Source organism: Pimephales promelas, chromosome 3 (genome assembly GCF_988280905.1).
Source record: "Pimephales promelas chromosome 3, fPimPro1.hap1.1, whole genome shotgun sequence".
NCBI classification, from domain to species: Eukaryota; Metazoa; Chordata; class Actinopteri; order Cypriniformes; family Leuciscidae; genus Pimephales; species Pimephales promelas.
In genome coordinates, this window is record NC_142771.1 from 36,913,821 (window position 1) to 36,978,055 (window position 64,235).

Genomic DNA, 64,235 nt, shown 5'->3' on the forward strand with positions numbered 1-64,235 from the left:
TTTTTGGGGCGAAAAATCAAGTTTCTCCAATCTCCCCAAATTCTGATAGAGGGCCATGAGACTTAGACCTGAGTGCAAAAATGGAGGCTCTAGCCCCTTCCAGAGCTGAGATATCGAAACTCAAAAATTCGTCCCGAAAAAAAAACGACAGTGGTACCCCTTACGTTTTTTTTTTTTGGGCAAAAAATTAAGTTTCTCCAATCTTCCCAAATTCTGATAGAGGGCCATGAGACTTAGACCTGAGTGCAAAAATGGAGGCTCTAGCCCCTTCCAGAGCTGAGATATCGAAACTCAAAAATTCGGCCCGAAAAAAAAAACGACAGTGGTACCCCTTACGTTTTTTTTTTGGGCGAAAAATTAAGTTTCTCCGATCTTCCCAAATTCTGATAGAGGGCCATGAGACTTAGACCTGAGTGCAAAAATGGAGGCTCTAGCCCCTTCCAAAGCTGAGATATCGAAACTCAAAAATTCGGCCCGAAAAAAAACGACAGTGGTACCCCTTACGTTTTTTTTTTGGGCGAAAAATTAAGTTTCTCCAATCTTCCCAAATTCTGATAGAGGGCCATGAGACTTAGACCTGAGTGCAAAAATGGAGGCTCTAGCCCCTTCCAGAGCTGAGATATCGAAACTCAAAAATTCGGCCCGAAAAAAAACGACAGTGGTACCCCTTACGTTTTTTTTTTTGGGCGAAAAATTAAGTTTATCCAATCTTCCCAAATTCTGATAGAGGGCCATGAGACTTAGACCTGAGTGCAAAAATGGAGGCTCTAGCCCCTTCCAGAGCTGAGATATCGAAACTAAAAAATTCGGCCCGAAAAAAAACGACAGTGGTACCCCTTACGTTTTTTTTTTGGGCGAAAAATTAAGTTTCTCCAATCTTCCCAAATTCTGATAGAGGGCCATGAGACTTAGACCTGAGTGCAAAAATGGAGGCTCTAGCCCCTTCCAGAGCTGAGATATCGAAACTCAAAAATTCGGCCCGAAAAAAAAACGACAGTGGTACCCCTTACGTTTTTTTTTTTGGGTGAAAAATTAAGTTTCTCCAATCTTCCCAAATTCTGATAGAGGGCAATGAGACTTAGACCTGAGTGCAAAAATGGAGGCTCTAGCCCCTTCCAGAGCTGAGATATCGAAACTCAAAAATTCGGCCCGAAAAAAAAAACGACAGTGGTACCCCTTACGGTTTTTTTTGGGGCGAAAAATTAAGTTTCTCCAATCTCCCCAAATTCTGATAGAGGGCCATGAGACTTAGACCTGAGTGCAAAAATGGAGGCTCTAGCCCCTTCCAGAGCTGAGATATCGAAACTCAAAAATTCGTCCCGAAAAAAAAAACGACAGTGGTACCCCTTACGTTTTTTTTTTTTGGGCAAAAAATTAAGTTTCTCCAATCTTCCCAAATTCTGATAGAGGGCCATGAGACTTAGACCTGAGTGCAAAAATGGAGGCTCTAGCCCCTTCCAGAGCTGAGATATCGAAACTCAAAAATTCGGCCCAAAAAAAAAAACGACAGTGGTACCCCTTACGTTTTTTTTTTGGGGCGAAAAATCAAGTTTCTCCAATCTCCCCAAATTCTGATAGAGGGCCATGAGACTTAGACCTGAGTGCAAAAATGGAGGCTCTAGCCCCTTCCAGAGCTGAGATATCGAAACTCAAAAATTCGTCCCGAAAAAAAAACGACAGTGGTACCCCTTACGTTTTTTTTTTTTGGGCAAAAAATTAAGTTTCTCCAATCTTCCCAAATTCTGATAGAGGGCCATGAGACTTAGACCTGAGTGCAAAAATGGAGGCTCTAGCCCCTTCCAGAGCTGAGATATCGAAACTCAAAAATTCGGCCCGAAAAAAAAAACGACAGTGGTACCCCTTACGTTTTTTTTTTGGGCGAAAAATTAAGTTTCTCCGATCTTCCCAAATTCTGATAGAGGGCCATGAGACTTAGACCTGAGTGCAAAAATGGAGGCTCTAGCCCCTTCCAAAGCTGAGATATCGAAACTCAAAAATTCGGCCCGAAAAAAAACGACAGTGGTACCCCTTACGTTTTTTTTTTGGGCGAAAAATTAAGTTTCTCCAATCTTCCCAAATTCTGATAGAGGGCCATGAGACTTAGACCTGAGTGCAAAAATGGAGGCTCTAGCCCCTTCCAGAGCTGAGATATTGAAACTCAAAAATTCGGCCCGAAAAAAAACGACAGTGGTACCCCTTACGTTTTTTTTTTTGGGCGAAAAATTAAGTTTCTCCAATCTTCCCAAATTATGATAGAGGGCCATGAGACTTAGACCTGAGTGCAAAAATGGAGGCTCTAGCCCCTTCCAGAGCTGAGATATCGAAACTCAAAAATTCGGCCCGAAAAAAAAACGACAGTGGTACCCCTTACGTTTTTTTTTTTGGGCGAAAAATTAAGTTTCTCCAATCTTCCCAAATTCTGATAGAGGGCCATGAGACTTAGACCTGAGTGCAAAAATGGAGGCTCTAGCCCCTTCCAGAGCTGAGATATCGAAACTCAAAAATTCGGCCCGAAAAAAAACGACAGTGGTACCCCTTACGTTTTTTTTTTGGGCGAAAAATTAAGTTTCTCCAATCTTACCAAATTCTGATAGAGGGCCATGAGACTTAGACCTGAGTGCAAAAATGGAGGCTCTAGCCCCTTCCAGAGCTGAGATATCGAAACTCAAAAATTCGGCCCGAAAAAAAACGACAGTGGTACCCCTTACGTTTTTTTTTTTGGGCGAAAAATTAAGTTTCTCCAATCTTCCCAAATTCTGATAGAGGGCCATGAGACTTAGACCTGAGTGCAAAAATGGAGGCTATAGCCCCTTCCAGAGCTGAGATATCGAAACTCAAAAATTCGGCCCGAAAAAAAAACGACAGTGGTACCCCTTACATTTTTTTTTTGGGCGAAAAAATAAGTTTCTCCAATCTTCCCAAATTCTGATAAAGGGCCATGAGACTTAGACCTGAGTGCAAAAATGGAGGCTCTAGCCCCTTCCAGAGCTGAGATATCGAAACTCAAAAATTCGGCCCGAAAAAAAAACGACAGTGGTACCCCTTACATTTTTTTTTTGGGCGAAAAATTAAGTTTCTCCAATCTTCCCAAATTCTGATAGAGGGCCATGAGACTTAGACCTGAGTGCAAAAATGGAGGCTCTAGCCCCTTCCAGAGCTGAGATATCGAAACTCAAAAATTCGGCCCAAAAAAAAACCGACAGTGGTACCCCTTACGTTTTTTTTTTTGGGCGAAAAATTAAGTTTCTCCAATCTTCCCAAATTCTGATAGAGGGCCATGAGACTTAGACCTGAGTGCAAAAATGGAGGCTCTAGCCCCTTCCAGAGCTGAGATATCGAAACTCAAAAATTCGGCCCGAAAAAAAAACGACAGTGGTACCCCTTACGTTTTTTTTTTTGGGCGAAAAATTAAGTTTCTCCAATCTTCCCAAATTCTGATAGAGGGCCATGAGACTTAGACCTGAGTGCAAAAATGGAGGCTCTAGCCCCTTCCAGAGCTGAGATATCGAAACTCAAAAATTCGGCCCAAAAAAAAAACGACAGTGGTACCCCTTACGTTTTTTTTTTTGGGCGAAAAATTAAGTTTCTCCAATCTTCCCAAATTCTGATAGAGGGCCATGAGACTTAGACCTGAGTGCAAAAATGGAGGCTCTAGCCCCTTCCAGAGCTGAGATATCGAAACTCAAAAATTCGGCCCGAAAAAAAAACGACAGTGGTACCCCTTACGTTTTTTTTTTGGGCGAAAAATTAAGTTTCTCCAATCTTCCCAAATTCTGATAGAGGGCCATGAGACTTAGACCTGAGTGCAAAAATGGAGGCTCTAGCCCCTTCCAGAGCTGAGATATCGAAACTCAAAAATTCGTCCCGAAAAAAAAACGACAGTGGTACCCCTTACGGGTTTTTTTTTGGGCGAAAAATTAAGTTTCTCCAATCTTCCCAAATTCTGATAGAGGGCCATGAGACTTAGACCTGAGTGCAAAAATGGAGGCTCTAGCCCCTTCCAGAGCTGAGATATCGAAACTCAAAAATTCGGCCCGAAAAAAAAACGACAGTGGTACCCCTTACGTTTTTTTTTTTGGGCGAAAAATTAAGTTTCTCCAATCTTCCCAAATTCTGATAGAGGGCCATGAGACTTAGACCTGAGTGCAAAAATGGAGGCTCTAGCCCCTTCCAGAGCTGAGATATCGAAACTCAAAAATTCGGCCCAAAAAAAAAACGACAGTGGTACCCCTTACGGTTTTTTTTGGGGCGAAAAATCAAGTTTCTCCAATCTCCCCAAATTCTGATAGAGGGCCATGAGACTTAGACCTGAGTGCAAAAATGGAGGCTCTAGCCCCTTCCAGAGCTGAGATATCGAAACTCAAAAATTCGTCCCGAAAAAAAAAACGACAGTGGTACCCCTGACGTTTTTTTTTTTTGGGCAAAAAATTAAGTTTCTCAAATCTTCCCAAATTCTGATAGAGGGCCATGAGACTTAGACCTGAGTGCAAAAATGGAGGCTCTAGCCCCTTCCAGAACTGAGATATCGAAACTCAAAAATTCGTCCCGAAAAAAAAAACGACAGTGGTACCCCTTACGGTTTTTTTTTGGGCGAAAAATTAAGTTTCTCCAATCTTCCCAAATTCTGATAGAGGGCCATGAGACTTAGACCTGAGTGCAAAAATGGAGGCTCTAGCCCCTTCCAGAGCTGAGATATCGAAACTCAAAAATTCGGCCCGAAAAAAAACGACAGTGGTACCCCTTACGGTTTTTTTTTGGGGCGAAAAATTAAGTTTCTCCAATCTTCCCAAATTCTGATAGAGGGCCATGAAACTTAGACCTGAGTGCAAAAATGGAGGCTCTAGCCCCTTCCAGAGCTGAGATATCGAAACTCAAAAATTCGGCCCGAAAAAAAACGACAGTGGTACCCCTTACGTTTTTTTTTTGGGCGAAAAATTAAGTTTCTCCAATCTTCCCAAATTCTGATAGAGGGCCATGAGACTTAGACCTGAGTGCAAAAATGGAGGCTCTAGCCCCTTCCAGAGCTGAGATATCGAAACTCAAAAATTCGGCCCGAAAAAAAACGACAGTGGTACCCCTTACGTTTTTTTTTTTGGGCGAAAAATTAAGTTTATCCAATCTTCCCAAATTCTGATAGAGGGCCATGAGACTTAGACCTGAGTGCAAAAATGGAGGCTCTAGCCCCTTCCAGAGCTGAGATATCGAAACTAAAAAATTCGGCCCGAAAAAAAACGACAGTGGTACCCCTTACGTTTTTTTTTTGGGCGAAAAATTAAGTTTCTCCAATCTTCCCAAATTCTGATAGAGGGCCATGAGACTTAGACCTGAGTGCAAAAATGGAGGCTCTAGCCCCTTCCAGAGCTGAGATATCGAAACTCAAAAATTCGGCCCGAAAAAAAAACGACAGTGGTACCCCTTACGTTTTTTTTTTTGGGTGAAAAATTAAGTTTCTCCAATCTTCCCAAATTCTGATAGAGGGCAATGAGACTTAGACCTGAGTGCAAAAATGGAGGCTCTAGCCCCTTCCAGAGCTGAGATATCGAAACTCAAAAATTCGGCCCGAAAAAAAAAACGACAGTGGTACCCCTTACGGTTTTTTTTGGGGCGAAAAATTAAGTTTCTCCAATTTCCCCAAATTCTGATAGAGGGCCATGAGACTTAGACCTGAGTGCAAAAATGGAGGCTCTAGCCCCTTCCAAAGCTGAGATATCGAAACTCAAAAAATTCGTCCCGAAAAAAAAACGACAGTGGTACCCCTTACGTTTTTTTTTTTTGGGCAAAAAATTAAGTTTCTCCAATCTTCCCAAATTCTGATAGAGGGCCATGAGACTTAGACCTGAGTGCAAAAATGGAGGCTCTAGCCCCTTCCAGAGCTGAGATATCGAAACTCAAAAATTCGGCCCGAAAAAAAAAACGACAGTGGTACCCCTTACGGTTTTTTTTGGGGCGAAAAATTAAGTTTCTCCAATCTCCCCAAATTCTGATAGAGGGCCATGAGACTTAGACCTGAGTGCAAAAATGGAGGCTCTAGCCCCTTCCAGAGCTGAGATATCGAAACTCAAAAAATTCGTCCCGAAAAAAAAACGACAGTGGTACCCCTTACGTTTTTTTTTTTTGGGCAAAAAATTAAGTTTCTCCAATCTTCCCAAATTCTGATAGAGGGCCATGAGACTTAGACCTGAGTGCAAAAATGGAGGCTCTAGCCCCTTCCAGAGCTGAGATATCGAAACTCAAAAATTCGGCCCGAAAAAAAAAACGACAGTGGTACCCCTTACGTTTTTTTTTTTGGGCGAAAAATTAAGTTTCTCCAATCTTCCCAAATTCTGATAGAGGGCCATGAGACTTAGACCTGAGTGCAAAAATGGAGGCTCTAGCCCCTTCCAAAGCTGAGATATCGAAACTCAAAAATTCGGCCCGAAAAAAAACGACAGTGGTACCCCTTACGTTTTTTTTTTTGGGCGAAAAATTAAGTTTCTCCAATCTTCCCAAATTCTGATAGAGGGCCATGAGACTTAGACCTGAGTGCAAAAATGGAGGCTCTAGCCCCTTCCAGAGCTGAGATATCGAAACTCAAAAATTCGGCCCGAAAAAAAAACGACAGTGGTACCCCTTACGTTTTTTTTTTTGGGCGAAAAATTAAGTTTCTCCAATCTTCCCAAATTCTGATAGAGGGCCATGAGACTTAGACCTGAGTGCAAAAATGGAGGCTCTAGCCCCTTCCAGAGCTGAGATATCGAAACTCGAAAATTCGGCCCGAAAAAAAAACGACAGTGGTACCCCTTACGTTTTTTTTTTGGGCGAAAAATTAAGTTTCTCCAATCTTCCCAAATTCTGATAGAGGGCCATGAGACTTAGACCTGAGTGCAAAAATGGAGGCTCTAGCCCCTTCCAGAGCTGAGATATCGAAACTCAAAAATTCGGCCCGAAAAAAAAAACGACAGTGGTACCCCTTACGTTTTTTTTTTTGGGCGAAAAATTAAGTTTCTCCAATCTTCCCAAATTCTGATAGAGGGCCATGAGACTTAGACCTGAGTGCAAAAATGGAGGCTCTAGCCCCTTCCAGAGCTGAGATATCGAAACTCAAAAATTCGGCCCGAAAAAAAAACGACAGTGGTACCCCTTACGTTTTTTTTTTGGGCGAAAAATTAAGTTTCTCCAATCTTCCCAAATTCTGATAGAGGGCCATGAGACTTAGACCTGAGTGCAAAAATGGAGGCTCTAGCCCCTTCCAGAGCTGAGATATCGAAACTCAAAAATTCGGCCCAAAAAAAAACGACAGTGGTACCCCTTACGGTTTTTTTTTTTGCGCGAAAAATTAAGTTTCTCCAATCTTCCCAAATTCTGATAGAGGGCCATGAGACTTAGACCTGAGTGCAAAAATGGAGGCTCTAGCCCCTTCCAGAGCTGAGATATCGAAACTCAAAAATTCGGCCCAAAAAAAAAACGACAGTGGTACCCCTTACGATTTTTTTTTTTGGGGCAAAAAATTAAGTTTCTCAAATCTTCCCAAATTCTGATAGAGGGCCATGAGACTTAGACCTGAGTGCAAAAATGGAGGCTCTAGCCCCTTCCAGAGCTGAGATATCGAAACTCAAAAATTCGGCCCGAAAAAAAAACGACAGTGGTACCCCTTACGGTTTTTTTTTGGGCGAAAAATTAAGTTTCTCCAATCTTCCCAAATTCTGATAGAGGGCCATGAGACTTAGACCTGAGTGCAAAAATGGAGGCTCTAGCCCCTTCCAGAGCTGAGATATCGAAACTCAAAAATTCGGCCCGAAAAAAAAACGACAGTGGTACCCCTTACGTTTTTTTTTGGGGCGAAAAATTAAGTTTCTCCAATCTTCCCAAATTCTGATAGAGGGCCATGAAACTTAGACCTGAGTGCAAAAATGGAGGCTCTAGCCCCTTCCAGAGCTGAGATATCGAAACTCAAAAATTCGGCCCGAAAAAAAAACGACAGTGGTACCCCTTACGTTTTTTTTTTGGGCGAAAAATTAAGTTTCTCCAATCTTCCCAAATTCTGATAGAGGGCCATGAGACTTAGACCTGAGTGCAAAAATGGAGGCTCCAGCCCCTTCCAGAGCTGAGATATCGAAACTCAAAAATTCGGCCCGAAAAAAAACGACAGTGGTACCCCTTACGTTTTTTTTTTTGGGCGAAAAATTAAGTTTATCCAATCTTCCCAAATTCTGATAGAGGGCCATGAGACTTAGACCTGAGTGCAAAAATGGAGGCTCTAGCCCCTTCCAGAGCTGAGATATCGAAACTAAAAAATTCGGCCCGAAAAAAAACGACAGTGGTACCCCTTACGTTTTTTTTTTTGGGCGAAAAATTAAGTTTCTCCAATCTTCCCAAATTCTGATAGAGGGCCATGAGACTTAGACCTGAGTGCAAAAATGGAGGCTCTAGCCCCTTCCAGAGCTGAGATATCGAAACTCAAAAATTCGGCCCGAAAAAAAAACGACAGTGGTACCCCTTACGTTTTTTTTTTGGGTGAAAAATTAAGTTTCTCCAATCTTCCCAAATTCTGATAGAGGGCCATGAGACTTAGACCTGAGTGCAAAAATGGAGGCTCTAGCCCCTTCCAGAGCTGAGATATCGAAACTCAAAAATTCGGCCCGAAAAAAAAACGACAGTGGTACCCCTTACGGTTTTTTTTGGGGCGAAAAATTAAGTTTCTCCAATCTCCCCAAATTCTGATAGAGGGCCATGAGACTTAGACCTGAGTGCAAAAATGGAGGCTCTAGCCCCTTCCAGAGCTGAGATATCGAAACTCAAAAATTCGTCCCGAAAAAAAAACGACAGTGGTACCCCTTACGTTTTTTTTTTTTGGGCAAAAAATTAAGTTTCTCCAATCTTCCCAAATTCTGATAGAGGGCCATGAGACTTAGACCTGAGTGCAAAAATGGAGGCTCTAGCCCCTTCCAAAGCTGAGATATCGAAACTCAAAAATTCGGCCCGAAAAAAAACGACAGTGGTACCCCTTACGTTTTTTTTTTGGGCGAAAAATTAAGTTTCTCCAATCTTCCCAAATTCTGATAGAGGGCCATGAGACTTAGACCTGAGTGCAAAAATGGAGGCTCTAGCCCCTTCCAGAGCTGAGATATCGAAACTCAAAAATTCGGCCCGAAAAAAAACGACAGTGGTACCCCTTACGTTTTTTTTTTTGGGCGAAAAATTAAGTTTCTCCAATCTTCCCAAATTCTGATAGAGGGCCATGAGACTTAGACCTGAGTGCAAAAATGGAGGCTCTAGCCCCTTCCAAAGCTGAGATATCGAAACTCAAAAATTCGGCCCGAAAAAAAACGTACCCCTTACGTTTTTTTTTTTTGGGCGAAAAATTAAGTTTCTCCAATCTTCCCAAATTCTGATAGAGGGCCATGAGACTTAGACCTGAGTGCAAAAATGGAGGCTCTAGCCCCTTCCAGAGCTGAGATATCGAAACTCAAAAATTCGGCCCGAAAAAAAACGACAGTGGTACCCCTTACGTTTTTTTTTGGGCGAAAAATTAAGTTTCTCCAATCTTCCCAAATTCTGATAGAGGGCCATGAGACTTAGACCTGAGTGCAAAAATGGAGGCTCTAGCCCCTTCCAGAGCTGAGATATCGAAACTCAAAAATTCGGCCCGAAAAAAAACGACAGTGGTACCCCTTACGTTTTTTTTTTTGGGCGAAAAATTAAGTTTCTCCAATCTTCCCAAATTCTGATAGAGGGCCATGAGACTTAGACCTGAGTGCAAAAATGGAGGCTCTAGCCCCTTCCAGAGCTGAGATATCGAAACTCAAAAATTCGGCCCGAAAAAAAAACGACAGTGGTACCCCTTACGTTTTTTTTTTTGGGCGAAAAATTAAGTTTCTCCAATCTTCCCAAATTCTGATAGAGGGCCATGAGACTTAGACCTGAGTGCAAAAATGGAGGCTCTAGCCCCTTCCAGAGCTGAGATATCGAAACTCAAAAATTCGGCCCGAAAAAAAAACGACAGTGATACCCCTTACGTTTTTTTTTTGGGCGAAAAATTAAGTTTCTCCAATCTTCCCAAATTCTGATAGAGGGCCATGAGACTTAGACCTGAGTGCAAAAATGGAGGCTCTAGCCCCTTCCAGAGCTGAGATATCGAAACTCAAAAATTCGGCCCAAAAAAAAACGACAGTGGTACCCCTTACGTTTTTTTTTTTGCGCGAAAAATTAAGTTTCTCCAATCTTCCCAAATTCTGATAGAGGGCCATGAGACTTAGACCTGAGTGCAAAAATGGAGGCTCTAGCCCCTTCCAGAGCTGAGATATCGAAACTCAAAAATTCGTCCCGAAAAAAAAACGACAGTGGTACCCCTGACGTTTTTTTTTTTTGGGCAAAAAATTAAGTTTCTCAAATCTTCCCAAATTCTGATAAAGGGCCATGAGACTTAGACCTGAGTGCAAAAATGGAGGCTCTAGCCCCTTCCAGAGCTGAGATATCGAAACTCAAAAATTCGGCCCGAAAAAAAAACGACAGTGGTACCCCTTACGGTTTTTTTTGGGCGAAAAATTAAGTTTCTCCAATCTTCCCAAATTCTTATAGAGGGCCATGAGACTTAGACCTGAGTGCAAAAATGGAGGCTCTAGCCCCTTCCAGAGCTGAGATATCGAAACTCAAAAATTCGGCCCGAAAAAAAAACGACAGTGATACCCCTTACATTTTTTTTTTTTGGGCGAAAAATTAAGTTTCTCCAATCTTCCCAAATTCTGATAGAGGGCCATGAGACTTAGACCTGAGTGCAAAAATGGAGGCTCTAGCCCCTTCCAGAGCTGAGATATCGAAACTCAAAAATTCGGCCCGAAAAAAAAACGACAGTGGTACCCCTTACGTTTTTTTTTTTGGGCGAAAAATTAAGTTTCTCCAATCTTCCCAAATTCTGATAGAGGGCCATGAGACTTAGACCTGAGTGCAAAAATGGAGGCTCTAGCCCCTTCCAGAGCTGAGATATCGAAACTCAAAAATTCGGCCCAAAAAAAAAACGACAGTGGTACCCCTTACGTTTTTTTTTTTGGGCGAAAAATTAAGTTTCTCCAATCTTCCCAAATTCTGATAGAGGGCCATGAGACTTAGACCTGAGTGCAAAAATGGAGGCTCTAGCCCCTTCCAGAGCTGAGATATCGAAACTCAAAAATTCGGCCTGAAAAAAAAACGACAGTGGTACCCCTTACGTTTTTTTTTTTGGGCGAAAAATTAAGTTTCTCCAATCTTCCCAAATTCTGATAGAGGGCCATGAGACTTAGACCTGAGTGCAAAAATGGAGGCTCTAGCCCCTTCCAGAGCTGAGATATCGAAACTCAAAAATTCGTCCCGAAAAAAAAACGACAGTGGTACCCCTTACGGGTTTTTTTTTGGGCGAAAAATTAAGTTTCTCCAATCTTCCCAAATTCTGATAGAGGGCCATGAGACTTAGACCTGAGTGCAAAAATGGAGGCTCTAGCCCCTTCCAGAGCTGAGATATCGAAACTCAAAAATTCGGCCCGAAAAAAACGACAGTGGTACCCCTTACGTTTTTTTTTTTGGGCGAAAAATTAAGTTTCTCCAATCTTCCCAAATTCTGATAGAGGGCCATGAGACTTAGACCTGAGTGCAAAAATGGAGGCTCTAGCCCCTTCCAGAGCTGAGATATCGAAACTCAAAAATTCGGCCCGAAAAAAAAACGACAGTGGTACCCCTTACGTTTTTTTTTTTGGGCGAAAAATTAAGTTTCTCCAATCTTCCCAAATTCTGATAGAGGGCCATGAGACTTAGACCTGAGTGCAAAAATGGAGGCTCTAGCCCCTTCCAGAGCTGAGATATCGAAACTCAAAAATTCGGCCCAAAAAAAAAAACGACAGTGGTACCCCTTACGGTTTTTTTTGGGGCGAAAAATCAAGTTTCTCCAATCTCCCCAAATTCTGATAGAGGAACATGAGACTTAGACCTGAGTGCAAAAATGGAGGCTCTAGCCCCTTCCAGAGCTGAGATATCGAAACTCAAAAATTCGTCCCGAAAAAAAAAACGACAGTGGTACCCCTGACGTTTTTTTTTTTTGGGCAAAAAATTAAGTTTCTCAAATCTTCCCAAATTCTGATAGAGGGCCATGAGACTTAGACCTGAGTGCAAAAATGGAGGCTCTAGCCCCTTCCAGAACTGAGATATCGAAACTCAAAAATTCGTCCCGAAAAAAAAAACGACAGTGGTACCCCTTACGGTTTTTTTTTGGGCGAAAAATTAAGTTTCTCCAATCTTCCCAAATTCTGATAGAGGGCCATGAGACTTAGACCTGAGTGCAAAAATGGAGGCTCTAGCCCCTTCCAGAGCTGAGATATCGAAACTCAAAAATTCGGCCCGAAAAAAAACGACAGTGGTACCCCTTACGTTTTTTTTTTGGGGCGAAAAATTAAGTTTCTCCAATCTTCCCAAATTCTGATAGAGGGCCATGAAACTTAGACCTGAGTGCAAAAATGGAGGCTCTAGCCCCTTCCAGAGCTGAGATATCGAAACTCAAAAATTCGGCCCGAAAAAAAACGACAGTGGTACCCCTTACGTTTTTTTTTTGGGCGAAAAATTAAGTTTCTCCAATCGTCCCAAATTCTGATAGAGGGCCATGAGACTTAGACCTGAGTGCAAAAATGGAGGCTCTAGCCCCTTCCAGAGCTGAGATATCGAAACTCAAAAATTCGGCCCGAAAAAAAACGACAGTGGTACCCCTTACGTTTTTTTTTTTGGGCGAAAAATTAAGTTTATCCAATCTTCCCAAATTCTGATAGAGGGCCATGAGACTTAGACCTGAGTGCAAAAATGGAGGCTCTAGCCCCTTCCAGAGCTGAGATATCGAAACTCAAAAATTCGGCCCGAAAAAAAAAACGACAGTGGTACCCCTTACGGTTTTTTTTGGGGCGAAAAATTAAGTTTCTCCAATCTCCCCAAATTCTGATAGAGGGCCATGAGACTTAGACCTGAGTGCAAAAATGGAGGCTCTAGCCCCTTCCAGAGCTGAGATATCGAAACTCAAAAAATTCGTCCCGAAAAAAAAACGACAGTGGTACCCCTTACGTTTTTTTTTTTTGGGCAAAAAATTAAGTTTTTCCAATCTTCCCAAATTCTGATAGAGGGCCATGAGACTTAGACCTGAGTGCAAAAATGGAGGCTCTAGCCCCTTCCAGAGCTGAGATATCGAAACTCAAAAATTCGGCCCGAAAAAAAAAACGACAGTGGTACCCCTTACGTTTTTTTTTTTGGGCGAAAAATTAAGTTTCTCCAATCTTCCCAAATTCTGATAGAGGGCCATGAGACTTAGACCTGAGTGCAAAAATGGAGGCTCTAGCCCCTTCCAAAGCTGAGATATCGAAACTCAAAAATTCGGCCCGAAAAAAAACGACAGTGGTACCCCTTACGTTTTTTTTTTTGGGCGAAAAATTAAGTTTCTCCAATCTTCCCAAATTCTGATAGAGGGCCATGAGACTTAGACCTGAGTGCAAAAATGGAGGCTCTAGCCCCTTCCAGAGCTGAGATATCGAAACTCAAAAATTCGGCCCGAAAAAAAAACGACAGTGGTACCCCTTACGTTTTTTTTTTTGGGCGAAAAATTAAGTTTCTCCAATCTTCCCAAATTCTGATAGAGGGCCATGAGACTTAGACCTGAGTGCAAAAATGGAGGCTCTAGCCCCTTCCAGAGCTGAGATATCGAAACTCGAAAATTCGGCCCGAAAAAAAAAACGACAGTGGTACCCCTTACGTTTTTTTTTTTGGGCGAAAAATTAAGTTTCTCCAATCTTCCCAAATTCTGATAGAGGGCCATGAGACTTAGACCTGAGTGCAAAAATGGAGGCTCTAGCCCCTTCCAGAGCTGAGATATCGAAACTCAAAAATTCGGCCCGAAAAAAAAAACGACAGTGGTACCCCTTACGTTTTTTTTTTTGGGCGAAAAATTAAGTTTCTCCAATCTTCCCAAATTCTGATAGAGGGCCATGAGACTTAGACCTGAGTGCAAAAATGGAGGCTCTAGCCCCTTCCAGAGCTGAGATATCGAAACTCAAAAATTCGGCCCGAAAAAAAAACGACAGTGGTACCCCTTACGTTTTTTTTTTGGGCGAAAAATTAAGTTTCTCCAATCTTCCCAAATTCTGATAGAGGGCCATGAGACTTAGACCTGAGTGCAAAAATGGAGGCTCTAGCCCCTTCCAGAGCTGAGATATCGAAACTCAAAAATTCGGCCCAAAAAAAAACGACAGTGGTACCCCTTACGGTTTTTTTTTTTGCGCGAAAAATTAAGTTTCTCCAATCTTCCCAAATTCTGATAGAGGGCCATGAGACTTAGACCTGAGTGCAAAAATGGAGGCTCTAGCCCCTTCCAGAGCTGAGATATCGAAACTCAAAAATTCGGCCCAAAAAAAAAACGACAGTGGTACCCCTTACGATTTTTTTTTTTTGGGCAAAAAATTAAGTTTCTCAAATCTTCCCAAATTCTGATAGAGGGCCATGAGACTTAGACCTGAGTGCAAAAATGGAGGCTCTAGCCCCTTCCAGAGCTGAGATATCGAAACTCAAAAATTCGGCCCGAAAAAAAAACGACAGTGGTACCCCTTACGGTTTTTTTTTGGGCGAAAAATTAAGTTTCTCCAATCTTCCCAAATTCTGATAGAGGGCCATGAGACTTAGACCTGAGTGCAAAAATGGAGGCTCTAGCCCCTTCCAGAGCTGAGATATCGAAACTCAAAAATTCGGCCCGAAAAAAAAACGACAGTGGTACCCCTTACGTTTTTTTTTGGGGCGAAAAATTAAGTTTCTCCAATCTTCCCAAATTCTGATAGAGGGCCATGAAACTTAGACCTGAGTGCAAAAATGGAGGCTCTAGCCCCTTCCAGAGCTGAGATATCGAAACTCAAAAATTCGGCCCGAAAAAAAAACGACAGTGGTACCCCTTACGTTTTTTTTTTGGGCGAAAAATTAAGTTTCTCCAATCTTCCCAAATTCTGATAGAGGGCCATGAGACTTAGACCTGAGTGCAAAAATGGAGGCTCCAGCCCCTTCCAGAGCTGAGATATCGAAACTCAAAAATTCGGCCCGAAAAAAAACGACAGTGGTACCCCTTACGTTTTTTTTTTTGGGCGAAAAATTAAGTTTATCCAATCTTCCCAAATTCTGATAGAGGGCCATGAGACTTAGACCTGAGTGCAAAAATGGAGGCTCTAGCCCCTTCCAGAGCTGAGATATCGAAACTAAAAAATTCGGCCCGAAAAAAAACGACAGTGGTACCCCTTACGTTTTTTTTTTTGGGCGAAAAATTAAGTTTCTCCAATCTTCCCAAATTCTGATAGAGGGCCATGAGACTTAGACCTGAGTGCAAAAATGGAGGCTCTAGCCCCTTCCAGAGCTGAGATATCGAAACTCAAAAATTCGGCCCGAAAAAAAAACGACAGTGGTACCCCTTACGTTTTTTTTTTGGGTGAAAAATTAAGTTTCTCCAATCTTCCCAAATTCTGATAGAGGGCCATGAGACTTAGACCTGAGTGCAAAAATGGAGGCTCTAGCCCCTTCCAGAGCTGAGATATCGAAACTCAAAAATTCGGCCCGAAAAAAAAACGACAGTGGTACCCCTTACGGTTTTTTTTGGGGCGAAAAATTAAGTTTCTCCAATCTCCCCAAATTCTGATAGAGGGCCATGAGACTTAGACCTGAGTGCAAAAATGGAGGCTCTAGCCCCTTCCAGAGCTGAGATATCGAAACTCAAAAATTCGTCCCGAAAAAAAAACGACAGTGGTACCCCTTACGTTTTTTTTTTTTGGGCAAAAAATTAAGTTTCTCCAATCTTCCCAAATTCTGATAGAGGGCCATGAGACTTAGACCTGAGTGCAAAAATGGAGGCTCTAGCCCCTTCCAAAGCTGAGATATCGAAACTCAAAAATTCGGCCCGAAAAAAAACGACAGTGGTACCCCTTACGTTTTTTTTTTGGGCGAAAAATTAAGTTTCTCCAATCTTCCCAAATTCTGATAGAGGGCCATGAGACTTAGACCTGAGTGCAAAAATGGAGGCTCTAGCCCCTTCCAGAGCTGAGATATTGAAACTCAAAAATTCGGCCCGAAAAAAAACGACAGTGGTACCCCTTACGTTTTTTTTTTTGGGCGAAAAATTAAGTTTCTCCAATCTTCCCAAATTCTGATAGAGGGCCATGAGACTTAGACCTGAGTGCAAAAATGGAGGCTCTAGCCCCTTCCAGAGCTGAGATATCGAAACTCAAAAATTCGGCCCGAAAAAAAAACGACAGTGGTACCCCTTACGTTTTTTTTTTTGGGCGAAAAATTAAGTTTCTCCAATCTTCCCAAATTCTGATAGAGGGCCATGAGACTTAGACCTGAGTGCAAAAATGGAGGCTCTAGCCCCTTCCAGAGCTGAGATATCGAAACTCAAAAATTCGGCCCGAAAAAAAAACGACAGTGGTACCCCTTACGTTTTTTTTTTGGGCGAAAAATTAAGTTTCTCCAATCTTCCCAAATTCTGATAGAGGGCCATGAGACTTAGACCTGAGTGCAAAAATGGAGGCTCTAGCCCCTTCCAGAGCTGAGATATCGAAACTCAAAAATTCGGCCCGAAAAAAAACGACAGTGGTACCCCTTACGTTTTTTTTTTTGGGCGAAAAATTAAGTTTCTCCAATCTTCCCAAATTCTGATAGAGGGCCATGAGACTTAGACCTGAGTGCAAAAATGGAGGCTCTAGCCCCTTCCAGAGCTGAGATATCGAAACTCAAAAATTCGGCCCGAAAAAAAAAACGACAGTGGTACCCCTTACGTTTTTTTTTTTGGGCGAAAAATTAAGTTTCTCCAATCTTCCCAAATTCTGATAGAGGGCCATGAGACTTAGACCTGAGTGCAAAAATGGAGGCTCTAGCCCCTTCCAGAGCTGAGATATCGAAACTCAAAAATTCGGCCCGAAAAAAAAACGACAGTGATACCCCTTACGTTTTTTTTTTGGGCGAAAAATTAAGTTTCTCCAATCTTCCCAAATTCTGATAGAGGGCCATGAGACTTAGACCTGAGTGCAAAAATGGAGGCTCTAGCCCCTTCCAGAGCTGAGATATCGAAACTCAAAAATTCGGCCCAAAAAAAAACGACAGTGGTACCCCTTACGTTTTTTTTTTTGCGCGAAAAATTAAGTTTCTCCAATCTTCCCAAATTCTGATAGAGGACCATGAGACTTAGACCTGAGTGCAAAAATGGAGGCTCTAGCCCCTTCCAGAGCTGAGATATCGAAACTCAAAAATTCGTCCCGAAAAAAAAACGACAGTGGTACCCCTGACGTTTTTTTTTTTTGGGCAAAAAATTAAGTTTCTCAAATCTTCCCAAATTCTGATAAAGGGCCATGAGACTTAGACCTGAGTGCAAAAATGGAGGCTCTAGCCCCTTCCAGAGCTGAGATATCGAAACTCAAAAATTCGGCCCGAAAAAAAAACGACAGTGGTACCCCTTACGGTTTTTTTTGGGCGAAAAATTAAGTTTCTCCAATCTTCCCAAATTCTTATAGAGGGCCATGAGACTTAGACCTGAGTGCAAAAATGGAGGCTCTAGCCCCTTCCAGAGCTGAGATATCGAAACTCAAAAATTCGGCCCGAAAAAAAAACGACAGTGATACCCCTTACGTTTTTTTTTTTGGGCGAAAAATTAAGTTTCTCCAATCTTCCCAAATTCTGATAGAGGGCCATGAGACTTAGACCTGAGTGCAAAAATGGAGGCTCTAGCCCCTTCCAGAGCTGAGATATCGAAACTCAAAAATTCGGCCCAAAAAAAAACGACAGTGGTACCCCTTACGTTTTTTTTTTTCGCGAAAAATTAAGTTTCTCCAATCTTCCCAAATTCTGATAGAGGGCCATGAGACTTAGACCTGAGTGCAAAAATGGAGGCTCTAGCCCCTTCCAGAGCTGAGATATCGAAACTCAAAAATTCGTCCCGAAAAAAAAACGACAGTGGTACCCCTGACGTTTTTTTTTTTTGGGCAAAAAATTAAGTTTCTCAAATCTTCCCAAATTCTGATAAAGGGCCATGAGACTTAGACCTGAGTGCAAAAATGGAGGCTCTAGCCCCTTCCAGAGCTGAGATATCGAAACTCAAAAATTCGGCCCGAAAAAAAAACGACAGTGGTACCCCTTACGGTTTTTTTTTGGGCGAAAAATTAAGTTTCTCCAATCTTCCCAAATTCTTATAGAGGGCCATGAGACTTAGACCTGAGTGCAAAAATGGAGGCTCTAGCCCCTTCCAGAGCTGAGATATCGAAACTCAAAAATTCGGCCCGAAAAAAAAACGACAGTGGTACCCCTTACGTTTTTTTTTTGGGGCGAAAAATTAAGTTTCTCCAATCTTCCCAAATTCTGATAGAGGGCCATGAGACTTAGACCTGAGTGCAAAAATGGAGGCTCTAGCCCCTTCCAGAGCTGAGATATCGAAACTCAAAAATTCGGCCCGAAAAAAAAACGACAGTGGTACCCCTTACGTTTTTTTTTTTTGGGCGAAAAATTAAGTTTCTCCAATCTTCCCAAATTCTGATAGAGGGCCATGAGACTTAGACCTGAGTGCAAAAATGGAGGCTCTAGCCCCTTCCAGAGCTGAGATATCGAAACTCAAAAATTCGGCCCAAAAAAAAAACGACAGTGGTACCCCTTACGTTTTTTTTTTTGGGCGAAAAATTAAGTTTCTCCAATCTTCCCAAATTCTGATAGAGGGCCATGAGACTTAGACCTGAGTGCAAAAATGGAGGCTCTAGCCCCTTCCAGAGCTGAGATATCGAAACTCAAAAATTCGGCCCGAAAAAAAAACGACAGTGGTACCCCTTACGTTTTTTTTTTGGGCGAAAAATTAAGTTTCTCCAATCTTCCCAAATTCTGATAGAGGGCCATGAGACTTAGACCTGAGTGCAAAAATGGAGGCTCTAGCCCCTTCCAGAGCTGAGATATCGAAACTCAAAAATTCGTCCCGAAAAAAAAAACGACAGTGGTACCCCTTACGTTTTTTTTTTTTGGGCGAAAAATTAAGTTTCTCCAATCTTCCCAAATTCTGATAGAGGGCCATGAGACTTAGACCTGAGTGCAAAAATGGAGGATCTAGCCCCTTCCAGAGCTGAGATATCGAAACTCAAAAATTCGGCCCGAAAAAAACGACAGTGGTACCCCTTACGTTTTTTTTTTTGGGCGAAAAATTAAGTTTCTCCAATCTTCCCAAATTCTGATAGAGGGCCATGAGACTTAGACCTGAGTGCAAAAATGGAGGCTCTAGCCCCTTCCAGAGCTGAGATATCGAAACTCAAAAATTCGGCCCGAAAAAAAAACGACAGTGGTACCCCTTACGTTTTTTTTTTTGGGCGAAAAATTAAGTTTCTCCAATCTTCCCAAATTCTGATAGAGGGCCATGAGACTTAGACCTGAGTGCAAAAATGGAGGCTCTAGCCCCTTCCAGAGCTGAGATATCGAAACTCAAAAATTCGGCCCAAAAAAAAAACGACAGTGGTACCCCTTACGGTTTTTTTTGGGGCGAAAAATCAAGTCTCTCCAATCTCCCCAAATTCTGATAGAGGGCCATGAGACTTAGACCTGAGTGCAAAAATGGAGGCTCTAGCCCCTTCCAGAGCTGAGATATCGAAACTCAAAAATTCGTCCCGAAAAAAAAACGACAGTGGTACCCCTTACGTTTTTTTTTTTTGGGCAAAAAATTAAGTTTCTCCAATCTTCCCAAATTCTGATAGAGGGCCATGAGACTTAGACCTGAGTGCAAAAATGGAGGCTCTAGCCCCTTCCAGAGCTGAGATATCGAAACTCAAAAATTCGGCCCGAAAAAAAAAACGACAGTGGTACCCCTTACGTTTTTTTTTTGGGCGAAAAATTAAGTTTCTCCGATCTTCCCAAATTCTGATAGAGGGCCATGAGACTTAGACCTGAGTGCAAAAATGGAGGCTCTAGCCCCTTCCAAAGCTGAGATATCGAAACTCAAAAATTCGGCCCGAAAAAAAACGACAGTGGTACCCCTTACGTTTTTTTTTTGGGCGAAAAATTAAGTTTCTCCAATCTTCCCAAATTCTGATAGAGGGCCATGAGACTTAGACCTGAGTGCAAAAATGGAGGCTCTAGCCCCTTCCAGAGCTGAGATATTGAAACTCAAAAATTCGGCCCGAAAAAAAACGACAGTGATACCCCTTACGTTTTTTTTTTTGGGCGAAAAATTAAGTTTCTCCAATCTTCCCAAATTCTGATAGAGGGCCATGAGACTTAGACCTGAGTGCAAAAATGGAGGCTCTAGCCCCTTCCAGAGCTGAGATATCGAAACTCAAAAATTCGGCCCGAAAAAAAACGACAGTGGTACCCCTTACGTTTTTTTTTTGGGCGAAAAATTAAGTTTCTCCAATCTTACCAAATTCTGATAGAGGGCCATGAGACTTAGACCTGAGTGCAAAAATGGAGGCTCTAGCCCCTTCCAGAGCTGAGATATCGAAACTCAAAAATTCGGCCCGAAAAAAAACGACAGTGGTACCCCTTACGTTTTTTTTTTTGGGCGAAAAATTAAGTTTCTCCAATCTTCCCAAATTCTGATAGAGGGCCATGAGACTTAGACCTGAGTGCAAAAATGGAGGCTCTAGCCCCTTCCAGAGCTGAGATATCGAAACTCAAAAATTCGGCCCGAAAAAAAAACGACAGTGGTACCCCTTACATTTTTTTTTTGGGCGAAAAATTAAGTTTCTCCAATCTTCCCAAATTCTGATAGAGGGCCATGAGACTTAGACCTGAGTGCAAAAATGGAGGCTCTAGCCCCTTCCAGAGCTGAGATATCGAAACTCAAAAATTCGGCCCGAAAAAAACGACAGTGGTACCCCTTACGTTTTTTTTTTTGGGCGAAAAATTAAGTTTCTCCAATCTTCCCAAATTCTGATAGAGGGCCATGAGACTTAGACCTGAGTGCAAAAATGGAGGCTCTAACCCCTTCCAGAGCTGAGATATCGAAACTCAAAAATTCGGCCCGAAAAAAAAACGACAGTGGTACCCCTTACGTTTTTTTTTTTGGGCGAAAAATTAAGTTTCTCCAATCTTCCCAAATTCTGATAGAGGGCCATGAGACTTAGACCTGAGTGCAAAAATGGAGGCTCTAGCCCCTTCCAGAGCTGAGATATCGAAACTCAAAAATTCGGCCCAAAAAAAAAAACGACAGTGGTACCCCTTACGTTTTTTTTTTTGGGCGAAAAATTAAGTTTCTCCAATCTTCCCAAATTCTGATAGAGGGCCATGAGACTTAGACCTGAGTGCAAAAATGGAGGCTCTAGCCCCTTCCAGAGCTGAGATATCGAAACTCAAAAATTCGGCCCGAAAAAAAAACGACAGTGGTACCCCTTACGTTTTTTTTTTGGGCGAAAAATTAAGTTTCTCCAATCTTCCCAAATTCTGATAGAGGGCCATGAGACTTAGACCTGAGTGCAAAAATGGAGGCTCTAGCCCCTTCCAGAGCTGAGATATCGAAACTCAAAAATTCGTCCCGAAAAAAAAACGACAGTGGTACCCCTTACGTTTTTTTTTTTGGGCGAAAAATTAAGTTTCTCCAATCTTCCCAAATTCTGATAGAGGGCCATGAGACTTAGACCTGAGTGCAAAAATGGAGGCTCTAGCCCCTTCCAGAGCTGAGATATCGAAACTCAAAAATTCGGCCCGAAAAAAACGACAGTGGTACCCCTTACGTTTTTTTTTTTTGGGCGAAAAATTAAGTTTCTCCAATCTTCCCAAATTCTGATAGAGGGCCATGAGACTTAGACCTGAGTGCAAAAATGGAGGCTCTAGCCCCTTCCAGAGCTGAGATATCGAAACTCAAAAATTCGGCCCGAAAAAAAAACGACAGTGGTACCCCTTACGTTTTTTTTTTTGGGCGAAAAATTAAGTTTCTCCAATCTTCCCAAATTCTGATAGAGGGCCATGAGACTTAGACCTGAGTTCAAAAATGGAGGCTCTAGCCCCTTCCAGAGCTGAGATATCGAAACTCAAAAATTCGGCCCAAAAAAAAAACGACAGTGGTACCCCTTACGGTTTTTTTTGGGGCGAAAAATCAAGTTTCTCCAATCTCCCCAAATTCTGATAGAGGGCCATGAGACTTAGACCTGAGTGCAAAAATGGAGGCTCTAGCCCCTTCCAGAGCTGAGATATCGAAACTCAAAAATTCGTCCCGAAAAAAAAAACGACAGTGGTACCCCTTACGTTTTTTTTTTGGGCGAAAAATTAAGTTTCTCCAATCTTCCCAAATTCTGATAGAGGGCCATGAGACTTAGACCTGAGTGCAAAAATGGAGGCTCTAGCCCCTTCCAGAGCTGAGATATCGAAACTCAAAAATTCGGCCCGAAAAAAAACGACAGTGGTACCCCTTACGTTTTTTTTTGGGGCGAAAAATTAAGTTTCTCCAATCTTCCCAAATTCTGATAGAGGGCCATGAAACTTAGACCTGAGTGCAAAAATGGAGGCTCTAGCCCCTTCCAGAGCTGAGATATCGAAACTCAAAAATTCGGCCCGAAAAAAAACGACAGTGGTACCCCTTACGTTTTTTTTTTGGGCGAAAAATTAAGTTTCTCCAATCTTCCCAAATTCTGATAGAGGGCCATGAGACTTAGACCTGAGTGCAAAAATGGAGGCTCTAGCCCCTTCCAGAGCTGAGATATCGAAACTCAAAAATTCGGCCCGAAAAAAAACGACAGTGGTAACCCTTACGTTTTTTTTTTTGGGCGAAAAATTAAGTTTATCCAATCTTCCCAAATTCTGATAGAGGGCCATGAGACTTAGACCTGAGTGCAAAAATGGAGGCTCTAGCCCCTTCCAGAGCTGAGATATCGAAACTAAAAAATTCGGCCCGAAAAAAAACGACAGTGGTACCCCTTACGTTTTTTTTTTTGGGCGAAAAATTAAGTTTCTCCAATCTTCCCAAATTCTGATAGAGGGCCATGAGACTTAGACCTGAGTGCAAAAATGGAGGCTCTAGCCCCTTCCAGAGCTGAGATATCGAAACTCAAAAATTCGGCCCGAAAAAAAAACGACAGTGGTACCCCTTACGTTTTTTTTTTTGGGTGAAAAATTAAGTTTCTCCAATCTTCCCAAATTCTGATAGAGGGCAATGAGACTTAGACCTGAGTGCAAAAATGGAGGCTCTAGCCCCTTCCAGAGCTGAGATATCGAAACTCAAAAATTCGGCCCGAAAAAAAAACGACAGTGGTACCCCTTACGGTTTTTTTTGGGGCGAAAAATTAAGTTTCTCCAATCTCCCCAAATTCTGATAGAGGGCCATGAGACTTAGACCTGAGTGCAAAAATGGAGGCTCTAGCCCCTTCCAGAGCTGAGATATCGAAACTCAAAAATTCGTCCCGAAAAAAAAACGACAGTGGTACCCCTTACGTTTTTTTTTTTGGGGCAAAAAATTAAGTTTCTCCAATCTTCCCAAATTCTGATAGAGGGCCATGAGACTTAGACCTGAGTGCAAAAATGGAGGCTCTAGCCCCTTCCAGAGCTGAGATATCGAAACTCAAAAATTCGGCCCGAAAAAAAAAACGACAGTGGTACCCCTTACGTTTTTTTTTTTGGGCGAAAAATTAAGTTTCTCCAATCTTCCCAAATTCTGATAGAGGGCCATGAGACTTAGACCTGAGTGCAAAAATGGAGGCTCTAGCCCCTTCCAAAGCTGAGATATCGAAACTCAAAAATTCGGCCCGAAAAAAAACGACAGTGGTACCCCTTACGTTTTTTTTTTTGGGCGAAAAATTAAGTTTCTCCAATCTTCCCAAATTCTGATAGAGGGCCATGAGACTTAGACCTGAGTGCAAAAATGGAGGCTCTAGCCCCTACCAGAGCTGAGATAGCGAAACTCAAAAATTCGGCCCGAAAAAAAAACGACAGTGGTACCCCTTACGTTTTTTTTTTTGGGCGAAAAATTAAGTTTCTCCAATCTTCCCAAATTCTGATAGAGGGCCATGAGACTTAGACCTGAGTGCAAAAATGGAGGCTCTAGCCCCTTCCAGAGCTGAGATATCGAAACTCGAAAATTCGGCCCGAAAAAAAAACGACAGTGGTACCCCTTACGTTTTTTTTTTTGGGCGAAAAATTAAGTTTCTCCAATCTTCCCAAATTCTGATAGAGGGCCATGAGACTTAGACCTGAGTGCAAAAATGGAGGCTCTAGCCCCTTCCAGAGCTGAGATATCGAAACTCAAAAATTCGGCCCGAAAAAAAAAACGACAGTGGTACCCCTTACGTTTTTTTTTTGGGCGAAAAATTAAGTTTCTCCAATCTTCCCAAATTCTGATAGAGGGCCATGAGACTTAGACCTGAGTGCAAAAATGGAGGCTCTAGCCCCTTCCAGAGCTGAGATATCGAAACTCAAAAATTCGGCCCGAAAAAAAAACGACAGTGGTACCCCTTACGTTTTTTTTTTGGGCGAAAAATTAAGTTTCTCCAATCTTCCCAAATTCTGATAGAGGGCCATGAGACTTAGACCTGAGTGCAAAAATGGAGGCTCTAGCCCCATCCAGAGCTGAGATATCGAAACTCAAAAATTCGGCCCAAAAAAAAACGACATTGGTACCCCTTACGTTTTTTTTTTGCGCGAAAAATTAAGTTTCTCCAATCTTCCCAAATTCTGATAGAGGGCCATGAGACTTAGACCTGAGTGCAAAAATGGAGGCTCTAGCCCCTTCCAGAGCTGAGATATCGAAACTCAAAAATTCGGCCCGAAAAAAACGACAGTGGTACCCCTTACGTTTTTTTTTTTGGGCGAAAAATTAAGTTTCTCCAATCTTCCCAAATTCTGATAGAGGGCCATGAGACTTAGACCTGAGTGCAAAAATGGAGGCTCTAGCCCCTTCCAGAGCTGAGATATCGAAACTCAAAAATTCGGCCCGAAAAAAAAACGACAGTGGTACCCCTTACGTTTTTTTTTTTTGGGCGAAAAATTAAGTTTCTCCAATCTTCCCAAATTCTGATAGAGGGCCATGAGACTTAGACCTGAGTGCAAAAATGGAGGCTCTAGCCCCTTCCAGAGCTGAGATATCGAAACTCAAAAATTCGGCCCAAAAAAAAAACGACAGTGGTACCCCTTACGGTTTTTTTTGGGGCGAAAAATTAAGTTTCTCCAATCTCCCCAAATTCTGATAGAGGGCCATGAGACTTAGACCTGAGTGCAAAAATGGAGGCTCTAGCCCCTTCCAGAGCTGAGATATCGAAACTCAAAAATTCGGCCCGAAAAAAAAACGACAGTGGTACCCCTTACGTTTTTTTTTTGGGCGAAAAATTAAGTTTCTCCAATCTTCCCAAATTCTGATAGAGGGCCATGAGACTTAGACCTGAGTGCAAAAATGGAGGCTCTAGCCCCTTCCAGAGCTGAGATATCGAAACTCAAAAATTCGGCCCAAAAAAAAACGACAGTGGTACCCCTTACGTTTTTTTTTTTGCGCGAAAAATTAAGTTTCTCCAATCTTCCCAAATTCTGATAGAGGGCCATGAGACTTAGACCTGAGTGCAAAAATGGAGGCTCTAGCCCCTTCCAGAGCTGAGATATCGAAACTCAAAAATTCGGCCCGAAAAAAACGACAGTGGTACCCCTTACGTTTTTTTTTTTGGGCGAAAAATTAAGTTTCTCCAATCTTCCCAAATTCTGATAGAGGGCCATGAGACTTAGACCTGAGTGCAAAAATGGAGGCTCTAGCCCCTTCCAGAGCTGAGATATCGAAACTCAAAAATTCGGCCCGAAAAAAAAACGACAGTGGTACCCCTTACGTTTTTTTTTTTGGGCGAAAAATTAAGTTTCTCCAATCTTCCCAAATTCTGATAGAGGGCCATGAGACTTAGACCTGAGTGCAAAAATGGAGGCTCTAGCCCCTTCCAGAGCTGAGATATCGAAACTCAAAAATTCGGCCCAAAAAAAAAACGACAGTGGTACCCCTTACGGTTTTTTTTGGGGCGAAAAATTAAGTTTCTCCAATCTCCCCAAATTCTGATAGAGGGCCATGAGACTTAGACCTGAGTGCAAAAATGGAGGCTCTAGCCCCTTCCAGAGCTGAGATATCGAAACTCAAAAATTCGGCCCGAAAAAAAAACGACAGTGGTACCCCTTACGTTTTTTTTTTTGGGCGAAAAATTAAGTTTCTCCAATCTTCCCAAATTCTGATAGAGGGCCATGAGACTTAGACCTGAGTGCAAAAATGGAGGCTCTAGCCCCTTCCAGAGCTGAGATATCGAAACTCAAAAATTCGGCCCGAAAAAAAAACGACAGTGGTACCCCTTACGTTTTTTTTTTGGGCGAAAAATTAAGTTTCTCCAATCTTCCCAAATTCTGATAGAGGGCCATGAGACTTAGACCTGAGTGCAAAAATGGAGGCTCTAGCCCCTTCCAGAGCTGAGATATCGAAACTCAAAAATTCGACCCGAAAAAAAACGACAGTGGTACCCCTTACGTTTTTTTTTTTGGGCGAAAAATTAAGTTTCTCCAATCTTCCCAAATTCTGATAGAGGGCCATGAGACTTAGACCTGAGTGCAAAAATGGAGGCTCTAGCCCCTTCCAGAGCTGAGATATCGAAACTCAAAAATTCGACCCGAAAAAAAACGACAGTGGTACCCCTTACGTTTTTTTTTTTTGGGCAAAAAATTAAGTTTCTCCAATCTTCCCAAATTCTGATAGAGGGCCATGAGACTTAGACCTGAGTGCAAAAATGGAGGCTCTAGCCCCTTCCAGAGCTGAGATATCGAAACTCAAAAATTCGGCCCGAAAAAAAAACGACAGTGGTACCCCTTACGTTTTTTTTTTGGGCGAAAAATTAAGTTTCTCCGATCTTCCCAAATTCTGATAGAGGGCCATGAGACTTAGACCTGAGTGCAAAAATGGAGGCTCTAGCCCCTTCCAAAGCTGAGATATCGAAACTCAAAAATTCGGCCCGAAAAAAAACGACAGTGGTACCCCTTACGTTTTTTTTTTTGGGCGAAAAATTAAGTTTCTCGAATCTTCCCAAATTCTGATAGAGGGCCATGAGACTTAGACCTGAGTGCAAAAATGGAGGCTTCTTCCAGAGCTGAGATATCGAAACTCAAAAATTCGGCCCGAAAAAAAACGACAGTGGTACCCCTTACGTTTTTTTTTTGGGCGAAAAATTAAGTTTCTCCAATCTTACCAAATTCTGATAGAGGGCCATGAGACTTAGACCTGAGTGCAAAAATGGAGGCTCTAGCCCCTTCCAGAGCTGAGATATCGAAACTCAAAAATTCGGCCCGAAAAAAAACGACAGTGGTACCCCTTACGTTTTTTTTTTTGGGCGAAAAATTAAGTTTCTCCAATCTTCCCAAATTCTGATAGAGGGCCATAAGACTTAGACCTGAGTGCAAAAATGGAGGCTCTAGCCCCTTCCAGAGCTGAGATATCGAAACTCAAAAATTCGGCCCGAAAAAAAAACGACAGTGGTACCCCTTACGTTTTTTTTTTTGGGCGAAAAATTAAGTTTCTCCAATCTTCCCAAATTCTGATAGAGGGCCATGAGACTTAGACCTGAGTGCAAAAATGGAGGCTCTAGCCCCTTCCAGAGCTGAGATATCGAAACTCAAAAATTCGGCCCGAAAAAAAACGACAGTGGTACCCCTTACGTTTTTTTTTTTTGGGCAAAAAATTAAGTTTCTCCAATCTTCCCAAATTCTGATAGAGGGCCATGAGACTTAGACCTGAGTGCAAAAATGGAGGCTCTAGCCCATTCCAGAGCTGAGATATCGAAACTCAAAAATTCGGCCCGAAAAAAAAAACGACAGTGGTACCCCTTACGTTTTTTTTTTTGGGCGAAAAATTAAGTTTCTCCGATCTTCCCAAATTCTGATAGAGGGCCATGAGACTTAGACCTGAGTGCAAAAATGGAGGCTCTAGCCCCTTCCAAAGCTGAAAAATCGAAACTCAAAAATTCGGCCCGAAAAAAAACGACAGTGGTACCCCTTACGTTTTTTTTTTGGGCGAAAAATTAAGTTTCTCCAATCTTCCCAAATTCTGATAGAGGGCCATGAGACTTAGACCTGAGTGCAAAAATGGAGGCTCTAGCCCCTTCCAGAGCTGAGATATTGAAACTCAAAAATTCGGCCCGAAAAAAAACGACAGTGGTACCCCTTACGTTTTTTTTTTTGGGCGAAAAATTAAGTTTCTCCAATCTTCCCAAATTCTGATAGAGGGCCATGAGACTTAGACCTGAGTGCAAAAATGGAGGCTCTAGCCCCTTCCAGAGCTGAGATATCGAAACTCAAAAATTCGGCCCGAAAAAAAAAAAACTACAGTGGTACCCCTTACGTTTTTTTTTTTTTGGGCGAAAAATTAAGTTTCTCCAATCTTCCCAAATTCTGATAGAGGGCCATAAGACTTAGACCTGAGTGCAAAAATGAAGGCTCTAGCCCCTTCCAGAGCTGAGATATCGAAACTCAAAAATTCGGCCCGAAAAAAAAACGACAGTGGTACCCCTTACGTTTTTTTTTTGGGCGAAAAATTAAGTTTCTCCAATCTTCCCAAATTCTGATAGAGGGCCATGAGACTTAGACCTGAGTGCAAAAATGGAGGCTCTAGCCCCTTCCAGAGCTGAGATATCGAAACTCAAAAATTCGTCCCGAAAAAAAAACGACAGTGGTACCCCTTACGTTTTTTTTTTTTGGGCAAAAAATTAAGTTTCTCCAATCTTCCCAAATTCTGATAGAGGGCCATGAGACTTAGACCTGAGTGCAAAAATGGAGGCTCTAGCCCATTCCAGAGCTGAGATATCGAAACTCAAAAATTCGGCCCGAAAAAAAAAACGACAGTGGTACCCCTTACGTTTTTTTTTTGGGCGAAAAATTAAGTTTCTCCGATCTTCCCAAATTCTGATAGAGGGCCATGAGACTTAGACCTGAGTGCAAAAATGGAGGCTCTAGCCCCTTCCAAAGCTGAAAAATCGAAACTCAAAAATTCGGCCCGAAAAAAAACGACAGTGGTACCCCTTACGTTTTTTTTTTGGGCGAAAAATTAAGTTTCTCCAATCTTCCCAAATTCTGATAGAGGGCCATGAGACTTAGACCTGAGTGCAAAAATGGAGGCTCTAGCCCCTTCCAGAGCTGAGATATTGAAACTCAAAAATTCGGCCCGAAAAAAAACGACAGTGGTACCCCTTACGTTTTTTTTTTTGGGCGAAAAATTAAGTTTCTCCAATCTTCCCAAATTCTGATAGAGGGCCATGAGACTTAGACCTGAGTGCAAAAATGGAGGCTCTAGCCCCTTCCAGAGCTGAGATATCGAAACTCAAAAATTCGGCCCGAAAAAAAAACGACAGTGGTACCCCTTACGTTTTTTTTTTTGGGCGAAAAATTAAGTTTCTCCAATCTTCCCAAATTCTGATAGAGGGCCATGAGACTTAGACCTGAGTGCAAAAATGGAGGCTCTAGCCCCTTCCAGAGCTGAGATATCGAAACTCAAAAATTCGTCCCGAAAAAAAACGACAGTGGTACCCCTTACGTTTTTTTTTTTGGGCGAAAAATTAAGTTTCTCCAATCTTCCCAAATTCTGATAGAGGGCCATGAGACTTAGACCTGAGTGCAAAAATGGAGGCTCTAGCCCCTTCCAGAGCTGAGATATCGAAACTCAAAAATTCGGCCCGAAAAAAAAACGACAGTGGTACCCCTTACGTTTTTTTTTTGGGCGAAAAATTAAGTTTCTCCAATCTTCCCAAATTCTGATTCGGGCCATGAGAATCCAGAGTTTTGGGAAGATTGGAGAAACTTAATTTTGTGCCCTAAAAAAAAAAACGTAAGGGGTAACACTGTCGTTTTTTTTTCGGGCCTAATTTTTGAGTTTCGATATCTCAGCTCTGGAAGGGGCTAGAACCTCCATTTTTGCACTCAGGTCTAAGTCTCATGGCCCTCTATCAGAATCCAGAGTTTTGGGAAGATTGGAGAAACTTAATTTTTCGCCCAAAAAAAAAAAAACGACAGTGGTACCCCTTACGTTTTTTTTTTTTCGGGTGAAAAATTAAGTTTCTCCAATCTTCCCAAAACTCTAGATTAAAAAATAACAAAAAAAAAAATGTTAAGAAAAAAAACGTAAGGGGTACCACTGTCGTTTTTTTTTTTTCGGGCCTAATTTTTGAGTTTCGATATCTCAGCTCTGGAAGGGGCTAGAGCCTCCATTTTTGCACTCAGGTCTAAGTCTCACGGCCCTCTATCAGAATCCAGAGTTTTGGGAAGATTTGGGAAACTTTATTTTTCGGGTTCATAACTTGCTGTGACTTTATTTTATCGCAGTTCCAAGTTTAGATATAAAGCCAGAATAGTTTTTTTCACAGAAAAAACAAGCTTCCATAAATTTGACACTAATTTAAAATTGTGACACTAATTGGTGACCGTAGGATTGGGATCAGGTTGGACTAGTTCAATACAGCGCCTATAGGGTCACAGAATTCGGGGCATCACCAACAAAATGTCAGAAGTGGCGAAATGCGATAAAAGTAAAGGCACGGTGCGGACCGGCCCATTTTGAGCACTGTCTCAAATCTCAAATGCAAATAAAGTCTCAAATACACACATACTGTAAACCACTGCACTGTTTTTAAACTGTCTCAGTGAAACCATAGATTGAGAAGATTGTCATTTAGGACAGAGCTAAAACTACAACCAAAAGCAAGAGCATTGCTAAAAACAATTAAGGTAAATTTACATTCAGATAGAACATTTTGATTACGTAAAGTAAAGTAATGTTTAACGTATTAGATAATGCACAGATATCATTAATAAACCTTTTCATTTTATGGAGTCAGATGAAACGAGTTAATTGATAAGATTAAAGGTTTACATTTAATTGAAATTCACTTTGCCATGGAAGAGACGGAACACGCTTGAAACCTTCACCACGAATCGAAACCCGCCATTTGGAACGACTTCGCGGCCCCTTTTTACAAACTTTTATTCCAATACTATAGACATAACCAAATTGTTGTCGTTTAGGAATAAGATCGTGTGGGAGTCGCTATCTTTTAACGGTTAATTGTGCAGATCCACAACAGTAACTCGTTGTTGTCTTATTAGTTGATGATCTGAATCAGGTGTGTTAAATAAAGGAGACAGAGCTGTGAAATGAAAACCACCGTACAAACCTGATTCGTTAACTTTTACTATTGGGCCCCAGAGCAAGACTTTGATTTATTCGTATGGATCACACAATAGTCTGATGACAGGCCGATAAGCGGCTGTGTTTCTCAGAAAGGTTGCCGTTTTGCCCTCTAAACCAGCCATGTGGGTTTGTAAGTTCACAAATGCAGTCTGACAATGGGCAGGATTTATTTATTCAGGACCGATCAGCTCCACAGAAGAGGAATCACAGCAAATATGTTTTCTTCTTGAGTTTTCCTTACGTTTAGACTTTAGTTACTCGTATTGTAGAAGCTTTATTAAGTTGCATAAAAGAAAAGGCACTTTAAAAAAATACATTTAAAGGTGCTTTATATATTTTTTAGCAGCCTCTATTGTTGACATTTCAGATTGCAACCAATTTTTCCAAGAGCGCTCGAGGTCGAATACAAGAGCGATCACTCATGGTACACGGCCACACTGAGACTTTACACACACCGGAGAAAGCATCACAAAACATGCTGGCAACTCAACAATTTGCATGCTTTTGAAAACATAAAGCAGCCTACTTTGATTGGTCATCGCAAATATTCTGACATTGATGAGCAGTGACAGATCAGTGAGACTCAGATGAACGCACTGAATTATCACGACTGAAGTGAACACAAATCTGTGTAGCCAACTCAATTACTAATTATTATTTTTACTAACCCCCCAAACTATAATTTTCATCCCTTTTGGGAGGGTCCAAATGTTTTCAGATTCTTTGAGCAACATGACATCATGACTTTTGCGTAAACATACACGCCACTTTCGAGTCAGGTGGCGTGTCATCTCTACGCATTTTGAGCTATCTGCGTGTATCTGCGTGTATGCCTACGCCATTAACGTCCGCGTCATTCCGCGGGTCTGTACACGCAGTCAAATCTCCAGTCATAAATGCCATTAACCCCAGTGACGGTTAAGTTTAGGGATGGGGTTGAGGTAAGTCACATCTTTTTTTTTACCTAGGAGGATGGTAAGGGAACAGTCATAAATGCCATTAACCCCAGTGACAGTTATGGTTTAGGGACGGGGTTGATGTAAGTCATATATTTATATAACGTTAAGTCAACAGCGTTTATAAACACGCTGAAAGGCGATTATGCGTCTTTATACCATGGTCTGGGTGAATACTCGATTCTGATTGGCTGCAGGGTGTCCGTTAAAAGGTGATAGAGGACACCTAGTAAAGTAGTTCTGGTGAAACTGCCTGTTTACTATTCGAAATGAATAAATAAATGCGCTGCCTACAACAGCTGTGAGTACATAGCAACAGGCAGTCAAACGCTCTATCAAAACAAACATCTAACGTTAGATTCTATAGCCTAATACAACAATGAGCGACTTCGTTATTTCTTTTAACATTAATGGAGAATATGGCAACTTTGACGACTGGTATGCTGTAGGTGGACTCTCCGATGCTGGACTGGAGAGCCGTCAAATAATGACGGTGACAGGCCATCGATGCCAGAGCAGTCTGCGGGCGGCTCCGTCTGTCCGTGAGAGACGAAGCTGGAGCAACGTACTGTCTACATCAAGTGCCCATGGGCAGCAGTAACGTTACCCAGCTTTTGTGGATCCTTCTGACTGGCCGACTTTGTCAAATTGCACTATAAATGGAAACGTTGAAATTAATTGTAAATAAAAAAAGCTAGAATGTAGCTAGGCAAATGACCCTCTCTTTGATCTGATTAATTTATTGCCATATATAAGCGCAAATCGCTGGTGCTCAGAACTAATTGTTTGTTTGTTTGTTTTTTGTGTGTTTTTCTGATTTTTGTTTGATTAATTGTTTTATGTGTAATAAAAAAATAACTATGCCTACCTGTGTTTCATGAAAAAAAAAATGCATTTTTGAACCTAAGGGTTCTACAAGCTGAGCGGACTATAAATATCTCCGGTTGCTAAATAAACCGTCAGGCAAGTTATTATTTGTAAAAACTAGATTTAGCCTAATTAAAATATAAACTAATGTTTTAAAAATGTTTTATTTGGCAAGTGACCATGGTATAAGCGGGTTAATGCCCTCCGAGGTGTCCATTGTTGGACTTCGTCCTCCGCTGCACGTCGGCCGGTTCACGCCTCGCCGTCGTCCATTAAAACCTGACAATAGACACCTCGTCGGGCATTAAACCTTACTGATAGCACGCCAAAAAATGGAAATACGAATTGGCGTGTCATACACACGCTACTTCATGAGATCAGTCTGCTTTGAGAAATGAAGTGATGTGCAGCATGAGTAAAATAGTGCTTTTGACATTGGGTTAATGTAAACCTGTTGTAGGAGAGCTGCAAAATAAAAACAGCCTAGTAGGCACTTTAAAAAAACTAATGGAAATGTTGATAGTGCACAAATCATTTTTTGATGCTTATTCAAACCTACCTACCTAGATCACTCACATCAGCTAGAAACACCAAGGGTTCACTCTAAGCATGGAGAGTCTGCTTTTAGCTATTATGCCAACAGCCGCCACTGGAACCAGCTTCCAGAAGAGATCAGGTGAGCTCTTACAGTAGTCACATTTAAATCCAGGCTCAAAACACATCTGTTTAGCTGTGCATTTTGCCACTGTTCGTCCGACTGTTACTGCGTACTACGTTTTATTTTTGATTCTAAATTGTTTTAATTATTTACTGTATTTTATTTTTATAATAATTTTTATTTTTCATGTTTTATTCTAAACTGTTCTAATTATTCTGATTACTTTTGATTATTTAATTTTTTCTATGTCAAGCACTTTGAATTGCCATTGTGTATAATATGCTATATAAATAAACTTGCCTTACCTACCTACCAGTATTAACTTTCACATGCAGTTACACATTAACCTACCTACCTACCTACCAGTATTAAATAAAAAAAATTATCAAACAACCCCTACAACCCCACATGTTTGAGAGGGTTTCAAGAAAGATCCTCCTCACTCCTCCAAAAACAAACTCCAGCATATTCAGGTGTCAGACACGACTGGATCTTCAAACGGCACAGGGTTCTGTGGTCAGATGAGACTAAAAAAAGAGCTTTTTGGCAGCAAGCACACTAGATAGTTTGGTGGACATGAGGATAAAAAGTACCCCATGTGTACAATTTAATAAACCATTGGATCTTTAATGTTGGGGACCTATTTTTCTGCAGGAGGTCCTGGACTTCTTATTCAGATACATGGCATTGTGGATTCTATTAAACATCAACAGATAAAAAATCAAAACCTGACACCTTCTGCTAGAAATCTTATTATGAGCCATGGTTGGATCTGCCATCTGGACAACGATCCAAGACAAACATCAAAATCAACACAAAAATTTGTTAGGGAGCACAAAAAGAAGCTTCTGCCATGACCGTCCCAGAACCCTATAGAAAATGAGTGGTCCGAACTGAAGAGAAGCACAAACATGGATCTGGGAATCTGAAGGATCTGGAGAGTCTGTATGGAGGAATGGTCTCTGATCTCAGGTCAGGTGTTGTGCAAACACATCAGGCATTATAGCAGAAAACCCAGAGCAGTTATCTTGGCAAAAAGAGATTGCAAAAAGGTATTTAATAAAACGGTATGAGTAATTGTGGCCAACGTGTTTTGGAGAAAAACATTTATTTTACAATCTGATCCCACATTACACATTAACAAACATACCTAGCAACCAGTATTAACTTTCACATAGTTACACATAAACCAACCTACCAGTATTAACTTTCACAAACAGTTACACATTAACCAACCTACCAGTATTAACTTTCACATGCAGTTACACATTAACCTACCTACCTACAAGTATTAACTTTCACATGCAGTTACACATAAACCAACCTACCAGTATTAACTTTCACATACAGTTACACATTAACCAACCTACCAGTATTAACTTTCACATGCAGTTACACATTAACCTACCTACCAGTATTAACTTTCACTTACAGTTACACATTAACCTACCTACAAGTATTAACTTTCACTTAAAGTTACACATTAACCTACTTACCTACAAGTATTAACTTTCACATGCAGTTACACATTAACCTACCTATCAGTATTAACTTTCACATAGTTACACATTAACCTACCTACCAGTATTAACTTTCACATGCAGTTACACATTAACCTACCTACCTACAAGTATTAACTTTCACTTAAAGTTACACATTAACCTACTTACCTACAAGTATTAACTTTCACATGCAGTTACACATTAACCTACCTATCAGTATTAACTTTCACATAGTTACACATTAACCTACCTACCAGTATTAACTTTCACATACAGTTACACATTAACTTTCACATAAAGTTACTCATTAACTTTCACATGCAGTTACACATTAACTTTCACATACAGTTACTCATTATCGTTCGCATGCTGTTACTCGTCATTTCACATGCAGGTACTCATCATTTTTCACAGGCAGGTACTCGTTAACTTTCACATGAAGCTACTCGTTAACTTTCGCTTGCAATTACTCAACAACTTTCTCACGCAGTTACATATCGATTTTCACTGCAGTTACACATTAGCTTTCACATGCAGTTACACATCAACTTTCACAAGCAGTTACTCGTCGCCTTTCGCATGCCGTTACTCATTAACTTCGCTTGCAAGTTACTCATTAACTTCAGTGCAGTTACTTATCATTTCACATGCAGCTACTCATAAACTTCGCTTACAAATTACTCATCAACTTTCAGATGCAGTTCCACATAAACTTTCTCATGCAGTTACACATAGACTTTCACATGCAGTTACCGGTTAACTTCGCTTGCAGTTACTCATTATCTTTCACATGCTTGCTACTCGTCTTTCACATGCAAGTACTCATATCTTTCACATGCAGCTACTCGTTACCTTTCGCATGCAGCTACTGGACATTTTCCGATGCAGTTACATATCGATTTTCACTGCAGTTACACATTAGCTTTCGCATGCAGTTACACATTAACTTTCACTGCAGTTACTCGTTGCCTTTCGCATGCAGCTACTCATTAACTTCGCTTGCAAGTTACTCATTAACTTCACGTACAGATACTCACCATTTCACTGCAGTTACACGTTAACTTCGCTTGCAAGTTACTCATACTTTCACCTCAAGTTACTCGTACTTTCATATGCAGTTACACATTAATTATCACACGCAGTTACACATATGACTTTCGCAAGCAGTTACTCAATAACTTTCACCAGCAGTTACACATTAACTTCCACTTGCAGCTACTCATAAACTTCATCTGCAGATACTCATCACAGTAACATGCACTTTACTCACCGACTTTCACCTGTAGTTACACATAGACTTTCACTGCAGTTACACATCGACTTTCACAGCAGTTACTAAATAACTTTCGCATGCAGTTACACATTAACTTTCACATGCAGTTACTCATTAACTTTCACATGCAGTTACACATTAACTCTCACATGCAGTTACACGGTAACACTTTACAATAAGGTTCGTTAGTTAACATTAGTTAACTACATTAGTTAATATGAACTAATAATGAATAGCACATATACAGCATTTGTTAATCTTTGTTAATGTTATTTTCAACATTTACTAATACTTGATTAAAATCTTGTTAACATTAGTTAATGCACCGTGAACTAACATGAACAAACAATGAACAGCTGTGTTTTCATGAACTAACATTAACAAAGATGAACAAATGCAGTAACAAATGTATTGCTCATGGTTAGTGCATGTTAGTAAATACATTAACTAATGAGCCTTATTGTAAAGTGTTACCAGTTACACATTGTCGGTTAAAAACAAGAAAGTGGCTAGTAAAAACGTCGAGTGGCTGGTCGATTTTGAAATCCACAGTGGCCGCCGGTGGACAAAAGAGTTGATTTCCATCCCTGCTTGGTAATGTCAAGGTGTCATAACAAAGACATCTCAAACAATGTCATATTTGCATTAAAACTTTCATAACTGAGCAAAAGACACTTAATGACAGTTGTCACAAACATGCATAAACCTTCCTTCATATTCATAACGTACATCATGTTAGTCTTATGCATACCCCTTCAAGTAAAGTGTTACCAAAGAATGAATCTCAGACAGTTCATAAGAGAAACGTGTGCAGTATTCCGTGCTGCAAGAATGCTGTCTTGACGAAGCCTAACTTGCTTCATAAATGTAATATATTTTTTAATATTTAATTTATCAGTCAGAGCAGGAATTAAGGCTACATTCGAATAAACAAAGCCAGCGGAGCGATTATCTCTGTCCATCTTGAGGAATGAAAACGGTTGAACCAAAGAACGTATATTGACAAAAAGTGAACGCTCCATTGCAACACAAGTATTTTGCAGTATTATCTTATATTAATGACCGTTAAAACAAAACTATGTAAACAAAAAAAACACAGCCACTGTTCAAAGTGGCAATTAAAGTTATAGGATAACGAACACAGCGCATCAATGATCATCATGTTTGTAGCATGATCCAGGGGATTAAAACGTACAAAATATATTTCAGGCCTAATGGAGTTGGTAACTAATATACTGTAAGTAGTAAATGTGTAAAGTTGCATACAATGGAAATGCCATAGACTGTAAAAAAAATGGACAAAGCGTCTGTGACGTCACTCATAGACTTTCTGAAGAACAGGTTTGAGGCTGTTTATATGGGCGGCGCCATATTAGAAAATCTTGAGAAATACAAAATACAAATGTTCAGAAATACAAATGTTTCAGAAAGGATACAGAGATGCGTCGTGTCAGATCATGGCCAAGACGTCCAATTCCACTCGGCGCAGCCCGTTATCAGCTGTCAATCAAAGTTAACCGCCCTTATTTTTCATACATTTTATATCCAAATACGATCTAAACTAACGAGTCAGAAAAAAATTCACTCACCTCACAGTTGTCAGGCACTCAGAACCTATCGAAAAATACAATAAAAGTCAAACTGTAAACATATGAATTGATGCTGTGAAAACGGACATTTTAATGTGAGGTCTATGGACATTCACCCCCTTTTGGGACCGGCCTCTAGCGGATTTTCGATGTATTGCAGTTTTTCCCACTTCCGGGTAGGCTTCATTTTTCAGATTAGAATTTTGCCGCTTGGGAAACATTAGAAGAAAAAACTACCTCAAAAAACTGTTATCTACGCTGTTGTCCAGTAACTCCAGTTGGAATTTTCACCCCAAAATGGCGGCCGCGCTCCTGAAGCGCCACCTAGAGTTTTGCTTCTTGTTCTTCTAAACTCTTTGGTTGAACTCTGACCAATAAGAGGATCGTTTTATACACGTGGCTTGCATAAACACATTTTGGTACGCTTTGAAATGTTGCCTTGTGAAAGCAAACCGAACGAGTAAAAAATTAAATCCGTGCTTCAGAACAAAGAAAATTACCTACAGGTATGAAAATGCAGCCCTACACTGCAACCATGCAATGCATGAGTTGGGCTTTGCTAATCAGGTTTTCTGATAATCAAGTCATTTTGTGTGAAAAGACAATGGTCATGAAAACAGTGGACTTCCTTTTGGAAAAAAATACTTTTGGCATTTGGTTGGAGAGACGGTGCTCACAGAAGGCACATGCAAACTTTCTTTCTCAATTGGCTCATTTTGGCTTTCATGGGCTCTATAATAACATTTTCTACCTCATGAATTTCGCTGAATATGAAATGAATATCTTCATAAATGGATATTAAAGGCTTTAGCTGTGCTTTGCCGCTGGAGTATAATAGAAACCCACATTTTGCTTAAGCCGAACAATAACTCCTGGCAAATAAACCGTCGAGGTATAAAACGGTTAATGGTAAAGCGGTAAACATGCGTGGGAGAGAGCAGACCTTGCCTATATCAGAGCAACTCAAAATTTCGACCCCAAAAAAAACGACAGTGGTACCCGTCGTTTTTTTTTTTTTCGGTGCGAAAAAATAAGTTTCTCCAATCTTCTTGAAACTCTGGACTCTGATAGAGGGCCATGGGACTTAGACCTGAGTGCAAAAATGGAGGCTCTAGACCCTTCCAGAGCTGGGATATTGAGATCCCACGTAGCAGTTATGCCATTGGGTTCGTGGACGGTGGAATTATGGGACGGCGCTTGGTGCTACGGACTCAGGGGCCCTAGCTGAGTGCAGTAAAATAGTTTTTATCATGACAGGAACTTTAATTAAAATGTCCAAAAAAAAAAAACCACTACCGAAATCCCCATTCAATAGATTGCAGGCGGGATTCTGTCCAATTGCAGCTTATTGCATGAAGGCCGGGGTTAGTACATTTAAGAATAGTGGGTTATTGGACAAATAGTGGGTCCGCGGACAGTGGATTCTGGGATGGCGCTTGGTGGTACGGACCCCGGGGTGGTCTCCTGAGTGCGGGAAAATAGTTATCACGACAGAAACTTTAATTAAAATGTCTATCAAAAATACTCCCCCCAAATCCCCATTCAATAGCTTGCCGGTGGGATCGCGTCCAATTGCAGCATATTGAATGAACTGCGGAACATTTTTTAAAAATACAGTGGGTTATTGGACAAATAGTGGGTTTGTGGGACGGGGGCATGGCCCGGGAGTGGTAACGGGACGTTTGGTAAATATAGTGGGTTATTGGACAAATAGTGGGTTCGTGGGGACCGGTCAGTGGGTGGGGGGCCAGTCGCCCTGACGAAGCGGTGGTCGGTTGGAGACCTCCAATTATTCCACGCTCATTCACGGCATCATCAAGCTATGCCTTTGTTTAGAATAAGCGACTTCTAGTGGCGAAACTTACATACTGTGCCTTTAATACAGAATCAAGAATTAACACCAACCTCTTTGTTCTTCAGTATGTTTCATTCTGCAGTGTTCTGGATCTCATGTTCTCAGTGTCCTTCAATAAACTCTGTGTTTGTGTTAGCTCTTCCTGATGGTTTGATGCTCGTCTTCACTTGTAGCTGAGGGGAATATTCCGTTTATTGGTGAACTGCAGTGGGAGGAGCTTCACTGAAGGAGGAGCTTCACTGGAGGAGGAGGAGGAGCATCACTAAAGGAGGAGATCTGACAAAATCAATAAGAAAACACATACTGAGTTTGTTTTTTTATATTAATTTACACATTTTAAATGTTTATGCCCACCTTTTCTATCTAAAGTAACTTTTAAGTTAATTCATCTCAAAGGTCTGATTTCACAGACAGGGATTGGATTAAGCCAGGAATATGCCTTTGTTCAATTAGGGCATTTAAGTAGCTTTTGGGCTAGGGGTGTAACGATACCCTCATGTTAGGATTCGATATATATCATAATAGTGAACTCCGAATATCGCATGATATTGCGATACTGCAAGACATATGGTAAAAGGTAAACAAAGAAATTACTGTTGATTAAAATGCTAAATTTGGTATTACATTGGGAGTGGAAATGAAATGGTTTGGAGACACCGCAGACACCGGAATAAAAAGAATTCATGATTCTGAAGCTGAAAATACAGAATTATATTTAGATTTATATTTTATTGGTAACATAGGACATTTGGCATTATCAGGACTGACAAATATCCCCTCATTGCTTTATTATACTCAACATAATACAGTAGTTTAATGTAGTACCACCGACACTAAAACTCTATAAACTTGAATTTTTTTGCATACAGTAATTTTCATTTTGGGTGAACTACACTCAAAACCGATTGTTACTATCCGCGCAACGCCCTGAACACGCACTAAATGTACACTATCTTGAATACCGCATTGGAGCGTATCCCATCATGCATTAGGTGCGGGAACTCACATGCACTGAAATCACAAGATGATGAGGAAAACATTCCACTGTAAGTTAAATGAACTACATTTTACATGTAATTTGGTAGAAAAACACATTGTTAAAGTGTCATTATAATGTTGCAAAGATGAGTATGGTATGTGTATTTTGCACATTTGCATCACTTAATTAAAAGCACCATATTTTTTAATTATGCCTTTTGTTACATTGGGACTACTAACCAGACATTGTTGATTTTAAAATGCAAAGAATTGAAAATTTAAATAAAGCTCTGTAAACACTTCCATTTTTGTGTCACTATAAGCGTGTCCCATTGGGTAATCTAGTCATCACACCTACTTGAACACTTGGGCTAAATGCAGGAAATACCTACATCGTGCAAGTACACAAGTGCAAAGACCGCAAGTGTGGTCCTTTAAAAAACATTACTAATGTGCATCTTGAGACCAAACAATGGCACTGACATTTTGCTGCTAGAAACAGATTGTTACAGACTGTATACTGAAAGAATAAAAGTGGTCTAATGTTAAAATATTATTTCTCAAATGATACAGTAAAATTGCAGGAACATAAAGAATAATCAAACCCATCTTTATCAAACATCGTAATTCGCCGATATCAATAGTTCATTTTCTACAACTATGTTACACATCTAGAAAGGAGCAGATGTCGTTTCTGGTGCAACACATTTTATATTGGGGCTTTGCATGCAATCCTGCAAGACAGATTTAACAGTACACAGTCAATCATCCGTGGAGCATCTCAATTTGGTGTGTTATCTGCTCGTCTCTGCATTAACTGCTATATTGTGCGCATTCTCACATTCAGTATGACATTTAATAATTGCTCATTATAACATTCCCTGTTGCTCACTAACCTAAATTAACATTCACTTCAGTTTGCAAATCAAACATGTGAACATACAGTATATCTCACCCCATATCAAAAATAACAAATAACCCTTGTTAAACTTAATTTGAACCTATACATTTCCCTTTGTCTGTTAAATACTTTCCAAAGTACATACATTCTCTTTCTCAGCATGACTTGTTAACTCTAAATAACACATTACACTTTAACGCTCTCTTATGTCACATTTCACGACTCTTTTATACCATTATCGAGCAAATCACTTCGTTTGAGTTTCCCTTAAAGGGTCATTCCACCTCTGGAAAGATTCATGTGTATTTAAAATGGGTAATTTATGTAGAAGAAATGTGGAATTATTTTTGAATTTAGAGCTTTCTAGACTGAGAAAAGACAGAAAATGTATTTTTGCCTTATGTGGATGAAAAACAACAACTCCCAGAATGCACTTGCTTCGCTGGAGGCCACGCCTATCGGTAAACGCACAGTAGGTAAACAACAAGTCTAGGCTAGTGAGTCTCCGTGATGCGTCTGCCTGAAAATGCGTTTCGAGATCGCCCAATATTTCCGGGATTCGGCTTTTGCGTTGTACAGTCGTCATTCACCATGTTTACTGTGGCGAGCGGGACAAGTGAGAGCTGTGTGGAGAACGACGCGAGGCCGGTGGCGTGATAACCGATGAGCGGCAACTAGGGGTGTGCGATATGACGATTTTTAATCGTGGACGATTAAAACGTCTCCACGATCTGCTTTTGAAGAAATATCGTAGTATCGTGTTACAGTGCATTCTATCAGTTCAGTTCTGGCGCCTCCGTCTCTCAACTGTATAACGCGACGTAGCCTACACATGATCACACGTTAAGGAATAGGTACGGGACACCGCAAAAGTTCATTATTTGCATAAGCCTTGCCGGTTAAACATTTAATTCACGCGCTGATGCGCAGTTCTAACGTGCGCTTTCCTGACCGCATAACCCCCGACGCTCACAGGCACTAGAAGTCTGTCAAACAGCGCCTGAATACTGGACTAAGTTATCTCTCGAGTCTTATTAAGCTAATACTGTTAAATACACACAATGTTTACATAAACAGGCTATGATTAAAGTGAAAGCAAACATTTGAGAGAATATCTGGTGTAATATGCGTCTTTATTAAACACGTCGCGTGCTGGTCTAATAGCAACAGGAATAAATAGTAGCCTACTGCCGCTTGTCCTTAAAGGGATAGTTCACAAAAAAAGAATCTGTCATTATTTACTCACTCTAATGTTGTTCCAAACCTGTATTAATTTCTTTCTTGTGCTGAACACAAAAGACAATTTTTTTTTAATGTGGGTAACCAAACAGTTGCTGGTCCCCATTAACTTCCAGGAGAGAACCTATAAAAAACTATAGGGGGACCAGCAACTGTTCGGTTACCCACATTATTCAAAATAACTTTTATTTTCAACAGAAGAAAGAAACTTATTCGGGTTTAAAACATCTTGAGAGAGTAAATTAAGACAATTTTCATTTTTGAGGGAACTATCCCTTTAGTGTTAATAAAACAAAAACACAAGGAGAAAATCACTCACTGACTGAGAACCTAAATATATCTTTAATAAGAATCAATTTATTCAGTGAAGTCTATGTAGTGTTTTAATTTTATATTTGTTCATTTAATTACTTCAATGCTACTGCTAAATACACCTACTGCATCTGAAAAAATAAAGCACTATTTATTTAATATGAATATTAATTTGTGTAATGTTTATCTTGTCTTAGTTTTTTAATAACAAAGAAAATAATGACAAAGATTTTTATCTTCGCCACTGGCCTAAATGTGTGGCTTTCTTTTTTCTTTTGTTACCTAAGGCTTTGTTTTTAACATAGGGACATTAGTTTGGCTGTAATGAACAGCCACTTGCAAAATATTAAAACCAACTTGATAAAGAATCGTGATAAAAAATCGTGATCGTGATTTTCCTAAAAAAATCGTGATATGATATTTTTTCCATATCGCCCACCCCTAGCGGCAACTGAGACGTAAGTTACTGGTCTTGTATCTCTCACGGAGGAGCGGGAATTTTCTTAGCAATGTTAAAACCCACATCAACCGATCACTTGTTTAGCGTTCATGTAAACACTACATTCAGATTCAGCAATCAGAATGAATTCAGTTAGATTAAAACAAAAGCTGTAACTAGGGCTGGGCGATATATCGAATATGTACGATGTATTGTTATATTTTTTGAAACGATATGGAATGAGGCAATACCGTTTATATCGATACAGTAGTTTGATATGAGCACATCTGAAAAATACCGGAGGTTGCAGTGTGAGCTGCTGCAGTGAAAGTAGCTAGGCTACGTAGTACAATTTGTCCTAAACATGACACAAGCTTATATTAATTGCGTCAAAATCACTTTGATATAGTTAACAAGTTTAAGGCAGCTTGCCGCCCTGTCAAATGCTCTGACAGACACTGTTGCTGACTGACAGATATACTTGCGCTGTTTAATGCGTTTGAGATGTGGTGCTTTCCTCAGTGCTCAACTTACATTTCACATGTATATTCTCCATCTGTAAATGTTAGAAAGTAAAGCAAATATGTCCATTTCACAACAAATATGTCCATGTCAGAAGAGGACGAGCTTCTGCAAGTGAATCTCCGCTAAAATTCATGCTTCCTTGAACGAGCGCCGGCGCGCGCATGCGCGTGAATAGTACTACGTAGTACGCAATAATTCTGACTAAAATAAACATATTGCTAAAATATTTGTTGTTGGAGAAAATAAATGTGCCATATGTGGAATTTTAAACCTACAAGTATATATTTTTAATGAAAGTGAAAGTGATTATAATGGGGTAATCAAATGCAGGCTAATATAATTAGTTTGTGCTTTTGTTTTTATTTTCATTTTTAGTTTAGCTTTTAGTCAATATAAAAACAAAAGCTTTTTGCACATAATATATTGCATAGCCTATATTATATTTGTTTCCATATCCTTCAATATCAACATTGTTTGTAGGATATCATTGGGCCGAATGTGAATATACTGTATATATATATATATATATATATTTTTTAATATAAAGATTTTCTTTATCTAAATAGAAAACGTAGAAAGTACCGAGATATATATCGTATATCGCCATTTGACCAAAAAATATCGAGATATGATTTTTTGGCCATATCGCCCAGCCCTAGCTGTAACTACAGAAAGCAAAAGCTGAATCCCGGACATCGATGGCCGGACATATCCGGGAAAAAGAGGATGGTAACACCTATAACTCAGCTTTCTCCACAGGACAACAGCCTGCTAGCTTAGCTTCCAAAAAAGATGTGTAATGCCAATCCTACATAATGCATCCGTCTGCGTATTCAGTACCTTCGTCCATATTTTCAAAACATTTCTGCGGTGAAATCAGACGCACTGGCACTGATCTGTGATAGGTCTGTTAGCACATTAGGTCCAACCCCCTATGGGTGGGTTTGAAAGGGTGAGATCTTGTGCTTGTAATTTTTCCAGAAATACCCCTCTCTTATACTTCCTCCTACTATGACATAAAATGACTATTTTTGCATCATTGTAGGAGGAAGTGAAAAAGGTCAATAGCAGATTTCTCTCGTCTCAGGGGAAAATGAGAAAGTGTTGCACGACCATTCAATAGTATAGAGGGGTTTCACCGACGTCACGTTCTGGGCGGTAACCCGGATGCGCGGCCATTTTGGAGGTACTCGGTGTAAACAACTGAATGGAGCACAATGGAGTATTGTGCGCTTTGGATACTTTAAGTGAATTATAGCCATGTCTAAACAACTGAAAAGCTCACCAAAACACGTCCAAGATGCAAAGGCATATAGGGAAGGACTTGGGCCACAAGAAAAGGCGCGATATTTTGAGAAATTACGATTTATTGGCGGTGCAGATCCCTACGAGTTAGCTCCCTCTTCTTAGATCCATGACAACCCGGTGATTCTTCCTTCAGTTGCATATCCTGATATATTGAATTGTGGACCTTTTCTGTAATTGTGAAATGTTCTTTAAATATTTTTGGCATTTGTTTTTTAGTTGGTGATATTTTTGTAAAGCTATTTTGACAAATAAAAGTTATACTCAAGTTACATACAAAATTGTGTTTACAGTTAGTGTATTGTACTATATTACACTGTATAATTTATAGTAGTGTAAAGTGTATAAGTGTCCTGATAAAAGTCTTTTTTCTTTAATAAATCTGTGTTCTGTTGTGCTTTGCCAACCACAAGCGCATCCTTTCCTCTGATAACTTCTGGCATTCCTCTCCTTGGTTTTTAATAAATTTTGGAAGTCGATAATATTCCAAATGTTTTTCTCGGTTTTTCCTATTGGTACAACCGGAAACACGGCAATAATTAAACATTTTCCTTGACGACGTTCGAGATATAGCTCAGTGCCTATGCTTATTGTGATGCGGAGTGCCTCCAAAATGGCCGACTTCCAGTTTGATGACGCGTCGTGAAACCACTGGGTTTCTACAATGGAAAGATTAATGCAAATGGGTGGAGTTGCCCTTTAAATCTAATATCCCCGCTGCATGCAACTTGCGCAAAATGGCGGACACCCGCGAACTCCACGTGTGTTACTGAACTCGCGTCACTTAAACTATTATTTTACCCATCAATATCACACAACCTCTAAATAACAGTACTGTGCATACTGTCTTTCTATCTCCATTGCATAATACCAATTATCGTTTCACATACGAAGTTTCATTGCCGCATTGTTTCTGATCACGCTCTATCCACGGGTGATAACAATTTCGTGCTCAAAACTTACTTAACATAAATCCTAAATACTCAAATACTAAACATCACTGTTCGTGGACCCATTTGACTTATAATAGACACAAGTAATCTTACCTGCAAAAAAGATATAACAGTAGCAAACCAGTCAATCATCAGTGGAGCATAGTTGCACGTGGCCGCCATTTTGGATTTCTGATCCGTGAGTGTGTGCGGCCGGTCGGACACTTCCGGTTTCGCTTACCACAGGACTCATCTCTTCACCACGCCGGAGAAAGACGAAAATGATCTCTTATGTAGTTGTTTATAGAATCAACTATATCATTTAAAATACTACTGGGATATATATTACAATGGGCAATATGACATTCTTCTCTTAGATGAAAACAATTAGAGTTATTAAACAATACCCTGGACCTTCCAAGCTTTATATTGGCTGTAAATGGTTGCTTCTGTTTTGAAAGTCCATAAAAGTGCATATCCATGATAGAAGTGCATCTATCCATGACATTTTACTCATTTAGGCTGCTTCATTAAAAACGTGACATTTAGACGTTTTCTTCGGTGTGGATCAAATGAATCCTTTTCACCTTGAAAATAAGAAATGTTTTGTTTTTGTTTTTTGCATTTTAAATAATAGACCAATTCTCAGTCATCATCAATAAAACAAAATACCATTTTTCTCGGTTTAATGAAAACCAATAGGTCGTTATAAGTTTCAGTTGTGTAAGTTTCACGTTTGAGGGGGTTAAACCGTGACGTTTTCCAAAGTGGACCAATGTGATTATTTCACGTCTTGTTGTGATACCGGGTTGTAATACGCATGGGATAGGTTAGTAGTGGTGCGGGTGCGTGTGTATTACACACAATAAAGTGCGCATCAAATCACGCGTAAAACAATCATATGCACGTAAAAACTAAGTTTCGCGTTTAAATTGCACGATAAACACAACGCGTGCTATAGAGACGCATTTAATATAAAAACAGACATTTCATGACGGTTATTTTACAGGTGTGTCTAGCGAGCCACATACTTTTTTGAATTTAAATGTCTTTGAGAGCTTTTTCAGGCGGCGGCGCGGGCCATATATTTTTGCTGGCGGGCCAGTTTTGGATGTATTTGAGTTGATATTACTTGCCAAGCTCTGATTTCTGAGAGATGCACGCATAGACGGATTTGTGCTCGTTTTTATTTGGACTCTCACTCATTCACAAACTAATTTTTGCATAGAGATTAGATAAGGTATTTGGAACTACTCCAGTAAAAAAAAAAAAATCAAAAAAAAAAAAATCAAAAAAAAAAAAAAAAATCTGAAGGATGACCCACCATAGACTGTAAGTGACCCACCCACATTTTTTTTTTGCTTCCGACGCCCATGCATACAATATACTTATTATTCACATAATTCAGGTGCATTGTAATTGCAATTAAAGTACCCACATTAAATTAACATTACACTAAACCCTTTTCATTAGCAATAAATGTGTGGAAAAAAAACCAAACAATTAATACCCTTTTATAAATCCATGGTTTTGTATTTAATGATGGCACATAGCAGGCCACGTAATATAAAGTGTGACTATTTTTACAAATGCATTCACATTAGTAAGGCACTGACTGTTACAACCTACTAAGAGCACATCCGGTGGTACAGAAAATGAAGTACTGTATATTACATGTTTTTAAGTTAAAGTGATATGACAGGAATTCATAAAAATGTCTTATAAAAATGTCATCCAATAATTTTGGACAACACACACTGTTTAGATTAGTTGGCTAGTCTTTATGTTGTATGTCAGATTAACAGCAGAATCTCCTGGATAGGCTGTGTGTGTTCCTCTCCTCAAAGTTTTGACTTGGCCTGGAAGAAGGCCATGATGGCCTGCATGCATTCATCTGAGAGCCAGCGCTCCACCAGCCTCTCCACTTCTGCGTCGTTCACGGCGTTGTCACGGGTCTCTGAAGGAGGACTCAAATGCAGAATGTGAATTAACAGGTTTATTGACAAACAGCAGACAGATGACAGGATGTGGTGGGAGAGGTGAACAGTCCAGACAATGGGCAAGGATGACACAAAGACAGGGGTAGAAGCTAGCCGAGCTGCCGTAGATAGTTGCACAAGATGTCTGTAGGCTGGAGAGTAGCAATGGCAGAATAGTAGGAGCCCTGAGGCTACCACCAGTAACCAGACAGGAAACTGCAAGTGCAACAGCAAGGCACACAGGAATCTCAGGCCCAGCACCAGGCTTCCTCCAAAGCTGAGAGTGTTAGCTGCCAGGAGAGCTCTGCTAGCAGGACTGGAGACACAGAAGATTAGACAAACAGGACTGATGGTAGAACTAAAGGCGGGCATACACTGTGCGATGTCTGTGCGATTTCAGCAAGGTACCTACTCACACTGAACGAGTAAATCGCATGCGATGCAAAGCCAAAGTTCAGGATTTATGTGCTCACACTGTACGGTCCGATCGTCGAGCTGCGACTTCACTGCTCACACTATACGTGTAATATCTGCGATAACCCCCTGGATTGCGCCTATTTACGTGTATGTATCCAGAGATATTGTCAAAACAAGCATCTGCAATCAGTATCCAGATGATTTAGTATTTTCAATTTATGCATTTAATTATTATTATTATTATATTATCATTATTAGGGGAGGCCTATAAGCTAATTTTACTATTAAATTGATCCGCTATTTGCCACGCAATATTTTCACAGCACATAACCAACGTGCTGTGAGGAATATTAATCTTACTCCTCATTAAAAATTGTCTAAAACATTTAGGTCGATTACAATGAATTATATACATATAAAATAACTATTAACAGTCTATAATATGTCCGAACATTGCCATTATTAATCATCAATGAAAATTAAAAACAGGTTTATTTCAAAAACATTGTTTGACAAAATAATAAAAGAGGTGTTACATATCAGGTGGCTTGAAGACGGTGGGTAATATTATCCATTTTGCAACACGAACTGGAGGTAATAGCAACAGTAATTTGCAGCTCGTTTTTATTTTAATTTTATTTTTGCTGCAGATGAAATGGTTAAACTTCTGTTTTCGCGCAGGCGCAGTGAGGGAAAAAACACTGAGTTTAGGGCAATCGGTTCGTAGCTTTGCTTCAACTGTGCGATATAGTCACGAGGAGCGACCAAAATTTCTGACATGCCAGAAATTCATCCGACCATCCGATTGTCGATCGTGAGAGGTTAATCGCCTCTCGTTTCTCCCTGTACACTGCACGAACATTGCACGACAAACGACGCACGACAAAGCTGAAAATCGGTCCGACAAGAAAATGAGTCGCACGAGTCAGAATTCGGCTCAAAATCGGACGAAAATCGCACAGTGTATGCCCGCCTTAAGGCACAAAGTACTTCTACAAATAAATCACAGAAAACTCTAGAAACAAGAAACACTATGTTGCGCAGACGTACATAATGACACAACGTTTAACGAACTGGCAAACACACAGGGGCGATTCTAGGATTTTTTCAACTGGGGGGCACAAGAGGGGCCACAATTATTACAGAGGGGCCATTCTTATGTTGTGTATTTTTGTAGAACTGTAGATATCCAAATCATTTCAAGTTCAGTAAGCTTTAAAATCAGCAATAAACAGTGTTATCTTTTAATAGCAGTTATTTACTGCTCTCAAAACAATAAAATACAATTTATATTAACTTTTCACTACAAAAGTGATAGAAAAACTGTAATAAATAAAATAATCCAATGTATTAGTCCAACTCACAAATAATAATAGAACAGCCTTATTTATATAAATGCATAATTAATCATTCATATAATAAACACACAATTAATGAATTCATAAAACTGTAATAAAATTGTATACAATACATATTTTTCCCCACATCCTATTCAATTTGCATTTCAGCATGCAGTAAATTTGCATTGATGAATAGACCAAATCTGCTTATTTCAAGGAAGGCTAATTAGTATTGAGCATATTGATTGTAAAATTTCATATATAAATACTTTGTTAGATACTTTTTCAAAAAAGGTATGCTTTAGTTTATTGTAAAATATGTGGATCATAGAAACAGTTTAGAATGACTTAATTAATCCAGTGTTATTTTTATTTGAGAATGTTTCTGGATGCAGGGATTAAATTGACAAAAAATTCTTCTGACTGAATTTTTTTTTCAGGGCAATTCATATTCCTGTAACTTTATTTAAATAGTCGAGACCAATAGCGTTATAAGGGGAGATGTTTTAAACCGATCTATTGCCAGTTTGCGTAATTTAAAAGTTATTTTAATCTACGAAAAGCAATTACTTAGGCTATCTTGACAAATTGGCCTAATCAACCATCTACATAACTTTTCAGTGCATGTTTTTGTTTATCTTATAAGACCAAACAATGCTAAACTATTTTAATATAGTTTGTTTCATGGCAAATCGTTTTGGCTGAGGGAAAAGTGAAGTTTCATAACTTTAAATGTCAGTTTTAATGCTCAATAATGTTTCACATTTTTTAAATGAAAACAAAAAGAAGCAGGGTTGTGTTTTATATTTCGTGTTGTTATAAATATATGCAGTGAAGATAGTCGATGTGCGTTAACGTTACCTGAACCACATTTTTTGTGGCCATTAATATGTTTATGATAATATGTGCATTTATAAATGAAATGAGGCAGAGTGGTGTTTTATATCTATTTCGTTTTATTGTTGATGAAAAGTGGCAAAGTTGTATTTTACACCATATTTCGTTTTATTGTTGCCTATACATAAAGAGATAACCGGAGTAGCCACTTGCTGAGTGACGCGATCAAGAACGCGCTGTTCTTCCGCAGAAAAACCGGACTCGCCCGGACCTCGGGAGTTCGTTCTCCGAAGTTTGCGTGCCGTACCTGGTATTGAGAAACGACCAATATTGACCCGCGTTCTGTTTTCTATCATGGGACCGCAGCAAAGGACCTGTAGCCTGACATGCACTTCTCAAAATCTAAGATTAATTGAGTGAACATGGAGCAGTTTTTCCGTGAGCGGGAATTGAAAAACCGGAGTGGCCCATGAGCGATTACAGAATGCTTAGAGTGGAGAAGGAACGTGCTTTTGCTCCACTCCAGGCTTTGCAACACCGTGTGGTTTTGAGAAGCATCGTGACGCGGAATCATGAATTATTCTACTACAAGCTGAAAGATTATGATTTGAATTTTTGAGTGACAGGCAAATAGAAGGGTGGGGGCACACTGGGGGGCCAATCAGTTTTCAGGAGGGGCCAGTGCCCCCATGGCCCCTCCCCTGGCTACGCCACTGCAAACACATGAGAGAAAGGGCACACATATAAAGGGAGCTTAGAACAAGAGGAACAGGTGTACGCACTCAGGTAAACGAGGACCCAAACAAGGGAGCAGAGAACATGAGGAACAGGTGACACTCAGGCAAAAGAGGACTCAACTAGACAAGAGGGCGTGGCACAGGGAAACGAGGAGGCAGGAACAAAGAAGCACATGGCACACACAAACAAAACCACAAGTTCAAGCACAACACACACATAGAGACAAGAAACAGAGACAAGGACAAGGCTGCCAGGGCAGAACCCTGACAGGCGTAAAGTTTGTCTTTCTCCACTCCGCGGATCAGCTGCTTCGACAGAGCCAGAGACTGAAGGGGTGCGAGAACAGGACCATGATGAGCGCAGACATGTGACTGCAGTGTTTTACAATTCAAGTGAAATGTATTGCCTTTTTGATCAAATTTAATTTAGATCCAGCATGATCATTTTACCTGAGAATGATAGTCTTTTTTTAACAACAGATCTAAAGGCACACCAATCTACTCCCATAGTGTATGATTGGAGAAAATATATATGTTTGTATTGGACATTGATGGAGCAACAGATTTTGTGTGAAATGTTTCATTGGTCTCTTGTCTAGTTTTGTCCCCGTTCCTTCCCACTGTTTGTCAAGTCAAGTCCAGGTTTATGTTGATTTACCCTGATTGCAGTTTTGTTGCTCCAAAAACAGATTTTGTGTGAAATATTTCATTGGTCTCTTGTCTAGTATTGTCCCTGTTAGCACTGTTTGGTGGGTTTAAGTCCAGGTTTATGTTCATGTTCATGTTGATTTCATGTTAAAAGTTTAGTTCAAGTCAAGTTTGTATTTAATAAAACTGCAACTCACCTCACTGTACTTTTGTGACAAGTATGTTCATTTTAAAAAATACAAAAACAATTTTTTTTTTTTTAAAGGTGAAGATTCTGAAAGCGTTGAAGGAGATCCTATAATTTAATATACATTTACAGTGGTAACAAATAAGTATATTTTATTATATGATTATATAATATTTTATCATTTTATAATAATTTGACATATGCCATCTGAATCTAACCATGTCAACACATGGAAAGTCAGCCAGCTGCTTATTATTATTAATGAATGTGCCTTTTACCCCAAATACCACACTTTACATATTCGTCCGTTATTGAAAAACTGCATCTTTAATAATTACCTTGAACAAAACTAAAACATAATTAATAAGACCTTTGCTTCTAAACATATTCAATGATTTTATTGATTCTTCAAAAACATCAAATATTAGATTACATGAGCACAGAATCACCTTTGCACTGTGGTCCGTGATCACATCAAGGATCAGACAAATGTCCACTTAATTGTGACAGATGTACAATTAATGATCTCAGGCAATAACTGGCAATGAATGCGACTACACTGATTCTGAATATATAGCATGTGGTAGATATTACACGAATGATTATTTTGAATGGAATAGAAAAATCAAAAGATAAGGCTGTTAATATGTTGGTCGAATATGTTTGGTCGACTCATGTCTTTTGGATGAGTCGTAGTTTGAACATACACTTTGTAAATGGGAGTGTGATCGATTACTTCATCATATCCAGTGAACTATGTTAGCGATTTTGAGATTCTACAGGTGGATATTTCTGATCACGTCCCATTATTGTATACTATGAGAGCAAAAAGGGTTGATTCAAGGATTAAAATGAAGGATGACAATCTGGCTAGACCCTGGATAAGATTTAAATGGGGAATTGATATCTTATTCATTGGAAAGCAGATGTTTTGGGAAGTGCTGGGGCAGGTTTTTGTGCCTTCTAGTGGTTTAAAGGAGAATAAAATCAAAGACTGGTGCTCCTTTATCCCCGTTGTACCTTACATCACATATCCAGCAGTCTGAGCACTTACGTTCTTGGGCAGTTTGGCGTAGGCCTTCAGTCTGGTCCACACTTCGCTCTGGAAGGAGCTTTCAGGAAAGACCTCAGTCACCAGACCCACTTCACAGGCCTGTGTGGCCGTCAGCTTCTTATTAAACAACAGCATCTCACTAGCCTGGAGAGAAAGGACACAGAGGAGTCATACAGAAAACTGTGTCCCAAATCACTCACTTGTTACTAATCCCTATATAGTGCATGGAAGTTGAGTGCATTATCCTAACTGTAGCTTACTTTAGAAACAGATAAGAGTCATAGTGATTTTAGTTTGTAATTATGCACGTCTCCATTCCAGATGTATGTATTGAATTCATTTTTAGTATCTTTAACTTTCCTGTCCAAGCACCTTTTAAGACATATAATAAGACATTATAATAAGAATTTTGTGACTTTTCCCTCAGTATAATTGGGTATGGGCAACAGGTAGGCAGCAACGTTGACAGCTATTCATTAAGTCATCGCTAAATTAGACAGTCATGCTAAAAGTGTGTTGTTTTATTAAGGCTTTGTGTCAGGTGAAAAAAAAAATTAATTAACGAGTGAAATCTGGTATTATTCCTGAGATCGTTTTGACGGGATACGATTCCAAAAAACTTTGAATCGAATAAATAAACCTGGAAACACCCATAAGTATCAGTATTTTAATTTTACAGTTGTGGAATAAAATAAAATTATTATTAAAAAAAATATATTATATTTATACACACACACACACACAGGTGAAACTCGAAAAATTAGAATATTGTGCAAAAGTTGATTTATTTCAGTAATTCAACTTAAAAAGGTGAAACTAATATATTTTATAGACTCATTACATGCAAAGTGAGATATTTCAAGCCTTTATTTGTTATAATGTTGATGATTATGGCTAACAGCTTAATGTCAAAATTAGAATTCTGTGAAAAGGTTTTCATATCTGTAAGCCATAATCATCAAATTATAACAAATAAAGGCTTGAAATATCTAAATTTGCAAGTAATGAGTATATATAATATATTAGTTTCACCTTTTAAGTTGAATTACTGAAATAAATCAACTTTTGCACAATTTTCTAATTTTTCCTAGTTCTAGTTTTACCTGTGTGTATATATAAATATTACAATTAAAAGATAAAATACACAAATATTTCTTATTTTGTTTATTTTATTTAGTAATATTATAGTCATATGAATCATAACATATTTGCCAACTTTTGTAGCCCTACAAAAAAGCACAACAAATCTAGAGCTTTTTTTCTCTCTGCAATTTAAAAAAAAAAAAAAAAAGTTTTAGTTCTCCACTTTTTACCAGAACAATTGCAATCACATTTCCCCCCAAATCATGCAGCCCTGTGTGTGTACATCAGTGCTGTGCTGTCAGTTGATTCAAACTACATTTTTAGTAGCCAACCGATTAATCTCAAGTTTTCTTCGTGTGGATATCCATACCTTTGCTGTGCCCATTATTTTGGGGAACAGATATGAAGAGCAGCCCTCCGGACTCTGACCCAACTGACTGAAGGCGGGTGTGTGAAACGTCGCCTAAACACACAACAAATGAGGAGGTGGGAGCCAAAATACAGTTAGATATATAGATACAGTTAAACAGACGGACATTATTGATATACTGACGAAAATCAGCTCACCCTGTCTGTGGCATAAACAACATCAAACAGTCCCAGCAGGGTGACGGATACACCCACCGCCGGCCCGTTTATCACTCCAATCAGAGGTTTGGGGAAGTCAATGTACGCCTTCACGTACCGCCTAAAACAACACAAGCACACGTGTCCATAAATCTAGAGCTAAAACGAATTATAAACTAGTTTCAGTTTCCAATAAAGCGAAATAGACTTCACTTCAGCAACTCCCCAGATTGTTTAGCCAGGTCCTGCACTCCACCCTCAGGGATCTTCGTAAAGTTGTTCAGGTCGTTTCCGCTGCAGTAATAATCCCCATTACCTTTAGAGTCAGAGAGAGGAGGGTGAGAAAGGATCTGCAAACGCTGAATCCCATGAGGATGAGTGAAAGTGAAGCAGAGTACTTCACCTGTCATCACGGTAATGACAGAATCGTCTTTTCCAGCAAGATCCAAAGCTTCAATCAGCTCGTTGTACATCTACAGGAGGCAAAAACAAACATTGTCAACTTATTTATACAAACGTCTAAGCAGTGTTGTTTCTGTTGAGTAAAACCGGGAAAAAATAAGCTGGAATACAACAAATATAAGTAAAAAATTCAATTAAAATGAGACTAACTGAAATAAAAGTTAAAATAAAAATTAAATTTGAATAGAAATACTAAAATAAATAAAAATGACAAAACTTAAAACAATGAATCGATACTACAATAGTATACGGAAAATATCAAAACAACACTGCTAACATTTTGTGTGATAAAACAAATTGAAATCAATTTTCATTTAGTTTAACTTGATGTACTAAAATAAATAAATTAATAAAAGCTACATAGACAAAATTACTAACATTTTAATTCAAATCAAAACACAAAATATAAAAATATGAATAAAAACCAAAATAGTATATCAATAATCTCAAAACAACAAATCTCAAAGCTAATGACAATAGTAGATAGTAATGTTAAAATCTCATTATTTTACGACTCTCTGGAATACTTTTGATTGGTCAATCGTTGCAGTCTTCAGTCAATTATTCATGTGTAATATGACCATTGTCCTCAGACAACTGATGTATTAGAAAAAGTGAGTTTTCTCCTGACCTCTGCAGTGATGGCGTTTTTCTTCCCAGGTCTGTTGAGGCGTATGGTGGTGATGTTGTCCTTTGTGGTGACCAGCAGGGTCTGGACTATATATTGTATATATAAAGTAATACAAATTATCAAAACACAATTATCATGAATATTTTATATTAATTTTAATATAACTCGCATGCAAACTCCTAAATAGCAATAAAGGTGTAAGCCAATAAAAGGAGCAGCAGTGATATTATAATAGTCTTAGTTAAAATTGGGATGGATTTTTATGGATGGATAAAGCTTTTAAACATAATTTTATTTATCTCAAATTTTGGTCACTTTTTATAAAAACCTTTCTATTTAATTTCGGACACTTTTTGTATATATATATATATATATATATATATATATATATATATATATATGCACACACACACACACACTTTCAATCTGATAAAAATTACAAAAATTAAAGATTAATAGTAATATTTTTGAAAAGCTAAATAAAGTTACCAAAATTAAATAGAAAGGTTTTTATAAAAAATTTACCAAAATAGATTTAAAAAAAAAAAGATACATAAATATTTTTAAAAGCTTTTTAAAATATTACAAATTTTTAATAATCCAGAACAATTTTAATGTGACGTATTTACACATTACCTATGTACCTACTATAGTAATAACAGTAAATGATGCATAATAACAAGCAACTAACCCCAATCATAACTCTACAATAAGTAGTTGATTTTAATATTAATCAGTACATATTTGAGTAAGTACAACGTAACTACATCACCTTACAATAAAGTGTAACCCAGTTTTTTACATTATCAATAAAATAATTGGTTGTGTAAATAATCACACATTTAAATCTGTAGTAATACATGAAAAGCTGATCCAGAATTGGGCCAAGCAACTTTAATTTGGTCTTACTCTTTAGTTGAAAATAAAAGACAGAACTCATGGATGTTGCCGTCACCTGTGACACGGAGCCCAGACTCTTCCATGCGTCCCATTTGGCTTTGTTCACAAAGTCCAGCATGCCGGGTTTGGGGGTGTTGCAGGGTCCTTGTGTGGCCTGAGCGTTTGCAAAACAGAAATGAGCGAGGAGGAAAAAACTTTTACTTATAGTTCAGCTCAGTAAATGTATGCCTACAGCAATTAATTCAAATGCTAATAGCCAGATAAAGTACACTGATGGATTGGTCTGACACCTTCTGTCACATCCATGATGCGTCAACAGCAAATCCAAACCATTCACTAGTCTGGGTAACATTTGAAAACATCTCTTATGCTCACCGAGGCTGCATTTAGTTGATTGAAAATACAGCACTTTTGTGAAATATTATTACAATTTAAAATCATCTATGTGAATATATACAGTGATGTGAATACGTTTGGACACCCATGCTAAAGTTGCCTAAAAAGAGGAATAAAAAAAATCATCTTTTGGATATTGATCTTAATGCCTTAATTAGAAAAATGATGAAAACTCCAACCTTTAAGGACACAAATTTTCTTTGTGAATAAATAATGTATCATAAATAAATAAATGTTCTTCCTTAAAATACAGGGTGCATAAGTCAGGGCACCCCTATGTTAAATTCCCATAGAGTCAGGCAGATTTTTATTTTTAAAAGTCAGTTATTTCATGGATCCAGGATAATATACATCCTGATAAAGTTCCCTTGGCCTTTGGGATTAAAATATCCCCACATCATCACACACCTTCCACCACACCTAGAGATTGGCATGGTTTTACTTCAGTTAGCCTAATAGCTGGTTTCATGTCAATGATGAATGGTGTGTGATGATGTGGGGATATTTTAATCTAGCTAGCCTCATGCCCTATTCACTTTTTCACCATTCGTGGACAAACGTGGGCACAGAGGTCTCAGGTGAGATCCAGTTTTTTATTTTTTATCACTGTCAAATGAGAGTTTCAGTGCAGCTTCAAAGGGCTTTAAACGGCACCAGGCGATGAAAAAGGGTCTTATCTAGCGAAACGAGCGGTCATTTAAAAAATAAATAAAAAGGTTTAAGTTTTATAAGCTCAAATGCTCGCCTTGCTTTGCTCTGTTCGTGACTCTCCTGTTCAAACCTGTTCATCAAAATCTTTTTTTCGAGTCATGACTCGAAGGGTCCTTGATAAGACCCTCACCCGTCCTTCGGATGAGACGTTAAACCGAGGTCCTGACTCTCTGTGGTCATAAAAAAATCCCAGGATGTCTTTCGAAAGAGTAGGGGTGTAACCCCGGCATCCTGGCCAAATTTGCCCAGTGGCCTCTGTCCATCATGGCCTCCTAATCATCCCCATATATACTGTCACGGCCGGCTCACAAGCCGCGACAAAGAAGGGAATGACACGTAAGATTTAATGAAAAAGGAATAACATTTATTAAATTAAAAATAAGAACAAGACAATAACAAAAGCAACAAAATAATGGCACGAGGGGAGAGCGCCCCCGTCACGACTGAAGGGAGCTGCTTTTATTTGCCGGCATCAGCTCTTAACACAGGTGAACACCATCAGTCCATCATGACGTCACTCACTCCAACTCCGACCTACAAATCAAATGAAAAGAACAACCAAAACGACATAATATGACCCAGACTGGGGTCGTAACACCCCCACCCATAAAAAAAGTGGACATTTATGAACACAGTCACCCGATACTTCCCAAAACTGGAAAGACCCACCACTCTGTATTACTCTCCAATATCCTCAGCAACCACGGGCCCTGTGGAAGCAATTTAAGACAGACAAGTAGAGCAAAACATAGTTAGTCAAACAGTTAAAAGGAACAATGGGCTCTGGACAATGCGTCAGCTACCACATTGTCAGTACCCCTGATGTGTCGGATGTCCAGCGCATATGACTGCAAGAAAAGGCACCAACGAGTCAGCCGTTGATTTGGGCACCGCAAAGAATGTAAATAGACAAGTGGATTGTGGTCCGTATACACAACCAATGGGTCTGACACGGATCCCACATACACTTCAAAGTGTTTCAAAGCCCAAATTAAAGCTAGTGCTTCCTTTTCAACGACCGAATAATTCAACTGATAAGAATTAAACTTTTTTGAAAAGTAGCTAACTGGACAATAAATTCCTTCCTCTCCAGCCTGCAACAACACTGCTCCAGCACCCACATTGCTAGCATCCACACATACCTGAAAAGAACGATCAAAACGAGGTGCTGCCAACACAGGAGAAGACGTAAGAAGTGATTTAGCTGCCTCAAAAGCTTCCTGACAGGTAGATGTCCAAACAAAAGGTACTTTAGCTTTCAACAAATCAGTGAGGGGGGCTACCACAGTAGAAAAATTCCTGCAAAATCCCCGATAGTAGCCTACTAACCCCAAAAACCGCATCAACTCCTTCTTAGTAGTAGGAGAAGGAAAACGATCAATGGCCTCAACCTTGGCCCGAACTGGTCGCACACATCCCTGTCCAACTACCTTACCCAAGTAAGTCACCGTCCCCTTGGCAAACTCGCACTTCGCCAGATTGACGGTCAGGCCAGCCTCTTCAAAACGAGAGAACAGGGCTATGATATGCTTCAAGTGCTGCTCCCATGAATCACTGAAAACTACTACATCGTCCAGATAGACGGCCACTCCCTCTAACCCATACACAACCCGATTCATCAACCGCTGAAAGGTTGCAGGCGCATTTCTAAGGCCAAAACTCAAAACATTATAAGAGAATAACCCCTCTGATGTAATAAAAGTGGAAATCTCTTGAGCTCTTTTGGTCAGTGGAACTTGCCAATAGCCTTTAAGCAGGTCGAACTTGCTTACAAATTTCGCCGAGCCAACCCGGTCAACACAATCCTCAATACGAGGCAGTGGAAAGGAGTCTGGTTTTCTTACTCTATTTATTTTTCGGTAGTCGGTGCAAAACCGATAAGTACCATCAGGTTTATTGACAAGCAAGCAGGGAGATGCCCAACTAGAGAATGAAGGTCGTGCAATATCATGATCCAGCATATATTTAACTTCAGCATTAAAATGCAAGAGTTTATTTGGAGACACCCGATAAAAATTCTGGCGAATAGGTTTCGAATCCCCAACATCAATATCGTGCTCCAACCAATGTGTGCGCGAAGGTACATCACCAAATAAGGAAACATGATGATTAATAAGATCAATCAAATCACTAGACTTATCCTCAGGCAAATGGGCCAGCACTTTACACAAATTTTTAAGAGTATCTGAATTTTTTAAACGTCCCAATAACACGGTATCATCTGGAAAAGAAACTCCCTCATCCATTTCCTCCCCCACAAGTGAAATTCTCTCAACTACTAATGCAGGTTTCACCTCATCGACCAACATCTTGTGAGAACGTGAATAATAGGGCTTCAACAAATTAACATGGCACAACTGGGTGGACTTTCGTCTCTCTGGAGTGGCAATCAGATAGTTTAAATCAGTAACTTGTTTTTCTACCACATAGGGACCTGTAAACTGAGCTTGAAAAGGAGAGCCCTCAACAGGCAAAAGCGCCAAAACCTGATCGCCAGGCATGAACTTCCGTTCCTCAGTTCGTCGATCAAAAATAGTCTTCATACGCTTTTGCGAACACTGCAATTGTTCCTTTGCCACCTTACCTGCTTCATATAATCTACGCTTAAAGTCATTCACATAACTTATCAAGTTTTTTGGTGGTGCACTTTCAACCCACTGGTCTCTGAGTACAGCCAGCGGACCCCGAACTGTGTGCCCAAACACCAAATCATTGGGACCAAACCCAGTACTCTCCTGACATACCTCACGAGCTGATAACATCAACCACGGCAATCCTTGTTCCCAATCACCTTCCATCTCTGTACAATGTGAACGCAATAAAGACTTTAGCGTTTGATGGAACCGCTCCAAAGCCCCCTGGCTTTGAGCATGATAAGCACTAGCCTTATTGTGCTTAATGTGCAGCAATTTCAAGATCTGAGAAAACAAGTGAGAAGTGAAGTTAGAACCTTGATCACTTTGCACAATCTTCGGTATGCCAAAAATGGAAATGAACTGAGTCAAAGCCTTGACCACTGACTTAGCAGTTATTGTACGAAGAGGATATGCTGCAGGGTAGCGCGTAGAGGCACACATCACCGTGAGCAAATAAATGCAACCCGACTTTGATCTAGGTAGTGGGCCTACACAATCAATAATTAGGTGCTCAAACGGCGGACTGACCGCAGGAATAGGATACAATGGAGCAGGTTTGATCTTCTGATTTGGTTTACCTGTTAATTGACAAGTATGACATGTCTTTATATACTGGGACACATCCGTCTTCAATTTTGGCCAAAAGAAATTTTGAAGGATTCAGTGATAGGTCTTTTTTACCCCTAAGTGACCTGCAAGTTTATCATGGGAGATTTGTAAAACCAGTGAACGATACTTCTCTGGAACTACCACCTGCATGACAGGATCTCCAGCAAAATCTCTACCATGAGGAATCCATTTTCTCACCAATATGCCATCCTTCAAAAAATACCCATGAGCAACATTTCTAATGTCATCAGAAGACATCACATTCTCAAACAGTTGATGGAGAGAAGAATCAAGTTGCTGTTCCTGGAGCAACTCAGAAGGAGAAACAGAAAAGTCATCAGGCAAGGAGAATGGTTTTACTACAGCAGAATCAAGAGTTACCCTTGGCTGTGCAGAGGTCATGGAACGAGTTACTGCACATGCAGTAAACACTTCCGGATAATTCTTGTGACTCTCGTCAGGACCTGGAAGAGGAACAGATAAAACCACAGGAGGTGAAAATGCATCAGGCCATACCCTTCCCCCTGCCAAATTATTTCCCATGATTATATCCACCCCATCCACAGGCAGTGACGGACGTACTCCAATCACCACTTCACCACTCACAAGCTCAGATGACAACATTACTCTGTGTAAAGGAACAGACACCACATCCAACCCAATTCCTCGGACAAGAATACTAGTACCAGTGTCACTCGAAAATGAAAATGGCAACACATCCTTCAATATAAAAGATTCTGAAGCTCCCGTATCTCTCAATATTGTTACTGGAATTTTTTTCTCTGTACCAACCATCGACACATGTCCGTAGGTGATAAAAGGCGCATAATCACCATCTTCTAAAAGGTTAGCTCGTTTGTGAAATCCTTCACACACTGATTTAACAGGACTCAAGACTGGTGCCACAAGAGCAGCTGGTTTAACGCGAGGAAATTTTCCCCCTTTACTCTTGGCTTTAAGCACAGGGCACTCACTTTTCCAGTGGCCTTTACCATGGCAGTAATTACAGATAAGAGATGAATTTCTAGACATACGATCTCCTTTATCTTCAATAAATTCATCCCTTCTCTGAAACTCAAAACTCTTGTGTGTTAACACATAATCATCGGCTAATTCAGCAGCTTTAGCAGCTGTGTCTGCTTTCTGCTCATTTATATAAGTCGCAATTCGAGCAGGTACAGAATTCTTAAACTGTTCTAGCACGATTAAGTCAGTCAACTCCTCAAATGTGGTTACCTCAGATGCCATACACCAGCGATTAAATGCAGCACTGAGCTCTCTAGCAAACTCAACATGAGCAACATTAACACCTCTGGACAATGTTCTAAATTTTTGTCTGTACGCTTCTGGTACTAACTCGTACGATTTCAAAACTGCTGCTTTAACGAGGTCATAATCGTTACAGTCTGAGACTGGAAGAGATGAATACACTTCCTGAGCCCTACCAGTAAACACGCACTGTAAGAGCAGTGTACGTTCCTTACTGGGCCAACCTCTCGCGTCCGCAATTCGTTCAAACAAGGTAAAAATGTATCCGGATCTCGCTCACAAAACTTAGGCATCAAACGCAAATTTCCCGCAACGTCAAATAGTCTAGAAGCTCCCTGAAAATCATCTTCTGAACCATCTCCATTTCGGTCTTCTCTCATAATATCCAAACGGTATTTCTGCAGCTGTAAATCTGTCTGTTTAGTTTTATTCCTCTCACGCTCCATTTCAAGCTGTAACAGCAATAACCTTTCCTGTTGTTCAAAAGTTAACGAGCCAACGGGTGGTTTAGTTTGACTAGCTGTATCAGACATTTCAATCAATATAGCTTGTTCGATCAATTTTGTTTTAACTGTTTCTCTAATTGTACTCTCTTTTAATCTTTTATCTACAAGCTCGATTTCATAATGATCCGCAATGCTAAACAACTGATCTTTTGAAAACGACTCAAGTAATGCTACAGAGGGACAATTAATAAAATCTTCTACAAGGGTAGACATACTTACTTTACCATTAATAATGTGATTCACAAACCTCACGTGGTAAGAATAAAATGTTCCCCTTCCCTATCTATAGGAAAAAACAACTAACTAACTCACCCCTAATCTTCGTGTGGTTACTGGCGAGGGGTATTTAAGCACCAACTACCGCTGGTACAAGAAAAGCAACCAGCACGCTGGCGACTATCTCATACCACGGACATGCTCCCGAGACAACTGCTCTACTCACGGTCACCACACAAAAATAAAAAAAATTACATTACCCACTTGTTCCAAAAGGGACCAAGCAGCTACACCTAACCAAGGGAACTTCAACAATATTCTCACCACAATAAGATTAGTAAAATCACTTAACTCTTAGAGACAGCACAGAACAGCTAACTGATACAGCAACGAATCCAACGCGCATTTCCCTTCAAACGACGATTGCGACCTCCCAAACAATAGCGTTCAAACAAACATTCTTCCGGTTTTTTTTTTTTTTTTTCGTTCAGTTAATGAACGTGCCAAGTTCATTACAAAATAACCGAACGCAACAAAAACGCTTTCCAAATCAGGTCGACAAATAACAGGAAATTTCAAAG

The 64,235-nt window shown here is 40.0% G+C and overlaps 1 protein-coding gene and 1 long non-coding RNA gene across 7 annotated transcripts; both read right to left on the bottom strand.

The window, feature by feature from the left end:
• Positions 1-35,014: 35,014 nt before the first annotated feature.
• LOC148982076 (uncharacterized) lies at positions 35,015-46,719 on the bottom strand. Of its 5 annotated transcripts, none has more exons than XR_016155197.1 (6): positions 46,584-46,719; positions 39,889-40,114; positions 37,984-38,008; positions 37,831-37,894; positions 35,154-36,984; positions 35,015-35,069 (listed from the first exon to the last, which is right to left on the bottom strand). It is a non-coding gene; the product is annotated as an uncharacterized LOC148982076 (long non-coding RNA). The 5 variants fall into 5 exon arrangements; XR_016155198.1 differs by lacking the exon at positions 35,015-35,069 and having other exon boundaries at positions 35,088-35,367; positions 35,410-36,984; XR_016155199.1 differs by lacking the exon at positions 35,015-35,069 and having other exon boundaries at positions 35,100-35,193; positions 35,328-36,984.
• Positions 46,720-47,636: 917 nt separating this feature from the next.
• LOC148982077 (enoyl-CoA delta isomerase 2-like) lies at positions 47,637-57,459 on the bottom strand. Of its 2 annotated transcripts, XM_089128834.1 has the most exons (9): positions 57,367-57,459; positions 56,412-56,497; positions 55,722-55,791; positions 55,532-55,634; positions 55,319-55,439; positions 55,122-55,214; positions 53,669-53,812; positions 52,049-52,106; positions 47,637-48,752 (listed from the first exon to the last, which is right to left on the bottom strand). In XM_089128834.1, coding segments are annotated over exons 1-9 (714 nt in total). In that variant the 5' UTR covers positions 57,404-57,459; the 3' UTR covers positions 47,637-48,750. The 2 variants fall into 2 exon arrangements, with proteins under 2 accessions (XP_088984960.1, XP_088984959.1); XM_089128833.1 differs by lacking the exon at positions 47,637-48,752 and having other exon boundaries at positions 51,755-52,106.
• Between the last annotated feature and the right edge of the window lie 6,776 nt (positions 57,460-64,235).

Bases quoted from the DNA above. Each gene is read 5' to 3' on its own strand.
- LOC148982077 (XM_089128833.1), bottom strand. From the start codon at position 57,403: ATGGGACGCATGGAAGAGTCTGGGCTCCGTGTCACAG. The intron at 56,498-57,366 runs GTGACGGCAACA...TACAATATATAG, and splicing joins GTCTGGGCTCCGTGTCACAG to TCCAGACCCTGCTGGTCACC. The intron at 55,792-56,411 runs GTCAGGAGAAAA...TGCCTCCTGTAG, and splicing joins AAAACGCCATCACTGCAGAG to ATGTACAACGAGCTGATTGA.